This window comes from Adiantum capillus-veneris, chromosome 2, assembly GCF_014529385.1.
Source record: "Adiantum capillus-veneris isolate H3 chromosome 2, ASM1452938v2, whole genome shotgun sequence".
Taxonomy (NCBI): domain Eukaryota; kingdom Viridiplantae; phylum Streptophyta; class Polypodiopsida; order Polypodiales; family Pteridaceae; genus Adiantum; species Adiantum capillus-veneris.
The window spans coordinates 98,960,791-99,032,879 of NC_140932.1; the positions used below are offsets into that span (position 1 = coordinate 98,960,791).

General features: G+C 42.3%; 2 protein-coding genes across 2 annotated transcripts; both read left to right on the top strand.

Moving 5' to 3' along the window:
- The first annotated feature begins 10,356 nt into the window (after positions 1–10,356).
- Positions 10,357–51,432, top strand: LOC147463273 (uncharacterized). The gene is made up of 4 exons (XM_086487867.1): positions 10,357–10,637; positions 48,986–49,035; positions 50,217–50,269; positions 50,378–51,432. Exons 1-4 carry the CDS (start codon positions 10,444–10,446, stop codon positions 50,756–50,758), a joined length of 678 nt encoding a protein of 225 aa, XP_086343993.1. The 5' UTR covers positions 10,357–10,443; the 3' UTR covers positions 50,759–51,432.
- Positions 51,433–70,382: 18,950 nt separating this feature from the next.
- LOC147463274 (uncharacterized) lies at positions 70,383–71,554 on the top strand. Its single transcript, XM_086496032.1, has 3 exons — positions 70,383–70,646; positions 70,804–71,060; positions 71,270–71,554. The coding sequence occupies exons 1-3, from the start codon at positions 70,383–70,385 to the stop codon at positions 71,436–71,438; spliced, it is 690 nt and encodes a 229-aa protein (XP_086352158.1). The 3' UTR covers positions 71,439–71,554.
- The last annotated feature ends 535 nt before the right edge of the window (positions 71,555–72,089 follow it).

Here is a 72,089-nt window from a genome sequence, read left to right on the forward strand (position 1 = left end):
GCATAGGCCAATCAACTTGTTATGTGGAAACAATCTTCTCTCCTAGAGCTAGACGCTTTTGTTCAAAACTCCATCCTTCAAGCACATTTAGCCACTTCTATTGAGTCAGCTGCTCACAATGCAAGAAAAAGATCCCAAGAAACCCTCTTTGCCGAAGCAATGGCTTTACCAAAAGAAGACACCATGAGTGAGCTCGTTCAACACGAGGTCACCACGCAAATGAGCAAGCTCCTCTCCCAAAATACGTTTTTAAGCATTTGTAAAACCCCTTCCTCTAAAAAACCTTTTGCTTTCACTCCCTCACAACCTTCATCTTCCCTTGCTAAGCATAAAGCTCCCTTTGGGAAATACCCTCGCCAACCTTTCAAAAAACCTTATAATGCTTCCTCCTCTCCCTCCCTCTCCACCACCATGCTTGAAAAAAACCCTCCTCTTTGGGCCTTCTTCCCCCACCCATTCCACCTTTACTCAAATCTCCCAAATACCCCCTTAATACCCCTCCATTTTCTAACCACCCCTCTCCCACCTGTATGCCTCTTCCCTCTAAATCTCCCCATCCCTTATCCAACATTCCTTAAAAACCTAGATATTCAAAAAACCTGCAATGGAGGAGGAAGTAGCCATTGAGCACCCTACTTCATGGGTCCATTTTCTCTTCTCCAAACCTTCCCTTTTTCTGGACTCCTCCTCCCTCTTCTCCAACTTACGTCCCCACTACACCCATTTCCACTCCTTCCCTTTATGGCATTGCTAAAAGAAGATTCCCCATTACACCCCGCTCCACTCCTTCCCCTTAAGGTGTTGCTAAAAGAAGATGCAAGTATTGGCTTCCGCTTACTAACCCTTCTCTTTTCACGGTGATTACTCTAGGAAAGCAATCAGTTTTTTAGTTAGAAAACAAAGTCACTAACTTAGCTTGCCATAATCTCTCCAAACGTACGCTTTCCCATTGTGAAAAGAAGCTTCTTGGTTTAGGCCTTAAATATATTCCTCCCCCCTCCCCTCCTACTCTCTCCTCTCTAAAACAGTCTTTTTCTAACTTGGAAAGAAGCTACCAACTTAAGCTCTTTTTTAAAGAAGTCTCCCCACCCTCTACTCCTTTCTCTCTTCACAATGCCTCTTGGTACCCACCAGCTCCATCACTTAATCTCAAAAATATTTTCTCTTCTCTTTCTTCATAGCTTAGCAGCTTTTGGAAAACTTCCTTCTTGTCTTCTCACTTCTCACCCACTTCCTTTTTAAAGAAAGCTCTTCTTTCCTTTAAAAATGATCCTTCCATTATCATCAAGCCAACAGACAAAAATTTAGGATCGATCAGCTTATCCAAATCTTGGTATATAGAGGAAGCCTCTAAACATCTCCTAGATTCCTCTACCTACACCCCCGTGCCTTCAGCTCCTCTCTCCTTTGTCTCTTCTCTTCTTTCCTCCATTCTTACCAATTGCGCTCTTCTTTCTTCTAAAGAGCAGGCTTTCATCCTTAAGCCTCTTTCTTCTGAACTCAAACCTTGTTCCTTTTTTCTACTTCCTAAAATCCACAAACCCTCCTTAGTAGGACGCCCCATTTGCTCTTATAGAGGATATGTTCTGGAGCATGCCTCTATATGCCTCTATATGGCTCCACTTCTAGCTTCTCCCTATCCTTCTCACTAAGAAGCAACACCTCAAAGATTCCTTTTCACTCATCAAGGATATCTCCTCTCTTGTCCTTCCTTTTAATGTCCTTCTCTTCATGTTTGACATTGAGTCTTTATACCCTAGCATTCCCATTCAACAAGGTTTGCTTGCACTCTCTAACTCTATCCATCACCATTTTTCCTCACCCAAAGCGAGTCTCATCCTCTCGGTGGCCTTTCTTGTCCTTAACCACCACTACATCTCCTTCCAAGGAAAATGTTGGCGACAAATCAAAGGTACTGCCATGGGTTCCAATTTTGCTGTCGTCTATGCCTGCCTCTTTCTTTGTCACCTGGAAGATAGTATCAACCTTCCCTCCCATCCCTCTCTTCTCTTTTTCAAAATATGCATTGATGATGCCTTTGGCATTTGGCAAGGCTCCCTTCTTGATCTTGAGAAAATCCTCAAGCTGTACGGGTCACCACTCAAAAACATATCAAAATTTCCCCTATCATTTCTTCCATAGAAGCTTCCATCCTTGACATCCATTTCTTCAAAGGACCCTCTTTTTCTCATACAGGGATTCTCGACTCTCATTGCTATCAAAAAGGTCTTAAGTCTTACAACTACATTCCCCGGCAATCTTGGCACCCAACACACTAGAAAGTCGCTTTTATCATTTCAAAGCTGAAAAGATACATGCTTAGAGAGAGCTCCTTCGAGGGCTTTCTTACCATTCGTGCCCTATTTTTTCAAAGACTTAGAGCAAGGGAGTATCCCCAAACTCTTCTTCGTAATTGTTTCTCCCTTATCTCTTACAACGATAGGGACTCTCTCCTAAGGAAAAAACCGGTATCAAAAGACCCCCCCTTTGTGGTAAAAATTCCCTTTTCACCCTTTACGCGTAACCTTAATCTCTCTCATTCCTTGATTAAACCTCTCTCCCTTTTGCTTGGCTCCACGCCTGAATTATCCCACCTCCCCAAGACCCTTATTTGTTGGCTCAATGCGCCCAATGTCGAGAATATGCTTAACCTCCAACTCTCGCACCCTTCCAATTCTCGCACCCCTCCTTGCCCCCCCAGTACTTCTTCCCCCCCCCCCCCCCCCCAAATTGGATGTCAATATTTTGTTTTGTACCCTATCCCTTTCCCCTTTTTTGGTGCCTTTCAATAAGTTTGACTCTCCCCTCTATTTTGCACTTAATGCCTTGCCCCTTTTAGCCTCTCTTATCTTGATATTACCTCCTCAATGGTGCACATCGTACCAAATTTTGCCAGCATTTACTTCTCTGTACCAAAAGATGCTCGTATTTATTTCTTTGTACCTAAAAACCTCTATCCTCCTCTTAATCCTCACCTTTGTACCTACCTTGGGTTTGCAACCCCCAACCCTTACCCTTATTTAAGAAGCCCCCAATCCTTGTAAAAGAATTAACACTACTAAAGAGCTTTATATAGCGAAACACGTTTAGTGTTTATTTGTTGTCATCCCGCCCCCCTTTCTTATCTCTTATTACCATTTTTTCCTTTTTCTGGTAAGTTTCGCTCGCTTAAGTTCATAAAATACACAAGTTTCCAATATGCAAAAGGAGGATGTTTCTCCTAATGCAATCACCTATGCTTGTATCTTGAAAACGTGTAGCACTGCATAGGAGCAATGATCACATATGCAAGAAGTGGTGCTCTTAAGAAAGCACAAAAGGTGCTTGAGCAGCTTGTTGTCCGTAATATCATCACTTTAAACATGCTGATTTCTCGATATTCTCAACAAAAAAAACTATGCGGTGTTTCCAGCGAATGCAAAGCAAAGGAATTTCTCTAGATGTAATCACCTATGCTTGCATCTCGAAGGCATGTGATACTTTGCATAATCTGAAGCTCTCTAGCTGGACAAATCATTGGCTAGTTTTTTCATCTGATCCCGTAGTAAACAAGTCGTTTGTATAGTTGAAAACAATGGACCTCATAAATCTCAAATGTCCACTCAATATCCCACAGCTACTACAAATGACTAGTGTTGGATTCAAAGCCAGACAACAAGAGATCACGACGATAAGATTGCTAGCTGCGTACGTTGATTCCTGTCGTTACAAAAAGCGACAAACCTTTGTTATGAAATAGCATTGTACTTGGATTGGTGCTAATACTCACAAATTGTTCTAAGTTTTATTTTAATCGTAGAATGTTCAAAATTAGAAAAATGTTTTATGCAGCCTACTTAATTTTCAAACCTTTCTAACGTTATTATGTTTCATTGCAGTCAACGTATAAAGAAAGCTGGACACAACTCCTGTACATTTACAAACACGAGATATTTGAGTGAGCGGTGATTAAGAACTACCACATTCTACTCTTGATTTGCTGAGAACATAGTGAAATGAACACATTAAAATTTTCACAATGCCATGGGAATGGTACATTCTCACGTATTATAAAAATTGGGGAGGACTGTGCAAACTCTCCCATGCAAGGACACTTGCATGTTTTCTTTTTTCTATAACTAAAGAATGGAAGAACACATAAAAATAATGAGATTCCGTTCAGCTTCTTCAAAACTATATTACTACTTATCTCACCTTTTGTATATGTTTTTTTGCAAGGAACACCAGAACAAGAATCCATCTTCCATATCTACTCGGTTGCAACACCCATAGGAATGAGATCAACCACCAGGTACATAGTTATCTCACATGCTTTTGTTATTTGCTGCTTGTACATGACTAGTATGTGAAAGTCACAATGTTCTTATTGTAGCAAAGCTAGACGCATACATATTGAGTTTGAAACAAGTGTTCAACGGAACAACGTAATAAACGTCGAATACATCTCAATAGATCAAAGGCGAGAGATTGCACTTCAGTGAGGAATAAGCTAAGATATCTAGCGTTTGCACAATCATGGGTCGATATCTCCAACATAGCCTACCAATAGAGTTTAGATGTTGCAAAAATATTTAGGCCTTTAAGCATATGCCATGTTTTTCGTATAGTTTTTATCCACAAAATCATATCCATTGATTGCACTCAAGCTCTAGCTGAGACATCATCTGCAATGTTTGCTAGCAGTCTGTTGTTATCTAGCTTAGAGACTCCTTAGAGAGTGCACACATACAAGTGCAATGGGTGCAATGCTCTGCTTGTGAGAGCTTCAATACACGTCAGAGTTATTGTGTGCCCTTACTTCTAGACTACACGAGAAGAATACTGAATGGAAATCATAGCTTCACATACAACTACTGAGCATGATCAATATATCAACCCAGTCTCAACAGATAGCAATTGCATGGGGTATGCTAGACACGCATTCAATATTGGATAACTCATCGCTTTCATGGAGTGCAGAGCATGGAATAAGCTAAGTACTACCTTGTGGAAGTCTTTGGCCTTAAGAAAACATTTGAAATTTGTCCATATGGCCAAATCTTCAAGAAATTGGTGATTCTCAAATTGGCTCTAACGTCTCAAACTCCAAATATGGTGTTGGTGTTGAAAAAATGATATCAACTTTTGTATTATAGATTCAATAGAAAAAGGATCCCTTTTACTAGTGAAAAATTCATAGCTAAGGGGTTTTATAAATAGTCCTTGAACGCACGTAATATATAGGGTTTACATATAGTGACCCCCCCGAGCACCGCAAGAACCTAAAAGACCTGAATGGTGGATGAATGGGGAATGCTTGATTTCTTCTTGACTTTTATTATTGATGAGGTCACAGAAACTAGATGGCATGCAATCAACAACATTGAGCTAATTGCACAAAAATTAAATGCCTCCTTTACTTGGACAGACGCTCGATCAAATGCGCTCTCACATTCCATTGAAAGTTCTAAATACTTATGTGAAATTACATAGTCACAAAAGGTGTAGTCTGCCATGTGCAACACCACTTGGTTAGATATGAGTTCCATAATGCACTCGATCAAATGCACTCTCACATTCCACTCTAAGTTCTAAATGCTTCTATGAAAGTACATAGTCACAAAAGGTGTAGTGTGCCATGTGCAACACCACTTGGTTAGACATGAGGTTCATAATAGAGGATCGTTGCATACTCATGTGATACTATGGATGCATGAAGAAGACAAAAATAAAGTATCTAGTGAAATAGCAGCATACATCCCCATCGGAATAGAACCAACTCATCTCTATCCTACTACCTCTTGAAGTATGCACTAAAAAAGGAACCAATGGGCCACCTCAACATTCATCAAAAGATTTAGAGCGCTTAGGCCTGAATGGCCTTGATACTGTGAAGTTGAATATGATTTCAACCTCCCTACTATCAAAGCCAATCTCAGCAACAGAGGCGGCATTAAACTGTTTGCAAAATCATTTCAAAGAGCAGCATCGTCCATTATATTGACTCCGCACCTCTTACTCTAAGACAACAAATCATCGCTCACAATGACAACGTCGTACTACACCCTGTTGATGTGTATTGTGCATGACCGCATACTCTGTAGGAGCTTCCATTCTATGACTCCCACAAGAATTATATGGTGGCTAAGAAAAATGAAAAGAAAACAACACTTTCAGAGGAGAGCACATATGGCCAAACTCTAAAGCGGCAGCACCGACTAGTCTGATTCACAGACTATCACCATGGCCACAACATGGAGGCGTTCTTCTACAATGTGTTGCTAAAGAGCATCACATTCAAAAATGAATCCCAACTACTTTTATATGAGAACACATCAAGGTCATACTATGTTGAGTGCAAACTAAGGCATCTGATATTGACAAACGAGGACCTTGAGATGTGCATCACAGAGTATACGCAAGGAAATATGCTCACAATAGATCATACTCATCAGTTTAAGAACATGATAGTGCAGAAGTCATCTTCAACAAAGTCTACATCATTTCAATCTCCAAATGTGCAAACAATATATGAGCAATAAGACACGTCATCTTGTGTCCTTGAACTCTTGAACGAACTTTAGAACGTCCAAAACGTGACATTGACAATCGAGCAAGCAAAGATCTATAAGAAGCTCACAACATCAAATGGTGGCCTACATGTGATCACAAGCACTCTTGAGAGTGGCAAAATCTTCCTCATAAGGTACATCACAAGCCAACTCATAAAGCGAAGGAAGACTGTGATCCTCACAGCTTCAACTAGTGCAACAACTACAAGGTTGAGTAGCATTGCAACAACAATCAACTACCAATTCAAGATACTAGTATGCACACAACAAGATCCGCTATCAATCTTCGACATCGATGATAGATACGTCAGCATTAAAGAAGTAAACGAGATCATTATAGACGAGATTTCAATGTTGACAAAGCATAACTTTTACCTTATAGCCCGGCAAATTGTGAATGCTAGCAATGGCACATTGCTAGACCCATTCAAAGATAAAAAGATCATGTTATTCAACAATTTAGCACAACTGTCTCCAATATGTAGGCATCAAATCGGTCAATGCTACCCTTGTCACATTACAAGCTCCACTTATTGGTCATATGCTACCATGTACAATATGTATTGCTCAGTACGACATGCAAAGATATCTCTTTCACGGAGTTTCTCAATATGATAAGGGTCAGGCTCCCCACAAAGAAAGAGATTGAGAATACGCTTGGTGACCGCATTATAAATCCAAATGAAATAGAGCACCAACTAGACAGTATTACGACAATCATTTGCACACATAGGAGTGATGTTGGATATTATAATAGCCTTCTCTTGGAACGATTTTTGGGACATACTCACATCATTCAAATCAATCTCAACACAAATGCACACAACATGCCCGAGCTCCAAACATGGAACGAAGATCCCGATTTCCACGCAATTAACAAAATAGCCAAAGGACAAAAGGCTATGATAACAAAAATATAGACTTACCAAATGGAGGGACTAATGGATCACGTTATCGGGTAAAGGATATCCAACAAGATCAAGACTCTATTGTCAACACAATTAGAGTGACACTAGACATATCAAAACAAGAATTTACACTATGACGATCAAAACATAGCAGGCGGACATTCAAAGGATGCTAGTATCATAAGTCAACTTTTCCTATAACTCTCGCCTATGTTATGAATGGACACAAGTCCCAATGGGGCCACAATCAACAGAAATGTACTACTCATTGTAAAAGAAGTTTTTGCCCCAGGTTTTTTGTGCGTTATGTTGTCACGCGTCATTGAGCGAACAAGACTACATTTGCTACAAATCCTAGCCCAGAGATGTTCACACCATCTAGATTTTTAACCATCCAATCATAAAGCTTGTGTTCTTGCTCATCTATAACAACTCCTCTTTATAAAAAGGTAATAGATTCGGCCATTAACTTTTTTGTATATAAAAGAAAATGTTTATTTCGAGTACTGATCATTCTTTTGTCGAATCATGATGTTTCTTACATTCAATTATGGAGATATCTTGTCTATGACTTTCACTCACTCCAATCCACCTCTTTACACATTTATTCCTCTTCATTAGTTCAATTCAATTATTTGTATTTATATGATTGTAATTTGTAATGCTTCAAAACAAACTTAACAGATTACCAAAAAAACTATTTCTATGTGTAGGCTATTAAATTCAGAAATGGATCACAACATAGTAGATTTTGCAAACTTATTCAATCTTACATTTATGTACTGTATTTATAATGCACTCAATCACTCACCCTATTGAACATGTATTCAAACAATACATGAACAATGTATTCAAGCAATACATGAACAATGCGAAGGAAACTCAACCCATGTTACAACCTGAGAGATTTACCTCCCAACTAAACAAATGAGATTGGCTAATTTAGTCGGCGAGAAGCCATACGCGTACATTGAGGGATTCCAAGAGCGTATGAATAAGTACAAGAGGGATTTTCCAAGAGTGTCGCGAATTTCATGAATAAGTACAATGCAAGATACAAGGCACTAGGCCAAACAATGGTTGCACCAAATATGGACAGGATCACAACATGAAACTGTTAGAAGAGAACAGTTGAATACATTGTATCTGTAATGCTAACCAATTTTTCTATACATACTACAGGCCCCATGAAGCAAATACTTGAAGAGCTCAATATCTAGTATGACGAGGATGAGAATATGTTGTGCAATGTTGAAACACAACAACTCCTTGACGCAAAGACTGAAGCAATTACAATGTATACAATGGAGCAGCTACGGTTTGGGTGCAACATTGATTAGGACGAACTAACAAAATCTAGTCAAGAAAACTATGCCGCTATCTTGGAGAAATTCATGGCTTCGGCAAATTACATGTACAATGGAACTAATCTACCCATCATAATCCAAAAGGTAGCATGACACTACAGTGAACACAAGGTGTGTAGAAATGGAGAAGCACTCTCGCCATACGAGACAATTGCAATTGACCAAGGCAAGTACGGATGAGAAGTATCATTGACTTTTATTCATTCTTCCTTGCCATCATGACTTATATGCTAACCTAACTAATGTCCATGATTTGCAGATCAAGACACTCATCGAGAACTAGAGACAAACGTCATTTCCCCACCCTAGAAAAAGCAACGACACATGAAGAATAGGTAGTCTACATCATACAATGCAAGCAAAATGATAAGAGATATGTTGAAGTTACAAACAACATACACAAACGTATTCACCAACATAAATGCAATCTCCCTAAAAAAATACGAGTAGATGTCCACGCTTATCGTCCTTTTGAGGACAATTTTGAAATTACCACTTTAGCAATTTTATAACAATCAGCACAAATCTAAAAACTTAGAGCAATTCTATATTAAACAACATAGAACAATAAATACATTAGCTTATAACGTTTGTTTTAGACATGCTCCAAAGTTGAAAAAGTACTCTTTTTTAAAACACCAGAAAAAAATATAGTTGTGACCTTCTATCATCTTCATTATATTACGCCTTCTTATCTCCTTGTTCCATATGTTTGATCATTAACAACAACATTGTTTATTTAACTCCGTTTAAATGACTTGTGATATAACAACTTCATAAGTGCTTTGATTTAAATAGAATTTATTTTCTTCTTTTAGAATGGATATGCCGATTCTAATTGATCTAATTTCAGATTGCAATGTATAAGTTCCAATATTGGCTTCGTCCAGAATTGGAAGAGCGAGTGTTGAGCCACTACATGCATGAATGGAGCGAGTTCATTGATGCATGAATGGAGCGAGTTCATTGCATGACTAGTTCAATAGCCAACCCCGTGGCATCCCCATTATATTACTTGGAACCCATTATCACGACTCACCCACCATCAACATAGCCTCATTGGCCACTTGCTCCACAAAACACAATTGTATGCTATTCATACAGATTGCACATGCACTCTGATTGCTTGAGAATATAGAACTAAATTACTCTAATGTGATCCCGATCCACCTTAAACTGACACAACAATTTGTTTCACGGTGCTTCCCTAACACCTTGATGAGCACATGTGCAAGACTACTAACATCTGTCTGATATAATCCAACGTTTTTACGTTCGTCCTCGCACTATAATTGCCTCGTTAATCGCATTCATATTGCATCGATGTGAACAAGCTAAATAGATTAGAGAACATGTTTAGATTTGTCCTTAGTTATTAAATTATATTAATTATTTGACTCATTGTGCATTATAAACAACAAACAGTTTCATCCATACGTATAGTTCCATTCTGAATTCATCGATGTGCTTCTTTCATAATTCTTAATCCAAACAATAGTCAAATTGTGTCGACGTAGCACTCTAGTTTACTTCATTGCCTATAGCAACGCCCTTCATTTTACAGCCTTCCTGAACCTTCACCTTGTATTACAGCGTTGTGCATGTGTCGAAGCAGTCATGAAAGCCATGACGAGACCTTGTCGATTATCGCCTCGCTCACTGCTGCATACTACCTCCACCTGCCTCAGCAAACCAGACCCCTCCACCTCGCCCACCAAGCCATCTGCCTACCAACAACAGGAACTTGACTTCTTCAAGGCTGCTGAGATTCTCTTCTCCGAGGAAAACCCGAAACGAAGGAAGAAGTTCGGGTAGTCTCCTTGCTTTCTTGTAATCCAGATCACATAGATATTGCAACACATTTCTTTTTCTGAAGGTGCGTGAACAGAGCTGTGTAATTGCAGTTTATCATCTTGGTTCTGGTATGATTGATGGTATCAGGGCCGAAATGTTGCCTAAGCTTGATTGTGTGCTATATATAGAGTTTGGCACCTCCCTTGATTTGTCCACGTGTCCTAGGGATAGGTGATTGGTAGTGAGGGCTGGTTTATGGCTTTTCTGGGCTGAGTGAGGCGGATTTCTACATCCCCGTCATGTGTGGTCATGTCCAATCTTGGCAAGCGGCTTGTGTCTGTGTAGTCTCTTGGAGACTTGGGTACTTTCTCCCTATCCTTGGTGTTTGCTCCTAGGTTGTGGGACTCATAGGAAGTTCACACGACCTACATGAGGACTTATATATGGGTTCCTACACACGAGGAACTAGTATGCAAACTGAAAAGGGCTCTGTATGGTTTGAGACAATCATCATGGCAGTGGTATAAGAAGTTTGACACTTTTATGCTGTCTCAAGGCTTTAAACGCAACCATGCAGATCATTGTTTGTATACGAAAAGGGATGAAGATGGTGGCCCTATCATACTTGTTCTCTATGTTGATGACATGTTGCTTGCCGGGAAACATAAGATTAGTCTTGATGCTCTGAAGCATAAGTTAAATTCAACACTTGCTATGAAGGATTTGGGTGATGCAGAGCATATTTTGGGCATGCGTGTTAAAAGAGATAGAAAGCTGAAATTGCTATTTTTATCTTAAGAAAAGTACTTGACAGGTTTAATATGGCTGATGCTAAGCCTCTTGGAGTACCTTTACCTCTATACACCAAGCTTAGCAAAGCAGATTATACACCAAGCTTAGCAAAGCAGATTGCCCAAAGGATGAGGTGGCATTAAAAGCAATGAAGGGGATCCTTATGCATCAACTTGTGGTTCTCTTATGTATGCTATGGTTGCCAATCGTCCCGACATTGCTTATGCACTGGGAGTTGTTAGTCGATACATGTCGAATACTGGCAAAGCATATTGGGAAGCTGTCCAATGCATTCTGAATTATTTGAAAGGTACACAATCAAAGTGTATTTGTTATGGCAAAAGTGACTTAAAGTTGTAGGCATATTGTGACGCAGATATGGCAGGTGACATGGATACCAGGAAATCTACCAGTGGATATGTATTTGCTATTGTTGGTGGTACAGTCTCTTGGTGTTCTAGGTTGCAGAAAATCGTGGCATTGAGTATTACTGAGACTGAATTTAAAGGAGGCTATTTGGGCAGATGTCACAAACTACTGACGTGTCAAAGCCCTAACGAAGAGAGCCAACTTGCAGATGTCGGTCGAGGGGCCTAAACCCTAAGAAGAACAAGTAAACAGAAGAAGAAGTCCTACCAACTTACGGTGTCACAAAGTGATGACGTAGCTATCGACAGTAGAAACCCTAATTTTTGCCAAAAACCCTAATTTTTGGAAACACTAGCCCTAACTGCTGGCTGAAACCCTAAAGTGGCTGGAAACCCTAATCAGGCGGCAAATGCCACGTGGCAGCAGTGTACGGATTTTTCGGATTTTACGGAGGTGGAAAAGCCCAGCTAGCGACGCTATTTTCTTGCTTTTTCTCCTCCTAGCGACGCAATGTTGAGCTTTTGGCTACGCAAGGAATTGGAGAGAGAGAGAGAGCTGATTTGCTTTATTAATGGCTCTCTCTTGAGAGAGAGAGAGGATTTTGCTTTTGAATTGAAAGCTTTTGGGGCTCTGCTTTTGGGCATCCCTTGTAATCTTTATATACGCGGTGAGGGTCTCACTTTCAGAGCATCTGGATGCAGAGTTTGAGAGTGAAACCCTAACCGCTCTTTGTACTCGGACATTGATTTTAATACAAAAAGAAATACCGAAAGGGGAGCTAGTCTTTGGGGCCAATATCTCTAGGGACGGAACTCCGCCGGGCTAGTGCATATCTATTGTGATCTGTGAATTGTTTTGAAGTGGTTATTTGGTGCTGTTGCGATTGATTCTTGACTTGGAGTGTCGAAGTCTGTTACAGTGGTATCAGAGCACGACCGATTTCTCTTCTACGAGAAATCCGATCCCCAATTTTTTTTCCGCGGCACCTATGGCTTCACGCAAGGATCAGTCGACTTCCTCTGCATCTGGAGATGCGGACAGGGATTACAACGAAGATTCCGGTAGAGAGTATGGCCCGCCTCGGCCTACTCAGGCGGAGCAAAGAGAGATGAAGCGTCGTCAATTGATTGGCGATGCAACAAAGATGATGCTCAGTTTTGCGAAGGATCCGAAATTGGCAAAATATATGAGCGAGACTTCTTTTCAGGAAGTGCATGCGCAGTGTCAGAAAACCACTATGCCATCCCTGAAACCCGCTCTCAAGAAACCTTCTGATCACAAACAGTATTTAGAGAAGGAATTATAAGAGGTGGTTGATGCACGGATTGCTTAGCTTTTTGACGCGCAAAAGAAAGCCAAAAAGCACGGCAAAAAGCAGAAGAAAAGCACTGACTTCCCGGGATATTTGGGTCGTCAGTCGACATTTGACAAAGCAAAGAAACAGAAGAAGAGTGTTCACTTTGAAGGAGTACCCAGTTCTTCTTCTTCTTCTTCTTCTGACAGTTCTTCTAGCTCTTCAGATTCAAGCGAAGAAGACAAAAAAGGTAAAAAGCGAAGCAAGAAACAACGCTTCGGAAAGGACAAGAAAAAGGCAAAGAAGGCTAAATCTTGCTTAGAGACTGACAGTTCTACTGAGGACTCGTCTACAGACAGCTCAAATTCCGATGACGGAAACTTTTATGCGAACAAGAAGAATTTTTACAAAGCCAACCAGTATGACTTTCTCGAAGATAAAAGCAAGAAAGTCAGAGAGTTTAAGGAAGGTGGCCACTCGATCAAGTTTGATACATTTTAAGGATACTCCGATGCTTCGAAGGCTGTCTTTTATACAGCAGTTTGACATCGCTTTCGCAGGAGGACGCTACTCAGAGCACTCCAAGATTCGGAGAGCTGCCTCTTACTATAAGGGGAATGCTCGTACTTGGTGGTCCACGCTTCTTTTAAACAAGACTGCGCCAGTTAAAATGGTTGAAATTTAAGAAGCTTTTTATTTCTTCTTGGTTGACGCAAGAGTATGAACGAGATATATGAGTTGCTTGGAACCATCTTCGGATGACCAAGAAAGATACACGAGTTTTCCCCAAAACGTGCGATCTCTCTCTCTCTCTCTCTCTCTCTCTCTCTCTCTGTGATTTCAATCCCTAACGCTTCTGCCTTCTTACATCTGTGCTTGGCTCTACTCAGCCCAATCCTGCACTCCTTCACCGCGCGCATCTCCCGGTAGCTTCTGCTTCGCGCTTTCAATTTAGCCTCATTGTACTTATGCTATTTTTTCATTCGTCAAAGTCGCTTTTTGAGCCCGATAGTCCACGGCGTTGTTATTGTGGACCCAAGGGATTCCTAGGAGGACATGACACCCTTTTAAAGGCATGATATAAAATTCCTCGTGTCCTAAATACCCCTGACAATGCGAACGAAGTTTGCCAATGACAGGTGTAATGGCAACATCCCGTCCGGGTGCCGCTAGATTTGCCTCCGTGTGTGGCCTTAGCCTATCGACCGTAATTCCAAGTCCAGTTGCCAACGAAGTTGGCCTTGGCTCCTCCATCAAAGAAAATGAGGGCTTCCTGATCTTTCACTTTTCCCCATGCGCGGCAAAGTTTTGTGCTCGAAAGCCAAGATCGATTCTTTGTGATTGATTGAATCTGCAACGAGGTTTGCTTTGCTAGAGAAAGTATCTGTAACTAAGTCAGACTTTGTAAATAATTAATTTATTTACGAGAAAAGAATTATCTAATTAGTTGTGTGCACACCAGAATAGACCTAGCAGTTCTAAGGCCTCAGGTGAGCCTAAATGCGGGCTAGAACACCTCAGAGGGACCTTAACAGAAATTACCCTGAAGCCCTAGTGATTGGGAAATCGGGTCTTCAGAAAGGGGTAAGCAGTAGCCTCAGATTTTAGGCTCAAGAAAAATACGCGCGTCAGTACAAGCACATGAATGAGATGGGGTCCTTAGAACAGTGACCCTAAGGCTTTATTAGCCTTAGGGTAAGTTTCGTTAAATTAAATTTAACGGTCCGTGCCCGGGCAGGCGGCCGGACAAGTGTGAACAGGTAAAGGCGGTGCAGTGCAAGTGCGGCATTGCGCCGGCAGACCTTTGGTGTTCTCATAAAAGAATCATTGGTAGCATTTGTTAGTTAGTTGCACATTTTTAATTAATGAGCTAGAAGTTTTTAAAGTCAAAAGTTGAATGGTTTTTAAGTTTTTAAAGTAAGTGTGCCAAGTGGCACACTTACCAATGCAAACTAACTCTCTCTCACTCTCACTCACCCTCTCTCTCTTCCTAGCACCCCCTCTCCCTGATGGCTATTTAGGAGTCCCCCCTCCCCCATTTTTCAGGGCTGGCAGTGCACCTACCCCCCCTAATGTGAGCGTGCTCTACGCGGTGGAGCCCTCCATTGAAGCTTGAGAGCAGCCCCTTGCGACATATGTGGTAGCCTTGTGCTCCCATTGTCAAGAACAAGGGATCTCACAGTCATAGACACCTTCTGGTGAAGTTTCATCGCGAGAAGCTGCCGTAGACGCTCTCTTAGCAGAGTGCGGTTGCTGTAATTCTCTGTTTTCAGCCCCTAATCACCTCGATTAGGGCTGTTTTCAGCAGATCAGCCATAGAAATTCTCTTCTCTCTCCTTATCCTAAGTCTACATCAAGTTTGGCGCGATTCCATCGCGAAAAAGACCTCTGTTTCGGCATAGGGGTGTGCACAGGTAAGAATTTCAGGTTATGTGCAGAAAATTACAGCAAGCATGTGCGTGTGCATTTTGCTTGTTTCTCTTTTGTGTTCGATGCATGAATGAATGAGCATGAAGGCAACACATAACGGAAGATGGACTCTCCTCTGTGAGAGCTTCCGATGAGCTGTTTTGGAAGATAGACTCTCTTTTCGAGAGCTTCCAACCAGTCTCGCAAAAGATGGGAAATCCCCTAAGCAGAAAGAAAGTGGAAACACTTTCTCAGTCAGTAGTCAGAACAGAACAGAAGAAAGAATAGAGGACGGACGTATGCCCCGTTCCTGTGCTTGTAAAGATTCTCCCTTAGTAATAAAGATATTCTCTTTATGGGGGGGGGGGGGGGGGGGGGGGAGCCCATCTTCTGGTCCCCAATGAAGTGTCAAGTTTTCTCGCTCCCTCTAATTCTCTTGAGTATTTGAAGTGCAATTAAACGTCAGTTTACGCTTCCGTAGTTTGGTGACAGTGGTATCAGAGCAAGGTCCTCTCTCTCTTCCTGAAGGGATTGACGACTCTTGGCAGACTGCAGAAATGGGAGGACGCGAGATAGAGTTCTTTCTCCTTCAACAGCAGGTGGAAGAGTTGGAGAAAGCTCTCTCCCATCCAGAAGTCCAAAAGATTCTCCATACTCTTGAAAAAGGGAAGGAGAAAATGCCAATGGGGTCGGGAGAAATTCCGCAGAACCCAAAGGCGCCACAACCAAGAAAAGATCCTTTGATTGGAACTTCCCGCATGCACGAGAGGCAGAAAAAATCTCCAGAACTTCATGTGCGGTTTAATCCAAAAGTTCAAGAGCAGGATCCCCCTGATTCCCCTCAGTTCTCTTTCATGAAGGATCTGGAAGACATAGTTTCTCCGGAAGACATGTTTCTCGACGATCCATCGCAGCAAGAAGTACATTCAAGGGAAAGGACTCGTGTCCCCAAGGAGTCTAAGCATAGAAAGAAGGAGCACCATAAGAAGAAGCACCACAGGCAGAAAACACTCAAGTCGGGAGATAGAGATGTGAAATTCGACACCTACAATGGACGGCGTGATAATGACAAAGCTTTGGCTTTCATCCGCCAATTTGAAGTTGCATTTGTTGAAGGGAATTTTAAAGAAAGATCCAAGCTTCGCCATGTCAGTTTGTACCTGAAAGGCACCGCCAGCAATTGGTGGTTAACCCTTATCCTGGAAGATCGCAAACCCCAAGATTGGACCGCTTTCAAGAAGGAGTTCTACGCACAGTTCCTTCCTCCAGACTATGAGGAAGAGGTAAAGAAAGAATGGGATCGACTTTCACAGTCAGAGAACGAAACTGTTCCATGCTATGTGGATAGGTTTTGGGACGTTCTCTTGAAAGTCACTCCATTCAAGAAGATTGACGATTCGGAGAAGATGCGCAAGTTTGAAGCAGGTTTGCATGAAGCCTTGCAAAAGGCTATGAAGCTTTACCCTCGAGGTAACTTGCAGATACTTATGGAATCAGTCCGCATAGCTGATGGAATACATGACAAGGGTACTCCCAGGAAGATGGAGCAAAGCACTTACCATGCTAAGCAGAAGGCTCTCCATGAGCAGCCTACCTCTTCTACTTCTTCTCAAAAGAAGAAAAGAACCGCCTCCAAAGCAGAAGCAAAGCCAAATCAGCCCAAGAAAGGGAGATATCTCTCTCCTGCTGAGTTGCGGACCTATATTAGTGAAGGAAGATGCTTCAAGTGCGGACAAGTTGGTCATATGAAGGGTGACTGTCCAACCAAACCTCCACAACCACCCTCTTCCAATGCAGTCCCAGATGTACAGGGAAATACAACCAAGGATGGAAAAGAAAGAGCTCTTCTCAAAGCATGGGGTAGTATCAACAACCAGCGGGCTCTTATTTTGTTTGACCCTGGTAGTACAGACAACTTCATCTCTACCAAGCTAGCTGACGACCTGAACTTGCAGCCCAATCGTTTTGGAGTCTCTATTCAAGCGCAATCTGCTTTCAAAGGGCAGAACTCAAACTCTACTCCAATCATAGGGAAGTTGAATCTAAAGGTCGACGACTACAAGGATCAAGAGTCTTTCTTACTAGCTTCACTTGAAGGATGCGATGTTATCTTGGGAATGCCTTGGCACTACAAGATGCATCCCATTCCTGACTATGTTCAGAAAACCTTATCTCAACAATGAAGATCTTGTCAAGGACTCTGAAGCACTCTCTTTGGAAAAGATTCTTTATGATGGTACATGAATATACCATCATCCTGGGAGAGGGCTAATGATAGCCGTTTTTTCGGCTCTCTGTGATTGTCATAGTGAGTTATCCCCCCCTATCAAATCACTCAAACACTGTGGTTACCCTCACCCTTTCACTGTATATAGGCGCGTGTGAGTTAGGGGACTTTTCCCATATCTCCTTACTGAAATAAAAAACCCTCAATTAGCTACTCATTGGGCTAGTTGAGGAAGTTCTCCAAATCAGCCCCCTTATCGAGTTAGTCTAATGCAGCAAGAGGAAATTCTCAAGCAGGTTAACGAACTTTTGGAGAAGGGCTTAATAAGGCCTAGTACTTCTCCATATTGTTCACCTGTCTTGCTAGTACAGAAAAAGGATGGCACATTCCGCATGTGCATAGACTATAGATCTCTAAACAAGATCACAATCAAGAATCGATTTCCAATCCCTCGGATTGACGACATTCTTGATAAGTTACAAGGAGCCAGTGTCTTTAGTCGTATAGACTTGAAGAGCGGTTATCATCAAATCCGCATAGCTCCTCAGGATGTGCATAAGACTTCATTTAGAACAACCTTCGGGTTGTATGAATTTCTAGTGATGCCTTTTGGGCTCACTAATGCACCAGCTACATTCAATAGAATGATGGATAGAATCTTCCACTCATACAGAAGCTTTACAGGCGTTTTCTTTGATGACGTCTTAATCTTCTCAGAGACGGAAGACGAACACTATAAGCATCTCGCCTTAGTGTTTGAAGAATTACGCAAGAACAAATTATTTGTGAATGCTAAGAAGAGTGAGTTCTTTCTAAAAGAAATCCACTATTTGGGCCATATAGTATCTCACAACCAGGTGAGAATGGACCCTGATAAGATTCAAGCAGTTGTAGAATGGCCTACGTCAACTACAGTACATGATGTACGAAGTTTCCTTGGCCTCTGTTCTTATTATCGGCGTTTCATTCGAGCTTTTGCCGCGATAGCAGGTCCCCTCCATGACCTGACAAAGAAGCGGATTCCATTCCATTGGGGGTCTGGACAAAAACAAGCTTTCGAAAAGCTTAAGTATCTACTCAGTCACGGACCTGTTCTCACCGTCCCTGATCTTCGCAAACCTTTCGAGGTATACTGCGATGCATCTGGAGATTGTGTAGGAGCAGTTTTGAACCAAGAGGGTCACGCGATAGCCTATGAAAGTCGGCGCCTTAAAGATGCAGAGTTGCATGCCTCCATATACGAAAAAGAGCTAATGGCAGTAATTCATGCTCTTTCCATTTGGAAACACTATCTATTAGGAGCTGATTTTATTATCAAGACAGATCATCAAAGTCTTCGCTACTTTCTCACACAGAGAAAGTTATCAGAAAAGCAGATGAGATGGGCCAACTTTCTTTCAATGTTTCATTTTCAGATTTTACACACTTCTGGAACAAAGAATGCAGTTGCAGATGCTCTCTCCAGGCGTCCAAAGATCAATGCACTAACAACAATTTATCATGAGGAACTAGAATCTCTCAGCGAGATGTATCCTCAAGATCCAGACTTCGCCACAATTTGGGCAGATCTTCAAGCTGGTCACTCAAAGCCACCTTATTCTATCAGGGATAATACACTCTATCGTCAACAAGCAATATGCATAGCTCAGCCCTTACGACAAAAGGTGATGGATGAAGTACATAATTCTCCTTATGCCGGGCATCGGGGAATTGCTTCCACCACTAGTGCCCTCGAAAGGTATTTCTTTTGGCCAACACTCTGTGCGGACATTGAAAAATATGTACGTGAGTGTTTAGTCTGCCAAAAGGTAAAGTATGACAGACATAAAGTTTATGGCAAGCTTCAACCGCTCCCTGTGCCTAACACGCCATGGGAAAGTATTGCCATGGATTTTATTACGGATCTTCCTCGATCCAAGAATGGAAATGATGCAATCTGGACTATAGTAGACAGATTCAGTAAGCAAGCCCATTTCCTTCCAGTAAAGAAGACGATCAAAGCTGATCACATGGCTAGAATATTTCTAGCTCAGATTTTTAAACACCATGGATTGCCAAAGACTATTGTCAGTGATAGAGATCCCCGCATGACTAGTCTGTTTTGGCAGGCATTGTTTGAAAACTTGGGAACTAAGCTTGATTTTTCATCAGCTTATCATCCTCAAACAGATGGTCAAAGCGAAATCGCTAATGCCACTGTTTTAGATCTCCTCAAGTGCTATGTTTCGGAAGGACAATCCCAATGGGAACAGTACTTACCAATAGTTGAGTTTGCGTATAATAATACCATACATTCCTCAATTGGTAAAGCCCCCTTCGAAATTATTTACGGGAAGCCACTCTTACTTCCTATTATGGTGACCAAAGAAAACATCTTCGCCGATATTGCCCATCAACAAGTAAAGCAAGCGATTCTTCGTACTCAAGAGCAACAAAAGAGAAAAGCAGACAAGCACAAAAGGAATCTCAATCTTGAAAAAGGACAATATGTCCTGCTTCGGTTTGAGAAAGCTAGATTGAAAAAGCGGGTCGGCAAAGGGAAAGTTGTCAAACTTTCCCATAGATTTAACGGCCCTTTCAAAATTACAGATAAAGTCAATGATGCGACTTTCAGATTGGATTTGCCTTCTAACTGGCGCATCCACAATGCTTTTCATGTCAGTCTCCTCCGACCATATGTTGGACCTCCTCCAGTGGCGCCCGTACAAGAAGATCCTCCAGAAGTCGAAGAGACTGAGGAAATCCTTCAACCTGAACAGATAATACACCACTCGGAGAGACAACTCAAGTCGGGGAGTCTACATCGAAAGTATTTAGTTAAGTTCAAGAATTACACTCCTTTAGATGCAAAGTGGATGACTGAGTCCGATCTCAAGGACTACCCTGACATCTTGCACAGTTATGTTGACGCTCTACAGTTGAGGTCAACTGTTTAGAACCAAGAGGGATGTAACTAAGTCAGACTTTGTAAATAATTAATTTATTTACGAGAAAAGAATTATCTAATTAGTTGTGTGCACACCAGAATAGACCTAGCAGTTCTAAGGCCTCAGGTGAGTCTAAATGCGGGCTAGAACACCTCAGAGGGACCTTAGCAGAAATTACCCTGAAGCCCTAGTGATTGGGAAATCGGGTCTTCAGAAAGGGGTAAGCAGTAGCCTCAGATTTTAGGCTCAGGAAAAATACGCGCGTCAGTACAAGCACATGAATGAGATGGGGTCCTTAGAACAGTGACCCTAAGGCTTTATTAGCCTTGGGGTAAGTTTCGTTAAATTAAATTTAACGGTCCGTGCCCGGGCAGGCGGCCGGACAAGTGTGAACAGGTAAAGGCGGTGCAGTGCAAGTGCGGCATTGCGCCGGCAGACCTTTGGTGTTCTCATAAAAGAATCATTGGTAGCATTTGTTAGTTAGTTGCACATTTTTAATTAATGAGCTAGAAGTTTTTAAAGTCAAAAGTTGAATGGTTTTTAAGTTTTTAAAGTAAGTGTGCCAAGTGGCACACTTACCAATGCAAACTAACTCTCTCTCACTCTCACTCTCACCCTCTCTCTTCCTAGCGCCCCCTCTCCCTGATGGCTATTTAGGAGCCTCCCCTCCCCCATTTTTCAGGGCTGGCAGTGCACCTACCCCCCCTAATGTGAGCGTGCTCTACGCGGTGGAGCCCTCCATTGAAGCTTGAGAGCAGCCCCTTGCGACATATGTGGTAGCCTTGTGCTCCCATTGTCAAGAACAAGGGATCTCACAGTCATAGACACCTTCTGGTGAAGTTTCATCGCGAGAAGCTGCCGTAGACGCTCTCTTAGCAGAGTGCGGTTGCTGTAATTCTCTGTTTTCAGCCCCTAATCACCTCGATTAGGGCTGTTTTCAGCAGATCAGCCATAAAAATTCTCTTCTCTCTCCTTATCCTAAGTCTACATCAAGTTTGGCGCGATTCTATCACAAAGAAGACCTCTGTTTCAGCATAGGGGTGTGCACAGGTAAGAATTTCAGGTTATGTGCAGAAAATTACAGCAAGCATGTGCGTGTGCATTTTGCTTGTTTCTCTTTTGTGTTCGATGCATGAATGAATGAGCATGAAGGCAACACATAACGGAAGATGGACTCTCCTCTGTGAGAGCTTCCGATGAGCTGTTTTGGAAGATAGACTCTCTTTTCGAGAGCTTCCAACCAGTCTCGCAAAAGATGGGAAATCCCCTAAGCAGAAAGAAAGTGGAAACACTTTCTCAGTCAATAGTCAGAACAGAACAGAAGAAAGAATAGAGGACGGGCGTATCCCCCGTTCCTGTGCTTGTAAAGATTCTCCCTTAGTAATAAAGATATTCTCTTTATGGGGGGGGGGGGGGGGGGGAGCCCATCTTCTGGTCCCCAATGAAGTGTCAAGTTTTCTCGCTCCCTCTAATTCTCTTGAGTATTTGAAGTGCAATTAAACGTCAGTTTACGCTTCCGTATTTTTGTGACAGTATCAACTAACACATCATCCTTGTGAACAATCACATCATCTCATCATGCTTGTGAGAAATCACATCTTGATCATGCAAATCATCATGCTTGTGAGAAATCACAACGTGGTCATCATGCAAATCATCATGCTTATCATCATGCAAATCCTGTGTGTGATGCTTTGGAGAAGCAGAGACTGAGAGAGTCTCCTTTTCCCGAATCTCTTGCATCTGTGCAAAGTTGCAAACTGCGACTGCACAATAGAAAAGAGTTGCAAGAACTCTTTCATGTGTTGGTCGCTCTTTTCTTTTCTTGCTTTGTTCTCGCGATCAAATTTGACTTGTCTTTGCAAGCGTGCTTGCTCGTGCTCACGCTCTATGGCTTCCATGCTTGCTTCGTATTCACGATCTATGGCTGCCCTTCTTTTTGCGGATTCACGATCTATGGCTGCCATACTTTTTGCGTTTCTTGCCTTGCGTTCTAACTCCGTGTCCATCATCCTCTTGTCGAAAGCCTCCATAGGAGTTAGTGCAATCCTTGTCATAGATGGGGAAGGGGGAGGGTCGAAAAAACCTCTTGGTGGGGAAAATTCTTCTTCACCTCTCTCATGGTCATCACCTCCAAGCGAAGTATCCATTCCGCTTCGAGTGATGACCATCCACTGAAGTCTTGGGTTCTTGTGGTCTTGGGTTCTTAAGTACACGAGGAACTTGGGTTCTTGGGTTCTTGGTTCTTGAGGTTCTTGAGTTCTTGAGGTTCTTGGGTTCTTCTTTCGCTTGCAATCTGTGTTAGAGAAGGATGTTCTCTTCACCCGAGTTCTGCTCTTTTCTGCGGGCGCACCCCTTGGCGGCCTTGCGCTCACACCAAGGTTGCTTTTTCCCACCTCACGTCAATTGGCCGGCAGCTAAGTGCACGGTCCGCTCTCAATGAGTGAAAAGAGGCACAAGGGGAGGCTGGACAAGCCCTTCTTTCTTGGGTTTCCTGTCACTCTTCAAAACACGATCAGGAATCGACACGCCCAAGAAGTCTTGGGTTACGTGCGACCGCAACAAGCAAAAAAAAATTCTTGGTTCTTGTGGTTCTTTCCTTGAGTGATACAGAACACTGCCAAAGCTCTCATACCAATGTAGGTGCAGCGGAATGAATGTTGAACTTTGCTCAAGGTGAGTGCTCCGAACTATGCTCAAGGTTCCTTTTACTTACGAAAGGGAGAGCCTTCCGTTCCTTTAGTGAGAGAGTGCAATGGACACACACAAAGTGAATGGACAGTGTGAATGAAGGTGCTGAGACTGAGAGATAAGAGAGAGAAGAATACGTTACCAGAATGTTGTCAAACCCTCCTCCGAAGGCCCCACTCTCTATGGCGAGAGTGGTCTACTTATGATTGCACAAATCTCTACAATGCTTGGACTTGCCGACGATGTCGACGACGATGAGGTCGACGATGATGAGGACGATGACGGGCTGAAATCTGTAAATCTTTATCTGCTGAATTCTGATTCTATGTCGATGACGACGATGCAACGACGACGCGCTGAAAACGTAGATGCGGAAATCTACTTTTTCCGGGCTGAAATTGCAAACCTTGATGAATCTCACCGTGCGGCGAGGATCTGCTGTAGGAAGGTGAGATCTACGAGGTTCGGGACTTGTTCTGCTGTCTCTAAAGGCTGAAAACTGAAAACGCTGGTCCTAGGGCTGATTCCGTCGCGAAGATTTGCAAAAACGCTAGGGCTGAAAAACTTTGTGCTGTGGTGGAAATCTGCTAACTGCTGCAGAAACTGCTAACGCTAGGGGATCTGTTGTCTTGTGGTCGTTGGGGCTGCTCTGCAATGCAAAAACGTTGGCTGATCTGGTAAAAAAACGCCAACCTTCTGTTGTGATGCAAAAACGCTAGGCCTCTTGGGGGTTCTGCTGAGAAGTTGCTTGTTGAGCGTGTGCTTCTGCTGCCTCTTCTGCGAGAAAGTGCTAGCTCTGGTTTGCTTCTATATTATCTTAGCAAAATTGCCCTACCGAGTTCCCAACAAAGTCACTTAATAAGTAAAAAATGTCAAAAATAGAGAAAATAGGTTTAATGCACTCGAAAATTCCCTTGATGGATTCTGATGGTAATGCTGATGATCGTGCTGTGTGTAACCGGAAGATATGCATCTACTCTAAGTGTGGTCATGCACAGTCTGCGAATAGACTCACAAAAGTACTAGATCACTTCCTATTCTAGACCGACTTGACTGAATTGAAACTTGGTCATGCTGTAGCTTGTCCACGAACACATAGGGTTGGATGTGTCACGTGACAGGTAGGGTCTCACTTCTTAGAGCTTCTGGACGTAGAGTCTGAGAGTGAGCACCTACCGACTCTCTTGTACTTTGAACACAGATTAATACAAAAAGAAATACCAAAAGGGGCACCAGTCTTTGTGGCCAATATCTCTAGGCACGGAACTATGCCGGGCCGTGTAGACTCAAGTGTGAATTGTGAACTGTTTTGAAGTGAATCTCTACTGTGTCGTGGTAGAATCTTGACTTGGGGTGTCCAAGTTTGTTATAGTGGTATCAGAGCACGGCCGATTTCTCTTCTACCGGGAAATCCGATCCTTTTGTCGCGACACTTATGGATTCCAACAGAGGTCAGTCGACTTCTTCTGCATCTGGGAATGCGGGAGGAGATCACGAAGAAGATTCTCATGAAGAGTACGGTCCACCTCGGCCTACTCAGGCTGAGATTGAAGAGATGGAACGTCGACTATTGGTTGACGACGCAACAAAGATGATGATCAACATTGTGAAGGATCCAAAATTTGCAAAATTTTTGACTCAGCAATCCTTCGAAGAAGTGCACACCCAATGGCAGAAGCACAGAACCACCCATCAAACCGGCACTCAAGAAACCTCCTCCGAGGATGTTTACAGAGCAAGAATTAGAAGAGGTTGTTCAAACACAGATCAACCGGCTTGGACGCGAACAATAAAGCCAAAAAGCAGGACAAAAAGCAGAAGCAAGGAACTGACTTCCTGGGTTATTTGGGTTGTCAATCTATTTTTGCATCGGCAAGAAAGCAGAAGAAGCGTGTACGATTTAAAGGACTACCTAGTTCTTCTTCTTCTTCTTCTTCTTCTAACAGTTCTTCTAGCTCTTCCGACTCGAGTGAAGAAGATAGAAAAGGGAAAAAGCGAAGCAAAAAGCAAAGCTTCGGAAAGGGCAAGAAAAAGGCAAAGAAGCCTAAGTTTCACCCAGTTTTTGACAGTTCTATAGAGGACACATCCTCAGATAGTTCGGACTCCGACGATTACATGTTTTATGCAAAGAATAAGCATTTCTATAAAGCCAACCAGTATGACTTCCTCGAAGATAAAAGCAAGAAAGTTAGAGAATTCAAAGAAGGTGGACAATCAATTAAATTTGACTCTTTTTCTGGATTTCGAGATGCTGCGAGGGCTTTGGCCTTCATACAGCAGTTTGACATAGCTTTCTCTGGAGGGCATTGAGAGCACTCCAAGATTCGGAGGGCTACCTCTTTCTTCAGTGGTCCACCCTCCTACTGAGAAAGGAAGCTCCGGTTAAATGGTTGAAATTCAAAAGGCTTTTTATTTCTTCTTGGCTGACTCGGGAGTACGAACAAGATATACGAATTGCTTGGAATCATCTTCGGATGACCAAGGGAGATTCTCTGGACGCGTATTGCGAGAGATTTTGGAGATTTTTTCTACCTGCTTCTTCATTTAAGAGGTCTCGTTCAGATTGAGCGGTTTTGTTGCAGACTTCCTACAGAGATCCGAGATTACTGCTTAGAACAAAACTCAAATTCTATTCAAGAATTGATGGGTCATGTGAAACGGGGTTTTGCCATACATTCAGACAATTTGACTTATCCCATTAATCAGATCTTGACTCAGAGAACCCAACAGACTTATAATAATGAAAGTAGAAAGAAAAAGAGCCCCCAAGAAAGACAAGGATTCACGACCCCGGCTCACCCTTCGAGAGAGGGCCAACTACATCAAAGAGGGGAAGTGTTTTGGATGCGGGGACATGGGCACATTTCCACGAAGTGCCCTAACAAGGCACAGCAAGAACAGAATGAAGACAGGTGTCACAAACTGCTGATGTGTCAAAGCCCTGAAGAATGGAGCCAACTTACAGATGCCGGCCGAGGGGCCTAAACCCTAAAAAGGACAAGTAACAGAAGAAGAAGTCCTACCAACTTATGGGGACCCCGTTCGATGAGGCCGCAGCATAAAGGGATTAAAATAAAACAGGACTCACACACACACACACACACACACACGCAAAGCTGATGACGTGGCAGCTATACGGCAGATTTTCGAAAATTGCACTGGCATGATGACGTGGCAAGGTGTACGGAATTCCGCATTTTGCGTTGGCATGTTGATGTGGCAGGCTGTATAGATTTTCGTAAATTACGCTGGCAATTTTTTGGCATTGCTTTTGAACCAGGAGCTTTTGAGTTAAAAGGCTTTTCATAAAAAACTGATTTTGGGCCTAGGGCCTTTAAATATGAGGCTAGGACTCATTCTCTGGCATGCTTCCTGGAGAAGGTGCAGAGTCTGGAGTACCTGCTTGTATTGTGTTGATGCAATATAAAGAAATACCGAAAGGGGCACCAGGGTTTGGGGCCAATACTCTCTGTGGTGGAATTCCGCCACTCCGTGTCGCGTGTCGTCTCTCTGTCTTTCAGTTCAGTTCTTATTGAAGTGCTAAAAGTTTGTTTAGTCTGTTCTTTTCTATTGGCACGTGGTGCCCGTCTTGTGACAGTGGTATTAGAGCATCAGGCGTGTGCTTTATACTGGTCCCACAAAAGATTAGACAGAGCTTTATTCGAGGTATCTTCGGCCTCCAACCCGGACTTATTAGCCACTCCCACCCTTACTTCATCGCGCATCAGGCGCGCTCCCGTCCTCATCGCTGTGTCTTACAGGGCATAAGCCATAAAGAACCCAAGACTTGGAATTCATGGATTCAACAAAATATTTGCAGTTTTTGCTCAACAAACTCCACGACATTCTTTCGCGGCATCCTCAGCAGAATCTTCCGATGCTGCAAAGTTTTCAACAATTTTTGAATTGCATGTTACCCCCTCTGATGCCCCAGGTGGTACCTCCTCCCCTGGCAACAGAAAGTACAAGAGCTTCCAACTGGAAAACTTCTTAGCCGTCTTGGGGGAGTCTTCAGGAATATGGTGCAGCCATCTGACCCTGATCCAGTGCAACCGCCTTTGCCACCGCCATTGCCCCCACCTCCACCACCACCACCACCACCAGGCTACAATGGTTGGAGCCCATATGGATACCCTTATTATCCATACCCGGGATATGCGCCTAACTAACCCACAGATTTCAAAGATGGCGGCACGACATTCAAATTTTTCACTTTTTCTGGGGTGAAAGATCGTAAGAAAGCATTGCAGTTCCTACAGCGATTCAACAATATCTATGCTTTAGGGAACTATATAGAAGAATCCAAGATTTCTCGAGCAGCGGGATTTCTTAAAGATAATGCTATGCAATGGTGGAGTTCAATCACGAGACAACCGCATGCTCCAAGGACCTGGCAAGCTTTCAAGACAGTTTTTGTAGGTAGTTACATGACTTCTATGTTTGAAGTCCGGATTTTGGCAAAGTAGGGCACTTGAAAATGCTTGCCACCGAAACCATGGACGAATATAACCAAAGGTTTCTCGACGTGTACCTTCCTGTGTCCTTCTTTAGATCTGTTCCCTTGGAGGCCCAATGTGAGCGATCTACCATCACCATTGCTGAAATATTGTCTATCCAAGCAAGTCTCTACCATGCAAGAACTTATGGACCATGGCGCGATCGGCTACAAATTGATGAAGGGAAAGCTAGAGTTTACCACAGAAGAATCTCCGGCCACGAACCACAACTCTTGCCAACAAAGGACAAATTCTCGAGAGTCTAGTGAAAGTCAACCACAAAGGCCTCGTTTGACGCCTCAACAACGAGATACCTTACTACAAGAAGGCCGATGCTTTGGATGCTTTCAAACAGGCATAATCGTTCTAATTGTCCCAAACACATTGATAGACCAGAGGAGCCGACGCCCGCACCAACGGTCGACAGAACCCCAGCGCCACCTCCTGCTAAGAGAGCTAGACCCGCTATTGGACTAGTTCCTGATATTTATGGCATACGTCTTGAGAGTACAAATGAATTGTGTCGAGCATATGGCAAAGTCAATGGCTTCAAAGCCCTTATTTTCTTTGACCCCGGAGCTACAGAGAACTTCATTCATCCAGAATTCTTAAAGTAGATGCACTTTGATTATGATGCAGAGGGTGGAGAAATTGAAGCTGAGCTAGTCACTGTGCAAACTCAGAAAGTGGTACCGCTCATTGGTGTATTTCTAGTGACTATACAAGAAAAGCCGATTTCCACATTATGAAGTTGAGCAATTGCGACGTTCTCTTGGGCATGCCCTGGCACGACAAGAATGATGCAACTCTCCAGGTTTGGAGCCGAACCATCACTGTGATGCAGAAGGGCAAGCCCGTTGTCCTCAAAGTTCGGTTGTCCGAACAAAACCTTGAATGACCTCTCTAGTTGTTTTCTAGTTAGATACTTTTGAACATTGTTTGAGAAAGAAATTTGTTTGAAATGGATGCTGTCTGTTTTAAACCTATCTTGGTGCCGATTTGAATTGTTTGACTTTGGTTTTAATACTCGTTTCAATGATTGGTGATTTTACTCCCGGGTGGAGAAGTGAGAAATATTGTTTTGGTATTGTTTGAACCTCGGAACGACGCAGGCCGATGCTTGGGGAGCGTTCTGTTGTATGCTAGAAAACCTCCGAACGATGCAGGTTGATGCCTGGGGAGCATTTGATTGTATGCTTGTAAAATAGTTGTTGTTGTGACTCCCGGCCCGGACCTGGATGGTTATGCGGGAGGAGTATTAAGAAGTGTGAGCAGTGGTTACTCCCAGCACCTCCAAACGACGCAGGCTGCGGTCTTGGGGGCGTTTGGTTGTAAAAGGCCTCTATATCTCCCGGCCCGGACCTTTTTAGGTTATGCGGGAGGAGTGATGAGGGAGTCGTTGAAGATCCCCCCGCCCGGACCTTATAGGTTATGCGGGAGGAGTGTTCATCGGCGACTTTATGTTTCTATGTCTTGTAACATGCATATGTGAGCATTTGTGTTGCATTGTGATGTGCGAACTACTGAATATTCCTAATTGGATGAGATTGCCTGGGTTTGTAATTTTAGTGCATCAAGACACCCGTGGAAGATCAGTGCAGTCTGGGTGTGATGGCTAATTTTACTACAACGGAATATCAAGAGTTCCGATCTAGATGAAAGGAGAAGCTAACTCCTTGATCGAAAGAGCCGAAAGGAGAAGCTAACTCCTTAACAAAAAGAGCAAACTGATTGTTCCTCGGAATGACCCTCGGAATTTTTTTTAAGCTAACTTGAGTTGTTTTGCAGATATGTTGTAATCGCGGACGATTACTCTCTTTCAAGAAGGGGAGATGTCACAAACTGCTTACGTATCAAAGCCCTGAAGAATGGAGCCAACTTACAGATGCTGGCCGAGGGGCCTAAACCCTAAAAAGGACAAGTAACAGAAGAAGAAGTCCTACCAACTTATGGGGACCCCGTCCGATGGGGCCCCAACATAAAGGGATTAAAATAAAGCAGGACTCACACACACACACACACTCACGCAAAGCTGATGACGTGGCAACTGTACGGCAAATTTCCGAAAATTGCGCTGGCATGATTGATGAGCGCGCGGTGGTGTGTGCAAGTGATAGAGCACACGAAGATGCGTAGGCCTTGAGGCTTGAAGCGGAGGCATTGTGCTGTAGAAGGGAAGCGCTAGCAGAACGAAGAGGGAGAGAGAGGGCACGCTACTTAATAGATGGGGGAATAAGTGAGTGAGTTAAAAACTCACATTCCCTTTATTAATATGTATAGGACCAATTTAAAGTTAGTGGCCAAGCTCAATGTGAACTTGGCCAAAGGTTAGTAACCTTTAAAATATACATTAAAGGGGGCCATTTGGGCCTTTAACCCAACAACCTCCCACCTAAAGGCATAAATGGCACCTTTAAGCTACGTGACTCCCACTATCTCTATGCATAGATGATGTTGTGCTTTGGATAAGCACTTAGTGAGAGCATCTGCTGGATTTTGTGATGTATGGACCTTAACCAATGTAATAAGGCCATCCTCAAGCACTTCTCATATGAAGTGATACCGCACATCCATATGCTTTGTGCGTGCATGAAACATGGCATTCTTTGCCAGGCATATGGCACTCTGGCTATCACAACCAAGCATAGGTGCCTTGGCAGGCAAACCAAACTCACTGCATAGGCGTCCTAACCAAATAGCTTCTTTAGAAGCCTCAGTGGCTGAAATATATTCAGCCTCTGTTGTAGACAATGCAACAATCTTTTGCAATCTAGAACACCATGAAACAACACCTCCTGAAAGAGTACACACATAGCCACTTGTGGATTTCCTATATCCACATCACCAGCCATGTCAGAGTCACAAAATCCCTTCAACTTCAATGGTCCTTTACCATAGCAGAGGCATTTGTTTTTAGTCCCTTTCAAGTACCTCATAATGGACTTCATTGCATCCCAATGCAACCTGCCTGGATTAGCCATAAACCGGTTCACAACTCCCACTGCATGGGCTATGTCAGGCCTAGTAGCAACCATAGCATACATAAGTGAACCACAAGCTGAAGCGTAAGGCACACTTTGCATGTCATTGGCTTCCTCCTTTGACTTGGGACAATCATCCTTGGAGATTTTGACATATGGCTGTAATGGCACACCAAGAGGCTTTGCTTCAGCCATGTTAAATCTGTCCAGCACCTTTTCAATGTACTTTTCTTGCGACAAATACAATAGGCGCTTGTCTCTTTGCCTTGTAACACGCACTCCAAGTATATGTTCAGCTTCCCCAAGGTCTTTCATTGAAAATGCAGATTTCAGCTGCCCTTTAAGAGCATCAACAATGCTTCTTTTCTTTGCAGCTATCAACATATCATCAATATAGAGCACAAGAATGATAGGGCAGCTATCCTCATCATGTTTGGTATACAAACAATGGTCTGCATGGCTTCTTTTGTAACCCTGTTTAAGCATGAAGCGATCAAACTTCTTGTACCACTGTCTACACTATCTACATGATTGTTTCAGCCCATACAAGCTTCTATTGAGCATACATACCATATGTTCCTTGCCAGGAATAACAAAACGCTCGGGTTGCTTCATGTAAAGCTCTTCTTCCACATCACCATGCAAGAAAGCGGTATGTACATCCATTTGGTCCATTTCCAAATCAAGAGAAGCCACTATGGCAAACAATACACGCAAAGTGGTCATCTTCACAACAGGAGAGAACACTTTTTGAAAGTCTATGCCCTTGGTTTGAACATATCCCTTTGGAACTAGCCTTGCCTTATACTTGGGTTTTGCATCAACTGTCTTGATTTTATACACCCATTTGTTAGGAATAGCCTTCCTTCCTTTGGGCAATTCCACCAAATCCCAAGTATGATTAGCATGCAAAGCTTTAATCTCTTCCTGCATAGCAAGCTCCCACTTGTCGCTATGCTCACATGTCTTTGCCTCTTTATATGTAAGAGGCTCTCCCTCATCTGTCAACATAATGTAATGCAAAGAGGGATCATATCTACTCAGGCCGTCTTTGACGAGTAGACCGCCTCACCCAATGATCCACATTATTCGGCAATGAGTTTACATCAGGTGGCATGATAAAATCATCAACAATGGGTTGCTGTACATAATTTTCAGCACCATTTTCAACATTTTTTCGTGGTTGCAAATGCCCTTCAGGAGCCTCAATTTGTTGTCCAACATCATCTGGCTCAAACACCACTGTATCATCTACATTTTCAGCCATATGTGGTGCATCCTGAGGGTCAAGAATAGGCCTAACAGGTGGCTGGTCATGCTGAAATTTGACCCTTTTATGGTCATGCTTTGAGGCACAATTGTTTTGAAGCAGCCTTGCCTCATTAAAAACAACATTCCGGCTGCGTATAACCCTTTTGAGCTGAGGTAACCAAATCCTGTAACCCATTTCGCCTTCTTCACCGTATCCCATGAAAAGACCTTTAATGGACTTGACATCTAGTTTACTCCTCAACTCAGGTCTAACATGCACAAAAGCCTCGCAACCAAAAATGCGTAAGTGATCATATGAAGCAGGCTTGCCAGACCAAACCTCTTCAGGGATGTCACCTTTCAAAGACATGTGAGGGGATCGATTGCATATATGCATTGCAGTTTTCAAAGCTTCTCCCCAAAATCCATGAGAGAGATTAGTTGTGGACAGCATGCATCTCACGCTCTCACAAAGTGTCCTATTAAATCTTTCAGCCACACCATTAGAAGAGGGGCTGTATGGCACAGTAAGCTCCCTCTTAATGCCCAAATTTTCACAAAACTTGTTAAATTCAGCACTTGTAAACTCCCCCCCATTGTCCGTACGCAAGCATTTTAGCTTTCTACCTGTTTGGGTGGTCACAAATGCATGAAATTTCTTAAACGCAGCAAAGGCTTCATCCTTAGATTTAAGCAAATAAACCCAAATTTTCCTAGAATGATCATTAACAAAGGAGACAAAATAGCATGCACCTCCCATAGACTTAGTAGGCATGCTACATACATCAGAATGTACAAGATCAAGTACACAAGATTTACGAGAGACACCAAAGAGTAATAAGAACGCTTTACTTGCTTGCCATATTGACATTCATTACAAAAGTCAAGCTTTGTGCCTTTAGCATCAAGCTTGTTCAAAGTACAAAGCTTAGAAAGACCCTTTTGGCTCATATGGCCAAGCCTCTTGTGCCACAACTCCATATGAGAGTTAATTTCAGCCAATGCAATAAACTTGCCCAACACGGCCTTTCCATGCATGCAGTAAAGTGTCCCTTTCTTTGTGACCTTTACAATCAGCCTTGAGCCTTTAGTCATTTTCCATGATCCTCTCTCAAACAAGATGCTGTAACCATGCATATCCATCTGACCAACAGAAAGCAAACTCTTCTTGATTCGCGGCACATATCTAACATCATGCAAGACAAGCTCATTTGTGCTATCTATGGAGAGATACACAGTGCCAATGGAACATGCATGATTGTTTCCAAGGTATACATGGCCACGCTTGCCTGCATCAAAAGTAGAGAAACACTCCTTGATAGGAGTCACATGAAATGAAGCACTGGAATCAACAATCCAAGTCTGGGATAATGCATCATTGACAGTCAACAATGCATCAATAAGATCACTCTTGGTGATCTGTCTGTCCTGTGAATGAACATTAAGAGAGGCATCAAAGTCATAAGCATCATCATCTGACAAAGTGGCACACAAGATGTCCTCTACATCTGACAGCTCCTCAATCACAACACTAGAAGCCACATTGGCCTTCTCTTTGTCCTTTGAGCTATCCTGTGCATCTGTCTTGACTTCCTTCTTCTCTTTCTTTTTGTCTCCGCCATTCTTTTTTCGTTCTAACTCGGCTTTGTAGTACCTGCAATCGGGTTTCAAGACAAGCTCATTTGTGCTATCTATGGAGAGATACATAGTGCCAATGGAACATGCATGATTGTTTCCAAGGTATACATGGCCACGCTTGCCTGCATCAAAAGTAGAGAAACACTCCTTGATAGGAGTCACATGAAATGAAGCACTGGAATCAACAATCCAAGTCTGGGATAATGCATCATTGACAGTCAACAATGCATCAATAAGATCACTCTTTGTGATCTGCATGTCCTGTGAATGAACATTAAGAGAGGCATCAAAGTCATAAGCATCATCATCTGACAAAGTGGCACACAAGGTGTCCTCTACATTTGACAACTCCTCAATCACAACACTAGAAGCCACATTGGCCTTCTCTTTGTCCTTTGAGCTATCCTGTGCATCTGTCTTGACTTCCTTCTTCTCTTTCTTTTTGTCTCAACCATTCTTTTTTCGTTCTAACTCGGCTTTGTAGTACCTGCAATCGGGTTTCTTGTGACCTTTTCTGCCACACTGATAGCAAGTCACATCACCCTTACCTTTGCTGGCATTTCCCCTTTCCTTACTCTTACTCTTACTCCTTTGTGCATAGGCATTCTTCTTTTCTATCCTGCCTCTAACCATGTTGGCAGAGCTGCCTCGCTCTCCACTTGCTTTTCTCCTGATTTACTTATTCAAGGTAGAACCCCTAACACCATCAAATGTCAAATTGGGGTTATTGGACAATGAAACCACCAATGTTTCCCATGACTCAAGTAAGGTCATAAGCAGGAAGATAGCTTTCAGCTTATCATCAAAAGGGGGCAAGCTTGAATCCTGTAACTGCGACAAAGTACCTGCGAACAACGACAAGTGCTCTGCAGCGCTCTTGGACTCATCTAGTTGCATGCCAACAAGTTTCCGCATCAAATGCACTTGGTTGACAAGCGTTGTATTCTCATACATTCCCTTTAACTTCTCCCACACATCAAAAGCACTTGTGAGACCTTTCACATCAATGACTGTCTCATCGGTCATGGCCATTTTAATGTATGTAACAGCCTTCCTGTTCAGGCTAACCCATGCTTCATCCGTCATATTCTGTGGCTTTATCTATTTAAGTGCCCCTTCACAATCCTTAAGAAATAGGATTTCCTGGATCTTGTCTTTCTAAAGATCGAAACCTGTTCCATCGAACCTCCTAATCTCGAAGAGATTCTTCATATCCGAAGAAGATGAGGCCATAGTTGCACGAATAAGAGGGCTAATACCCTGAATTTTTGGGCAAAATGCACAAAAACCGGAGTATAGCCTCACAGAGATGTGCACTACAACTCCAAATGGTCATAGGAGCATTTTGGGGCAAAATAGGTCGATTTGGGCACAAAAAACAATTTCTAAAATTTATGTGCAAGAGCGAGCGAATTTGTGCTCAAAAACAACAAATTTAGTTTTTTTTAGCCTCACAGAACATACATAAGGCTAATGCACAGCTTTTAGAAGCATGTAAGAGCAAAAGCCCCAATTTGTAGCATCAAATTGCACGAAATTGAGCCACAAATGGTCATACATAGCCAAAATTTGTCAAACGTGCATAGATTGCATCAATTTGCACTTTCCCCAATGTAGTTGCATCATAAAAACACTTGCAAAAAATTGCGTAAATCTGAAATTTGCTGAAAACACCTGTTTTGGGACCTGTTTTTCGGCAATTTCAGTGTTTTTAGGTACTTAGCAAAGATGTTCCCACACCTTAATACATCATTTGCAAAACCTGTATTTTGCTGTCATAACCTGTAATTTGCTGATTTTGACCTAATTTCAGTCTGTTTTAGGTCAATTTGACTTGTCGGGAGCTCTCTAGTGTCCGGGTACGAGCCCTTTGGCGATGAAATTGCAAAATCTCGCGTGAAAGTCGACCTCCTTGGTTGAACATCAGCGTTTGCAGGTTTGGGAGTAAACCCTAATTTGGCTCTGATACCAGTTGATGAGCGCGCGGCGGTGTGTGCAAGTGAAAGAGCACGCGAAGATGCGTAGGCCTTGAGGCTTGAAGCGGAGGCACTGTGCTGTAGAAGGGAAGCGCTAGCAGATCGAAGAGGGAGAGAGAGGGCACGCTACTCAATATATGGGGGAATAAGTGAGCGAGTTAAAAACTCACATTCCCTTTATTAATATGTATAGGACCAATTTAAAGTTAGTGGCCAAGTTCAATGTGAACTTGGCCAAAGGTTAGTAACCTTTAAAATATACATTAAAGGGGGCCATTTGGGCCTTTAACCCAACGATGATGACGTGGCAAGTTGTACGGTATTCCGCGTTTTGCGCTGGCATGATGACGTGGTAGGGTGTATAGATTTCCGTAAATTACACTGGCAGCTTTTTGGCATTGCTTTTGAACCAGGAGCTTTTGAGTTAAAAGGCTTTTCATGAAAAACTGCTTTTAGGGCCTAGGGCGTTTAAATATGAGGCTAGGGCTCATTCTTTGGCATGCTTCCTGGAGAAGGTGCAGAGTTTGGAGTACCGGCTTGTACTGTGTTGATGCAATATAAAGAAATATCGAAAGGGGTGCCAGGGTTTGGGGCCAATACTCTCTGGGGTGGAATTCCGTCACTCCATGTCGCGTGTCGTCTCTCTCTTTCAGCTCAGTTGTTGTTGAAGTGCTAAAAGTTTGTTAAGTCTGTTCTTTTCTATTGACACGTGGTGCCTGTCTTGTGACAACAGGCCAGAGAGTTCGAGAGCAGCTGAGAAAAGTGGACGAAAAGGCAAGATAAAAGCAGGACTGGTTCCAGTTTGCATGGGTAATGACCCAAGCACGATTGATGAAAGTACAGAACTTTGCTGAGCTTTGGGCAAAGTGAAAGATCAAGAAGCCCTGATTTTCTTTGATAAAGGAGCCAAGGCCAACTTCATTTCACCTGAATTGGCGGCGGGGCTCGAGATTACACCCGATCGGATGGGATCACAAGCAGAGGTAGTTCTAGCGGCACCCGGACAGGACGTGGCCACACTTGTCATTGGCAAACTTCGGTTGCATTGTCAGGGGTATTTGGGACGCGAGGACTTCTACATAATGCCCTTGGAAGGTTGTGATGTCCTCCTATGAGTTCCTTGGTACCATAAGAACAACGCCGTGGTCGATTATCGGGCGAAGAAAGCGACATGGACTAATGAAAAGGGCCGAAAAATTGTACTTGATGTGAAATTGAAGGGCGAGTCTGTCCTTATTGTATCGGGTTAGGCCGTTTTGAAATTAATGAAATCCAGTCTGTTTGTTTACTCTATCTTTTTGAAAGAGTTGAATGATGAACATAGGACAATATGTCTGAACTTGATAAAGAACGCCAAGACTTTCTCCACACGGTTTATATGAATTTTTGGTGATGCCTTTTGGCCTTACCAATGCTCCAACGACCTTTAACCGGATAATGGACATGATTTTCAGAGAGTACATATCTTTTGCTGGCACTTTCTTTGATGACATTATAGTCTTCTCCAAGTTTGAGGCCAAGGTTGGATCAAAACGTACGTACGGATCGGTTCCGTACCGTACGGACGTTCTGTACGGATCCGTACACTTTTTTTAAATTAAATTTATTGGTGGTGGGAAGCCCGTACGGTGCTGATTTAAAATAAAAATCCAAAGTCTCTTGCAATAGTTACACAGTATGTGGTTGTCTTGTAAAACGTGTCTTTGAATGTCTCTATAAGTTGGCTTCTTTCTTGTTTTTTATTGGAAATTTCCTAGAAAATTTAGTACTTTGCGGTTTTTTTACTAGAGTACGTATTTTTACGTACATAAAATTTTTTCCTGTACGGAACAATGTACAGTACGTACATATACGCCACGTACAGTACGTTTGGTACCACCTTGTTTGAGGCAGAACAAAGAGAACATCTGCTACAGGTCTTTCAGGCATTGCGAGATCACAAGTTGGTGATCAGTGCAAAGAAGAGTGAATTTTTCTTATCAGAGACACTTTTTGGGACACATCGTCTCAGCAGCAGGAGTGCAGATGAATCCGGCCAAGATTGAGACTAGTGATTGGTCCAATTTGAAGAATGTCCATGAAGTTAGAAGCTTCTTGGGCTTATGTTCTTACTACCGGTGGTTCATTAGAAAGTTTGCAGAGGCTGCTTCCCCTTTGCATATCTTGATACAGAAAGGAGTCCCTTTCTCGTAGGGACCCACAGAGGTGACTGCCTTTCAGACTTTGAAAGAGAAATTGATTACAGGACGAGTCTTGACTCTACCGGATTTGCGAAAGCCGTTGAAAGTATATATTGTGATGCTTGTGGTCGTAGTTTGGGTGCGGTCTTAATGCAAGAAGGCCATGTCATTGCCTATGAGAGCCGATTGTTTTCAAGGCCGGAATTGACATCACAGATATATGAGAAAGAGCTTTTGGTGGTTATCCATGCTCTTACTCAGTGGCGACATTACCTACTCGGAGCCGATTTTACGGTCTTTACTGATCATCAAAGTTTACGCTACTTCTTGTCACAGAAGTAGCTATCGGAAGAGCAGATGCGGTGGGCTAACATCTTGTCACAGTTTCACTTCCAGATTGTTCATGTACAAGGACAAAAGAACTTGGTGGCAGATGCTTTGTCTCGGAAGCCGTTGGTCTTGGTTATTTTGGCGATTCATCATAGAAGCTTCGAGGACATGGTTGATCAGTACGCCACAGATTTAGATTTTTCAGATGTATTCGGTCGAATACAGAATGGGGAGGTAGTAGCGGAATATTCCATTCGGGAAGGCTACTTGATGAAGAAAATGATGTTGTGCGTTACACAGCCGTTGAGGGAAAAGGTTCTAACCAAATGCCACTGTCCACCACTTAGGGGTCATCGTGACATTGACACCACCTTGAAAGGTGTGGAGCGATACTTCTTTTGGCCGAGACTCAAGAAGGACGTGTACGATTTTGTACGCAGTTGCTTGGTATGCCAAATGGTCAAGTTTGACAAGCATAAAATTTCATTTTTGATCTCCCGAAGACACACAGTGGGTATGATGGTATCTGGACTGTTATAGACAGATTTAGCAAGCAAGCTCATTTTATTCCAGTGAAGAAAACAGTCAAACCGGATCATTTAGCGAGACTGTTCATTGCCGGATATTCAGATTACATGGCATGCCCGAGACAATTGTCTCTGACAGAGATCCCCAATTCACGAGTTTGTTTTGGAAGCCTATTTGGGAGAACATTGGCACACGGTTGCAATTCTCGTCATCTTTCCACCCGTAGACAGATGTGCAATCTGAGATTGCAAATTCAATCGTACTGGATTTATTGAAGTCTTAGAAGACTCAATGGGAAAAGTTTTTGCCTTTGGTGGAATTTGCCTACAATAACACGATTCACGCTTCAACGGGGAAGGTACCATTTGAGATTATTGAAGGTGCTCCGAAGGTTCCACCCTTCCTAAGCATGAAAGATAAGATTTCTGAAGCCGACCAATACACGAGGGACTTGGACATTGCTTTTGCCAAGGTTTGGGAGGCTTTAGAGAAATCTCAGGAAAGACACAAGAAGGCAGCAGATCGACACTGTCGTGATTTGAAATTAAAGGAAGACGATTCGGTGCTCTTACGTTTTGAGAAGGCACGCCTGAGAAAGAAAAAGGGAAAGGAGTGGCTTTTTCCAAAGCTTAGCATGAGATACTATGGACCTTTCTAGAAAGAAAAGATAAATGATGTCTCCTTTCGACTGAAGCTGCCCGATACTTGGAGAATTCACAATGCTTTTCATGCGAGTCTCTTGAAGCCTTTTAAAGGCGACGTGCTCGATAATGGGGAGCGAGATGAGCAACCCGAAGTGGAGGAAAGCGAGGAGATACTCGTTCCAGAACAGATACTGGCACATAAAGATAGAAAGATTAAAGTTAGAGTGATTAGGCAGTTCTTGGTTAAATTCAAGAACTATCCTGCATAAGATGCGAAGTGGACGGAGGAGGAGAACCTAGTAGATACTCCTCAGATTGTGAACCTTTACCTTGAAGCATTCGGTTTAGCATAGTCTATCCCGATAGAACCCCGATTTCAGCATGGGCGAATCTAGTGCAGCGGCTTTGCACAAGAGGGGAGTCACTCCGCTCTTTTGTCAACAGATTGCCCCGATTTTTGATATAGAGTCACTGATGTCCCTTTGGGTTTCGGGGATACTACTGAGTTGACAATATTCTGCTGTATGACTTTATGAACTGGAATTCCTGATAATGAATATGATACTGATTGATTTGTACTTGACTTGTTTAAGTGCAGGAACTGATAGACGAAATGACCGCAGCATTTCGGTCTCATAAATCTCTATAGACATGATTGCAATATGGATTAGTTAATTGGGCATCTGTGAGGTCTTGACCGGATCTAGATGCGATTGCTAAATATGTTGCCGATTAATCATGGTCTGAGATTTTGAATGAATTTTGAATTTGATTTGTTATGTGATGTCCTGTGATGTCAAGTGATGTCCTGTGATGTGACTGTCGATTGGTACATGTGCTAGATGTGTTGTTCCTAGTGCGTCGGTACCAACAGTTAGTGTTTGCTAAGACGCTAAGACAATTTATGGCCTCTGTCTGTTTTGCAGGCGTAATCGAGGGCGATTACAATGCTTTCAAGAGGGGGGTATGTCACAAATGGGTGACTTGGCAGCAGACCCCGGACATGACACGTGGCAAACAATACCGATCCCTGTAATATGCGCGGATAGGCTGACGTGGCATCCGTACGGAAATCCCAGAATTTGCGGCGCAAAATCTGCTGACATGCTGACGTGGCAGGCGTACTAACAGCTGTACGGAATTCCTTGCTATTGCGTTGGCTGAATTCTATGCTGGCTGAATTAGCAGCTTTTGGGATAAATTGCTTTATTTTAAAGAAAGCTTTTAAGCTTTTGATTTTGGGGCTCTGCTTTTGGGCATCCCTTGTATCAATAAATAAGTGGGCAAGGCCTCACTTCTCAGAGCATCTGGACGCAGAGTCTGAGAGTGAGCACCTACCCACTCTCTTGTACTTTGAACACAGATTATACAAAAAGAAATACCGAAAGGAGTGCTAGTCTTTGGGACCAATATCTCTAGGCACGGAACTATGCCGGGCCGTGTCGACTCAAGTGTGAATTGTGAACTGTTTTGAAGTGAATCTTTGCTGTGTCGTGGTAGAATCTTTGACTTGGGGTGTCCAAGTTTGTTACAATTGGATCCTCTGTAGTAGCAGAAGAATCTTTCTGCTGCTCTGATACCACTGTAACTGGCTTGGACACTCCAAACCGGAAAATCAATAGCAACAGACAAACAAATACTTCACAATTAAGAGAAAGAGAGAGAGAGTCGACACGGCCCGACGTAGTTCCGTGCCCAGAGGTATTGGCCCCAAAGTCTGGCGCCCCTTTCCGTATTTATTTTTCATTAATCATTGCAAAGTACAAATCCCGAGGGACCTCTCAGACTCTGCGTCCAGATGCCCTCAGAGTGAGGCCCTAGGGGCTCTTATAAAGTTTACAAGGGATGCCAAAAGCAGAGCCCCAAAAGCTTCAAACTCAAAAGCAAATAGTCCTCAAAAGCATATGGCCTAAAATCTGCCCCAAAAAGCAGGTAGCGCAAATTCCGAAAATCCGTACATGCTGCCATGTCAGCATGTCGCGCGTTATGCGGAAATCTGTACTACTGCCACGTGGCACTCTGACGTACAGTCTGCCACGTCATCTACCGTACAATTTTTGCCACATCATCACTTCTGTCTGCGGGGCCATGCCACGTCATCAGCTTGTGACACCCTCTATTGTGTACTAGCCGGTTTCATGGTTCCATCGACTTTATAGTCACTTTTTCTTTAAAGAGTGCAACGTGGATTGTTGTGGGTGAAAGCAACACAGAGGATATCATTATGGTAGAGAAGAGAGACTAGGTACTTGAAGAGGGATCTTCCTCACATGGCACAAAGAAAGCTCCTACAACTCATCAAGAAGAGGACAAGTTGTTTAAAGCTCAACTACTTAGTTGCATGGAAACTTTTCAGGAGTCGGCTAGAGAATCCAAGGATGCAAGAGTTCTTACAGGCTCCCTCACAGGATATGTATCATTCATTGCAGGAAAAGATTCCTCATGTAGGGGGGTCTATTGATGCTCGAGGGAAAGCCCATGTGATTGAGCAACCAGTGGTGTCCATTGATCCAAAGCAACCTACTTTACCCGGACAAGAACGGTTTGTGAATGGTCAAGGGAGTAATGAACAAGCAATTTGTTAGACTATTCTGCCGCCTACTTCATATCCTGGTTATTTTGGAGACGATCAGTGTTTCAGGCTATGGCTGGACCTCCCACAGGTTTGCAAGGTTATATGCTAGCGAATGTGGTTGGGACAATGTAACTAGGCATGGTTAACCCTATGTATGGGAACATAGGTGTCCAACGAGGTTTTGAGGGTGCCTATGGCCATTTTTGAATGCCTGGAACACACTTTGGTAAGGCTGGTTTGTCATAGCCATGCGGGTATGACAGGTAAAACAGGTGATACAAGTGCGAGAATGGTCAATTTTGGAGCATTACTTTTAAAGGCACCTGTTTATGACAATTTGACTCCTTTCAGTCAACCTAAGGATTACAAGGAAGGTGGAGAGATATCGAAGTTTAAAACTTTCAATGGAACACAGGACCAATTGAAGACTTTGATCTTCATAGAGCAGTTTGATGCAGCTTATGCGGGTGGAAACTTCATAGAATTTTATGATCTTGGGTGTGTGATCGACATCCAAGTAAAAGATCCAATGACCTTTTATAGGCATTGGCTAAGAAATTGGCCATAAGACAGATTTTCAAACGCAACTCGAGGTGTCTACAACTAGCTTTTCTCTTTTCTGTGCACGGCCATCATGACACAAGAATGTATGACTTGAATGATCAATTGTGAAATTTTTAAGTTGCATGAATGCTAGCAGTGTTTGCATTTTATTGTATCCTGTAATCGAGGAGGCTTGCTTTGATTTTAGAAGGTGGTATATGACGGGTTTTAGGGTCAGAGTTTTTGCATCGAGATCATAGATGCATCGAATCAATGCGTTCGTTTGGCCCGCCCTAGATTCCACTTTCCCTAGAAAGGTGGTCCATGCCAATCTCTTGGTCAAAGCCGGAATCCTCTGTGCCATGATCAATTCTCTCTGTGGTATTTTCATGTGAAATCATCTACTTGGTGCCAAGACATGTGAGTGACCTTCGGGTCTTCGGGTCGTGAACAAACTTGATTGAGAGATTTACAGGAACCGGCCGAGAGGTCTAAAGAGAGGAAGAGCAGAAGAAGTAGACGAAAATCCGTACTTATAAAGTTATGCCAAGTGGCCCAAGGGGTTAGGAATTAATAATCCTAATCCTACCAACTTATGAAGTTTTGCCGAGTGGCCTAAATCAACAAAAAAGACACACACATAGTCAAGTTGCGTAGAGGCATGACACGTGACACTGCTGATACGGAATTCTGTGATTTGCGTTGAGTATGTTGACGTGGCAGTTGAACGGACTTTTGCAAATTATGCTGGTAGTTTTGATAGATTTCAGCGCGAGCTTTTAGAAGCAGATGCTTTTGATTTCAAGTGAGCTTTTAGGACTAAAGCTTGTGGGGCCTTGCTTTTGGGCATCCCTTGTATTGTTTATAAGTGCCCCAGGGGCCACTCCTCGAGGGGATTTGTACGCAGTCTCGGAGAGAGTTGGACCCTCCAGAGTTTAATAATAAGAAATACCGAAAGGGGCACCAAGCTTTGGGGCAGTGCGTCTTGGCTCGGAACTCTGTCGTGTTGTGTCGACTACTCTCTCTCTCTCTCTCTCTCTCTCTCTCTCTCTTTTTCACAATTACTCAAGTGTTTTGAAGTTCTAAAAGTGTTTCCAAGTGTGTAGATTGCAGTTCTCTCTGTGTTTCCATCCGATCCCTCGCTGAAAGTAATTACAACAACAATGGCCAATAATTCGTCGAAAGGAAATTCTGGTGGATTTAATGGCCAAGGCAAATAGTTTTCAGCCAAGGGCAACGTTGCAGCAAAGCCTTCTGTAACTTCCACAAAGAAACCCTCAATTGATGTAGTTGACAAGTCCAACAAGAAGTTTAAACCTTCTTTTGGGCAATGACAAGGACATAAAATGCAAATTTTTGAAGAAAGAAAAGCTCTAAGAGAAGCCACGAAATGTTATATTTGTGAACATGGAGGACACAAAGAAAGTCACATGATAAGGATGACAAGTCGGGGCATAAAGGAAAGAAGCCAAAGCCCGGTGCTTAGCCGAAGCTTCACACTCTCAAAAATCTCATCCGAAGCTTCTGCTAAGCACTCATCCTGAGCCTTGCTTAGTCGAAGCTTCACACTCTCAGAAATCTCATCCAATGACTGACTTTCATCATCAGGCATTTGACTGTCCGAGCGAGTCAAAAGTGACTGGAACGGACGGCCAAAAGCTGCCTCATATGGAGTTCGACCAATGGCAGACAAAAAAGAGTCATTTAGATTAGCCTGAACCAATGGGAGATAGAGCTCCCATTGAGACTGCTGATCATGCACATATGACTAACACATAAAAAGCCAATTGGTTGTAAATCTCTATCTGACCATCTGACTGTGGATGAAAAACAGATGAAAAATTTAACTTAGTGCCAAAATTTTCAAAGAGTGCGCGCGAAAAATTGGACGTGAACTTAACATCCCTATTTGAAACAATTGATTTTGGCAAACCACAGAGGGGGTACCAATGCTTAATGAACAACCGTGCTACATCTTGTGCAGTGACTGTGGCTTACAAGCAATCAACATGCAAAACTTGCTGAAACGATCGACAATTTTCAAACATTGAGTGTTCCTTGAATGCAAACTTGGTGGAAGGTTAGTCACAAAATCCATAGAAATATCTTGAAAAGGTCTATCGGGAATAGGCAGCGGAAGCAAGAGGCCTTGCTGCTTACCTCGAAGAGCTTTTACCTTTTGACATATAATGCACTGTGTGACATAACGAAACACATCCTTTTGCATTTTAGGCCAATAAAAGAATCTTTCTATTTTTTCCAAAGTCGTGTTCATTCCCCTGTGCCCACCCATGAGAGAATCATGTGCATCATGCAATATGGTTGGCTTGAGAGAGGACAACACACATAAACGTTGACGAAAATACAACAAACCATCACGAATGAGGTAGTTGCTTGGCCCTTGGGAAGCAAGAGCCTGCAACCAATGCTTACCAAACTTGGAATCCGCATACTGATTCTTCATGCTGTCGAAAGACACACCCTGAATAAAAAAAGTGGATCTTGACTTAAGAGCCAAAGTCTGTCCTTTGCGACTCAACGCATCTGCAACAGGGTTAGCTTTTCCAGGCACATACTCAATCAAACCTCCAAATTGCTCAAAAAATTGTGACCACCGTGCCTGGCGATCACTCCAATGTGCACTAGTCATAGATTGAAGCCACTTGAGGGCTTGATGATTTGTGCGAACTGTAAACTCTCTACCATAAAGAAAATGCTTCCAATGCTTAAGAGAGTGAATGATAAGACAAAAGTTCTTTATCATAAACTGAATAATTCTTTTCCGCAGTATTGAGCTTCCGGCTAAGGAAAGCTACAGGACGACTATGTTGCTGAAGCACAGCGCCTATGGCGACATTGCTCGCATCCGTCCATACCTCAAAGGGATCATCCCAAGAGGCAAGGATAAGACACGGTGCTTCTGTCACCACAACCTTGAGAGCTGCGAAAGCCTCAATGGCTGCTTCGGGCAAGTCTACGTGCTGACGGCGAGTCTTTATCCATTTCAAAACATCAGTCATAGGTGCAGCAATGTGTGCAAAATTCTCTATGTGCGAACTATATGCTTGACATAAATCAAGAAAAGAACGCACATCATATGCAGTTTTGGGCAAATCCCAATTACGAACCTGTTCCACCTTTGCGGGATCTAACTTGATGCCTTCTGCAGAAATGATATAACCCAGATAAGTGACTTCAGTAAGAAAAAATTCAGACTTCTTAGTTGCAATGTATAACTGACACTCATCCAAACGGGTTAGTACCCTTTCTACATCCCTTTCATGTTGTTCCCACGATGCAGAAAAAATGAGAATATCATCCAAAAAGATGAACACACATACACCGACTATATCGCCGAAACGACCTACCATGAGACGATTAAATGTACCCACGGCATCTGTCAATCCAAAAGGCATAACAATATACTCCCATTGCCCTCGCTCGGTGCGAAAAGCGGTCTTGAAGATGTCGCCTTTGAATACCCGTACCTTATAGTATCCACTCTTGAGATCGACCTTGCTGAAAACCTTTGCCCCATTGAGCCTATCTAGGATATACTCAATGCGAGGCATCGGAAACTTGTTCTTGACGGTCATCTTGTTTAATGTCCTATAATCAACACACAAACGAGACGAACCATCCTTCTTGCGAACAAACAAAATAGGAGCAGTAAAAGGACTTACAATAGGACGTATGAATCCTCTAGCCACCAACTCCGTGAGTTGTCGCTCTTAACTCTTCCTCCTGTGTCTTGTTCAAACGTTAGGGAGCCTTACTCACAGGCTGTGCCCCCTCCATAAGCTCAATGCGATGGTCCTCCGGTCGCTCGGGTGCAAGACGAGGTGGAAGATCATCCTGCAAAAAGAGATGTTTAAACTTGGTAAACAAATCTGAATACTTAGCTGGAGCCTGAATGCTCTGGAAACTGGAGCAGCATAGATGAATGCCGCTTGTGCTCCTCGTCGTAATTCACGCTTTATCTGCACATGAGAGATGAGAGGCAAAAAATGCAAGTCCTCCTCAATACGAATGATGAGGGGGGAGTCAATTTTGGCATTTAATGTGAGTGTTAGCCTCCCAATCAATGAGAGGTTTATGCTCACGAAACCATCTTATGCCCACAAGCATATCACATCCTGAAAGAGGAGACACAATAAATTACTGACGGAAAGCAGTTTGTTGAACGGTAAACATCACATCAAGGCACTCTTTCGTGATGAGAGAGTCCATACCAGGAGCGAAGCCACAAACCTCGAGAGGAGATTTTTGACTAACCTCTAGACGGGCTCTCTCAACAAGAGAGGCACTAATCACATCATGCATACTGCCTGGATCAAACAATATGATAAAACGCCGACCCTTTACATGACCATAACACTTCATGAAGACTCATCAATGTGTGTGTCAGAGACATGAGAAGATTCAGCTTGGTTCATTAAAGTGCTTGTGGTTGCTGTGGGTGCCTACTTGTTCTTCAGCCGTGATGTATCCTCCTATAATTCCTTGTGCAGCTTTTTCATCTGGGGTTAGCTTAGGTTTTGCAGGTGCTTTAGCTTTACCCTTAGATTCATTGTTAGAGTTCTTTTCCGAGGAATTAGAGGAAGAAGGGTTAGAAGAGTTATCATTCTTACCATTCTTACCGTTCTCCGTGGTCTGAAATTTCTGAGTTTTCCTTGGGCTTTCCTTTGTTGTGCTTCATCTCCTGTGCGAGAGCAATCGCTACTGCCTTGTTGAGATTGATTGGATCAAGGACTTCCACATCATACTTGATATACTCGTCCAATCCATAAAGAAATGCCTCCTTTCGCTCCGCATTCGACTTGCGTAATTGAGTGCCGAGCTGCAAAACACGATTAGAAAAAGACATAACCGGCGTACCATTTTGCTTGAGAGCGCGCCAATTGTCCTTTAATCGTGCGAGGTACTGAGGTCGCATAAACCCCGCCTTGGGCTTGTCTTGGAAATCAGCCCAATTGAAGGAAAGGGGCGTGAATTTCGTCGGCTTCCTCTAGGTGCTCGGCTAACTGTGCCTCTTGCCATGCGTGGTACCAATTGATGGCATCACCGGCAAGGTACATGGTTGCCGTCAAAACCTTGCTATTTCCTGTCTTCTTAGTTGTCGCAAAATAAGCATTAAATTGATGCAACCAAGAATGAATAATCGTAGCATCCATCTTACCATCATACTTACTGAAAGTCAACTTCTCTGTGACTGGGTTGTTGGAGTCTGCATCCCGGCTTGCGCCACTTGAGGAACTACCAACATCTTTGGCTGGTTCAGACTTCGAGGCAAGAACTTGTTGAACCAAATCTTGAGTGCGTAGGTCTCTTTGAACCTCACGATCGGTCTCCAAGGCCGCTCGTCTTACTTCGGCTTTCTCCTTTCTTTGTGCTTTTCTGTCTTTTCATTCATCGCGCTCGCGTTCCAAGCAATGCAAGTCGCTTCTTGTTGTATTGCTTTTCTTTCTTTTCGTTCATCGTGCTCGCGTTCCAAGGCAATGCGAGTCGCTTCTTGTTATTCTGCTTTTCTTTCTAGTTGTGCCATCGCAACGCGATTCGTTTCTTGTTGTTGTGCCAGCATCTCCAACATCGACTTGACCATCGCCTCCATAGGATTTGGTACAACTCGTGGCGTAGATGGGGAAGGGGGAGGGTCGAGAAAACCTCCTGGTGGGGAAAACTCTTCTTCGCCACTCCCATGCTCACCACCTGTATGCGAAGTATTCCGCTTCGGGTGATGACCATGCACTATGATCTTTGGTTCTTAAGTTCACGAGGAACTTGGGTTCTTGCGGGTCTTGGGTTCTTGAGGGTCTTGAGATCTTGAGGTTCGTGAGGTTCTTGAGGGTCTTCTTTTGCTTGCAATCTGTGTTAGAGAAGGATCTTCTCTTCACCCGAGTTCTTCTCTTTGGTATAGAGTGAGCTTTTGGTGGAAGTGCCCATCTTCCAGAGGCTGTTATCCCCTCTCCATTTAGTCTTCCAGGGCACTTTTTACTCTCTTTAGGAGAGACGTTGTCCCTTGGCTTTTTCAGTTTTTACAGTTCTTCCTTTAGTGGCTAGTTGTATCTAGGTTTTTTTTGAGATATTGCCTTCAAGCTCGCTCTATAAACAGTTTTGTACTTGCCCTCAGAATTGGCACCGTCTGGGTGTTCTGAGGGCTCAAGTTATAGAAGTCAGCTCCTTTTCTATGCACAAAACAAAACACACACCCTGCCTCACATGCACTCCCGGTAGATTAACAGCCTGCTTGCAAGATATTGAGGAGGTCTACTCTATTAGTTGTTTTATTGGGCACTGACGACGTTAGTGGGGATGTCGTGGTATTTAGTCAATACTATGCATGGTGGAGCTGATGGTTATATTGTCTTGTGGGTGACTACCATGGGTCTATACCGTGCATTTTCCTTAAGGGTGAGTTTGGGCTTATCCTGGATTCATCTAGGTATAATTTTTTGGAAGTTTGTGTGAGCTCATTTATTATTGCCATCAATTCTGTTTTGTTTGCCTTTGCCAGGTGGGATTTTCATTTATGGCAAGCTGTTGTAGCTTGTTTGCCTTCACTCGGTGAGTCTTTTATAATTAATTTGTATTTACAATCTAGGAATCAACTCTAAACAGACTTGCTTCTAGTCATGGGTACTTATGATGTGAATAGGGTTTTTGTTTCTTTTGTCCATGTTATGCATGATAAAGGTGCTGATTTCTCATTTTCTGTTTGGACAAGCAGTGAATTTAAGGTTGCATATGTTAAGTTTTGAAGATCCTGTTTCCATTGGCTGTGTATTGCTTCATTCCAATCTCTACGTTTTGGGATCTCATTTTTCAGTTTATAGAATGAGAATCTGCTGTTGTGTCTATTTGTTATACAATTTCTTCAAAGTCTTTGGACTCTCTTGTCCTTGATGCGATTGACTTTTAAGTTGAGTCTTTGGTAAAAGTTTCTTGCAAGTAAGCGTCTCTCATTTATTGTGGACATCTCTTGTGTTCAAGGCATTTTTGTTTCTAATTGTTAGGAGTTAAGTAAATAATACAAGGGAAAATCACCAAATTACCCCTCTAATTTGTGGAAATTCCTAAAATACCCGTCAAATTTCAAAAATTCCCAACATATCCTTGTGTCTGTTTTGGGTGGATTGCTCTGGATTTTTTAGAGTTTATTCCTTTTGACAATTGAGATCCATTCTTGATTGCTTAACACATAATTTCTCATGAATTAGCTACCAAAAAAAGGCATTTTTCTCTAAAAACAATGAAGCAATTCATCGTCAAAGCCTAGATAACCAGCTCGAATTCTAGTTTTAACATCTTACAATGATAGACAATCAATCTTCTTATGAAAAGCTACAAAACAATTTGTCTTTGGAGATGGTTAGTCTCCTGTCCAGGGGAATTCTGGAAACTTGGAAGGGCATTTTGGGAATCTTTGACAAAATATGGGGGTATTTTGGGAATTTTTCAAATTTGAGGGGTATTTTGGTAATTTTCCCATAATAAAATATAATGTATCTTTTCACTTTCTAAAGTTAAGCTTCTCTCATATATTTCCGTCATCTCTTGCGTCCAAGGCATGTTTTGTACATTATTTTAACGCCTCATAGTTTGTGAGTGCGAAATTTTTCAACCCTATGAAGGTAATACATGTACAAACAGAATTTTTAAGTGGCATCTACAGGAAAGACTCAAGCTTTGAGTTGGAGTGGTAACAGTGATCGTATTACGAGTTTTAACGAGTTTTGTGTTTACAGCTGTTTATTTGACAGCACAATATGCTAGGTGGGACATAAGAAGAATGGAAGCGGTATGTTTATACCAATAAATTGCCATTTGTTTCTTGAACCGTGGTTTTCATGTTGAATCTTTCTGTACCTATCCATGCTACATGTTTCCCTTGGCTAGAATTTATTAGGAAAGGGAACGGGAGGTTTCCGAAAAGAGAGAAATTGAAGAAAAGCAGCTGGAAGAGGAGGCACACAAGCTGCCTGGTTTTCGAACAGTTCATGAAAGGCTGGATAAACTAGAAGGAAAGATCAGTGAATTGGAGTCAAAGACTGGTCAGTCTGCAGCAGCCAAGTTGGAAAAGGTAGAAAAGGAAGAAAATAACTTAAGAGAGGGCAATGCAGATACATCGAAGGAAAGAAAGAGCGAGGCCAAGGCACCAGAGAGTGTGACACAAAATGCAGTGATTAAGAAGGAAGTCCCGAAAGAGAGTAATGAGGAGTCTGTGAAGGCCTTTGAGGGCAAGGTCAAAGACAAAAACTTGCAGAAAAAAGCGTCGAAAGCAGTCTGATGAGAAGGGTGAAGTTGTCAAGGCACACAAACCCACATCGAATGGGAAATGATTGCTTTTAAAAAGTCCTGCAGGCAGCGGCTTTTTGAAGGAGGGTACGTCAAAAAATGGTCATCCAATGTGTCAACTATCACTTGATTAGAGACATGTCCTGCCGATGGATGTCCTAAAAAATGTGGGTTGCATGCAAATTGTTACTTGGCCTCATCCTCAATTGATGGAAGGTGTTGATCATGAATTACCTGATAGTTAGGTGAAAGGGCTTGTTTTGTGGGCAGAAGCTATGTCCTTGTATGGCAGTCTTCTTTTCGCAGCTCACTTAACTCAAGCTTCTGAAGGAGAAGCTCGTCTTTTTTCCCTTTCAAAAACCCAGGATATTTTGTATTTAAATTCCATTTTTTTTTTCTTCCTTTACTATCACTTGTTGGAACTGCAACCTTGCCCTGGTTTCAACAAGGGGTGTGGTGTAGGGGAACATTCTCTGCTTATGGAGGGAATGAATGCAGTGGGCCTCAAGTGCAGGCTCATTTTTGCTTTGAAGATAAGAGGGTGATATCTATTTTGTTGAAAATAATTTGCGCTTTTGTATGGAATGCTTTGATATTTCATGGTTATGTTAATGATGCAAAATTGTATGGTTATGGTGAGGATTACCATACTGTAATTTACGGTAATGATATTTTAGGGTCATATTGTACTTCATTGCCCATGAAACATTAATTATCTGGCTTTGTCTAATTTGTGAGAAGCGGGGAAAAATGGAAGTTTCGGGAAGGGGGGGGGGGGGGGGGTTCCCAGTTTTTCTCATATAGATGTGAGCCTTAAATGTTTGCTACTCTCTTTTGAAATTAATTAGGGTGATAACTTCATAGCTACATTAGTCATTATGATAGATAACTAGTGACGGTGCATTTGTTCTTGAGGTTTGTAAACATATCAAAGGTTTGAGATATGGCTGATATGGCACTAATGAGATTCCAATGGTGTGTGTCTCGCCTGTTGTTTGGGTTCTCTTTGTCTGTTGATTGCCTCCTATTTGGTTTCTCTTGCCTCTGTCCAAGTTTGATTTGCTATCTTCCACCCATTGTACAAGCATCATGCTTTGCTGACTTTTGAAGATTGACTTTTACATGGACTTGGCCTCGACACATCCCTATTAATTCCCTAATGCAAGTCTTCATTTGAACATGAAAAAAGAGGAGTCTCATGATGTATAGACCAACGTTGTCAATTTCAATGGTGCTAGGAGCATTTGTCTAGTTGATATTGCAGTGTGTGCCAATGGGCCTTCTCATATGATCTCATAGAGAGAGAGAGAGAGAGAGAGAGAGAGAGAGAGAGAGAGAGAGAGTATAAAGGTTAAAGTATGACCCATGGGACCAAATCAAAGATGTCAAATGCTCTATATCGAGTTGATTAATGACTCGATGCTCGAGGATTGTGGATACGTAGGTGGTAATTGAGTATCCATGAAGTAGCTAGGTAGAAATATGAGGAAAGCAAGCTCAAATGTGATAAAAGTCGAGCACTCAATTAGGTTATGAAGCTAAGACTACTGAACTTGCAAGGGGCATAGTGTGCAACGATGTAAAATCTTCCCAAGTGTCCCAATGCTATGTCTCACATTAAAGGGAGTGGGATACAAAATGTTTTGTCAGTGAAGATCGCACTATTAAGCAACAAAACGTGCATTGCAAGGCATATGAGAATAGAAATAACAAAAACAAGGATATTTTTCATGAAGAAAACATGCCCAAGGAGGAAGCAAGTCCCTCAAGCAAATAGAAATGCGTGACCTATAAAGCCGAGTTACAATTGAAAGTATGCTTTTGAATTACAATGAATACCCATGGAATGCGGGGGTTGGCATAGATGAGCTAACAAGCAAAGCCAATGTTGTACTTCTTATTGAAACTTGGGAGCATGATGCATAAAGGATTGACGAATTAGAGGATTACAATGTATATTCATTGATGTGGTCAACGAATCTTATACAACAAAAAAGGAAACGAGGGTTAGCATATGATTAAGAAAGGACTAGAATATTTTTTAGCAATTGTGAAAGACGACAAGCACAAACGTTATGTATGTCTAAAAATTATGACACTGAGAAGAGCACCCATTTTTTATAGCAGGTTGCTACATTCTTCATCATGATTCTCCCTTTTATGCTTGCATGGATAGAAATCAACCATTTATTGAGTTGAAGGACATTGCTTATTTTAAAGACAAAGCTGATGTTATTATCTTTGGGGATATGAATGCTCGCACAAAAACATTGCAACATGATACTCAACAATTTGATATGCAATACATTTCAAGGGAGTTGGATGAAGTTCACCTGTATGATCGTATTTCAATGGATGAGAAAGAGACCGATCACTATGGAAAGTATGCAATAGTATACTTTTACACATGCAAATAGTATGGATATGCTCATTGCCAATGGTGTATCTTTATGGAGTGGAATTGATGGATTTACATGTAGAAAACACAATGCGGATAGTGTAATTTCCTATATGTTACTCTCCGAAGCCATCATGTATAGACCATTGCACCTTATGTATTGACCTTACACGTGGAGAAACAACTAAGCATGAATCTCAACCAAAGGGAAGGAAAGTTATCTCTTTGTATGGATTTCAAATGAGTACCAATGTATATTGAAATGGTTGAGCAAAAGTTATGGTTTACAAAGATTCAATATGACGCACCATTGAAAACTAAATGGGAAGCTTTTGAGAAAGTTATTTGTTCTTGTTTAGAGAAATGACTTTCCATAAAGCATATCCATGGTATCAGCAATGGTAGATGATGCAAAATGTGGTTTGATAGACAATACCAAGTTTCTCAAAAGTCCTTGCAAAGCTAGATGCAACTATGGACACAAGGAACTATCAAACTCATTTGCATGCATACAAGGCATTGATTCAAAAGAGACAAGAACGTGGAAAGTCAAACATCAAATTTTTCAAGTTCAGGCACGCGCATGTGGAAGATTTTGGATAAACTTAAAGGACAAGTGGGTTGAAAGTTTTGGTAACTTGAGTCTTATGGATATGTACACACATTGTAAGCAACTATATGAGAAACCAAATGCTGGAAAGATACCATTTAATGGTCCACTCCTATGTATGCCTTCTTTTTCTAGTATTGAGGATGTATACGGTGGGCTCAAATAGTTGGCCACTTGCAATGCGAGAGGTCTTCAAGGTATCAAGTAAAAAATGATTAAAATGATGGAAAATTTTACACACGATTGGATGTATGATATGTTCTGTAATGGAAATGGCCTATGAACTTTGAGAATAACGGAATTAGAAAATTAGGTTAAGCACTTTTGAGAGATTACTTTGTGAACATAGCGGGTGAACTTAATTGATGGTAGCAACATAAACATGGTACCTAGTTAACTTGGCATGAACATTACTTTTGTAAGAGAGAGAGTTTAGAGAACATGACAATAGTTGAGGACCGGATTCATATGGAGCCGGTCCCCCCTCCAATAGGCATTTGTATTATAGTTTCTCCCATCAAGAGAGACTTGGTACAATACAATCTTTGTGTTCCTTGTAACCTAGGTGATGCAATGAAGATGGAAAGCTTCATACATCACAAGCATAACATAAACTTGAAGAAAGCTTAACTATCCCAAGCCTCAGTCCCAAGGCCTCAAACACCTTCGAAGGTGGAGAGGGCTAGCGGGGAATGAGGATAGGGAAGAGGAAGAAGAAACATTCCATAGGAGAAAGAAATAGTTCCTCACTTATCATTACTCTTCTTGTTAGCATATATAATAGCATAATAATGAAGATGGAGAAGATGGCAAGCTTAAGCATTGAAGAATAGCTCTTGGTTGGATTTGCATTCCATAGCCAAGAGTGTTGGTGTAGGCTTTCACTCTCACAAGCTTGGAGAAGGAGGTGGTGTTCTTCAAATTTCACCAAGTGAGAATAGCCTTCCAAATGAGTGTGTGTGGAGTATATCCCCCTAGCACCCCCATTTCTTGCTTTGGGCGAAAATTCTACTTGCTACAAGCTCATTGGACCCCTCTTCCCTTAGCCAATCAAAAATCAAGCATGCAGTCAAGTATATGGGTAGTGTTTTGACAAGTGTCCTCCTTACCCCTTAGAGAGAGAGAGAGCTTGAAAATATCTAGATACTTGTTAGATGGAAGGAGAATCTCATTGGACCCCTCTTTAGCCCAACCAATAGCATTCAAGCACACCATGTGGTTAAACTTAGTGAGAGTCTGACATGTGTCCCATGTGCTCTTTTAGAATTTCCCTAACTTTGAGATTTTTATGCATAAGAAGTTTCTCAAGCAGCTTCCTCATTAAGTGAGTAGGTTCTCTTTTTGACTCAAGCATCTTACCCCCTATGCATAGGAAGCTTCTAAAGAAACTTCCTCATTAAATGTGACAAGTACCTCAAGTACCTTAGTCATCAAGCATGACAAGCACCTTAGGTGGGGTTCCCACCTCAAGCAGAGCCTTAGCTTGCTTAAGTTTAGGTCGGGTTCCCACATCAAGCACATCCCTAGCTTGCTTAAGTTTAGGTCGAGTTCCCACCGCAAGCACAACCCTAGCTTGCTTAAGGTTCCCACCTCAAGCCTAGCCCTAGCTTGCTTAAGTTTAGGTCGGGTTCCCACCTCAAGCTCAACCCTAGCTTGCTTAAGTTTAGGTCGGGTTCCCACCTCAAGCTCAACCCTAGCTTGCTTAAGGTCAAAGGACTTTTAACATTAACCATTGGAGGTCTTTAATGAAGCTAACCTTAAGGTCTTTTAAGCTTTATTAGTTGCACATTGCTTTTTGATAGACTACCTCTTTTTGGACCCCTATTGAGATGTAACCATCTCTCCTCTTGGTCCCCTACTGAGGTAAGTTTAGAAGCACTTATTGCACATTGCTCTTTGATAGACCATCTCCTTTTTGACCGCTATTGAGATGCAACCATCTCTCCTTTTGGTCCCGTGTTAAGACAGGTTTAGAAGCACATGTCTCTATTCTAACTCTTGTTCTCGTTTATTCTCCCACATTAAATGATCAGTTTAATATGAGAAAATAATTTGGTAAAGTTAGATATTATATTTTATGACATGTTCAACCTTGCACTTCAACGTAGTATGCCTTGTGATTGGAGCGCTAATTGGGTTAAGCCTTTGCATAAAGCAGGAGATGTAAAGAATGTAAATAACTACCGGACTCTAATGATTGGGTCTCTTATGGCAAAGTCAATTGGGTGCATAATGGTGATACAATTGAGTGATTGAGCCGAAAAGAATGGCAAGCTGTAAAAGGACAAGTGGGTTTTTGTTTACACCATCTTGTCAACTCTTCGTGTTCTCATGGAGGAAAGTTCGCTGAAAGGCAAGCGATTGTATTGTTGCTTTGCGGACTTCAAGAAAGCCTTTGATATGATTCCACATAACAATTTGTGGAGAAGGATGAAATAACAACAAGTTTATGCTAGCGGTTTCTCGAATCTATCATAAGATGATACGCCAATTACGTATGGAACAAGAAATTTCAAAAACTTTTACAAAAGTACTATTGCGGTTAAACAAGGATATCCATTGTCTCCAACTCTCTTTGGTCTATGCATCGATCGGTTGGAAAAAATGATACTTAGACTTTATGCAAGACAAAGGCATTGAAGAGGTTAATATTTGCAATGCGATATCATGCTTTTGTTGTATGCAAATGATTTAGTTCGTGCTTTCAACATACACTTTTGAGGATGCACAAAAGCTTATAGTTGGCTTAAGTTTTGCTTGTATAGTAGATTGATTGTGAATGAATCCAAAACAAAGATTATGCTTGATAAAACCAACTATAAGGAGAAGCCATGCATTGTGTACAACAATGAGATACTTGAAGATATTGAGAGCTTTTAAGTACCTTGGCCTCGAGGTTCCGGCCAATCACAAGTGGCATGAATGTGCTATCTGTTGGAAGCTAGGAAGAGAGCGCAATATGCATTTGAGAACATGTGTAATGCTGAAAATGTTGGGTTCTCAAGAAGTACCTTTTTAACACTTTGGTGACACGGTTTCTTATTCATGGAGTTGACGTGTGGGGTTGGAGCATCTTAAAATCTACTTGGAAAGAGTTTGAGAATGTCAAAAAGAATTTTCTTATAGACTTTCTCCAAGTTAAGACACAAACACCATACATGCTCCCACTTCTTGAGTCGGTATCTCTTCCAAACGAAGTTATGGGCATGGAAGGGGTTGTGTATATGATAAAGATGCATCAAAGCCCCTCAAATCAACTTTCTAAAATTGCATGGAAAGCAAGCAAAAAAGTACAAACACAATAAGCTCAAGCAAGGAGGGCACTAAACACCAGAAATTACAAAGCAGGTTTTCCTTCTCTTAAGCTCCATAACATCAAAGCGCAACATTTCTACACCAACAATTATTGCCGGGCCAAAAACATCAAATATGGCGATCTCAATCTCTTGACAATGATTCTAGAACTATCTTAAACCTACTCTCATACAAAAATGGAGAGCCAAATATTTGCCAAGTGAGCCAATGATGGATCTTCCTCTTCTCTCGTAGCTTTTCAAGCAAGCATATGGCTTACATAAATAAGTGTTCCCTTATTAAATAATACATGCATAATGACATAGAAATGCTCAAAAGAAATCAGTAAGTATTATTAGCTTTCTCTTACATCAACTAATTGTTTTTCTTAGACAATTGTGGTAAGAAATGCCTTGACTTTAAGCTTCTACCCTTTCCCCTCTCTTCTTTTGACCCATAGCCTTGATTCTAGGCCACTCTCTATCATAGCATTGTCAAGACATATTAGCATTACAATATATCTAATTGTCAATACTCGTAAATCTAAAAGTGATCAATTTTTTGAATCAAACTCTATTTGTCTCAATCATGGGCTCTGTTTAACTAACCACGTGCTTACATACCTATTTAATTTCTTTAGTCCATTAGAAAAGTATCTAAAAGATGTCTAAATATCATATAGCTTTTAAGCTTGGTTTGCTAAATTTTGTGTAAAATTAAGACAATAATACATTTTGTTTGCTTGTTTACAAAAATTCTTGTAAGCATATTCAATGACCATAACATTTCCTTTTTAAATAATTAGTTTTCCTACGTATATAAGGTTTTCTGATAAGCTCACACACTCCCTAAAAAAGCTCAAGACCTTCTGATCCAAATAGATTCTTTAAAATACATCTACAAAATTTTGTTTGAAGGTTTACAAAGGTTCTTGTAAGTATCTTCAATGACCATATAATTTGTCTTTTGAAATAATTGGTTTGCCTATGTTTATAAGGTTTCATAGAGATATATATTGATAAGCTCTGACACTCCCTAAAAAACTCAAGACCTTCTGATCCAATAGACTCTTTAAAATACATCATATTAAGACAAGCTTTCTATGATTTATCGACTTCTCCTTTGCTAAAACAAGCTTTGTATGCTTTACTGACTTCTCCTTTGCTAAAACAAGAGTTGTCTCTTCATTAAGGGTGTGGAAAGTTATTCATTTTTCTCTTCTAATTATCTTTTGTTTTTCCCAAAACTCACAATTTGTGAGTGAATTGTATTAAGCACATCATAAAATTACAAAACAACCTCAAGCTTAGGCCGAGCCACTTGAGGTGCTGAAGATTACAAGTTGGATGTCTACCGCCTCTCATCGAGGCTTATCATCATCGGCATAACAAAGTAGGTGAATTATAGTTATCGTAGGTCGACAACATAGCATGGGTAGCCCTAGACCAATCTTTCAAGTCTTGCTTGCATCTGAGCGTATAGATCACCACTTTGCTTTCTTGTATAATCTTTGAGAAGCTTGCCATGTCAAAATCTCCTTCAAACACACGGCGGTTCCTCGCCTGCCATATATGATGAAAGAAGAAGTACCTCATAGTTTGAGTGCAGATGAGAAGAGCAGGGCTTCTCAACTTCTTGCCACCAAGGAACATATCAGTCTTAAAGAATCTGATCTGCCATGTTCTTTGGACCCACTTGTAGATTTTCCCTGTCAGGCATCTGACGCTTGGCATTCCATGAATATGTGGGCCAGATCCTCACTAGCTATCATGCATCCCAAGCATCTAATCCAATTCCTCTCTCCTGGATCTTTGTGCCCGTCGGCAAAGCACCCCACATCACCTTCCATAAAAAAAACTTCATAAACTGCGGCCACTTTGGCTTCCAAATGTTCTCCATGACTTCCTCCCACCGTTCTTTCGGCCATTGTCCCTTCTATATTTTGTTGAGGGGGGCTAGACCAATTATTCTTGTGTATAATTGCATAATATATGCCTTTAGAATGGGGTTTCCATAAAAGACTACTTTCAGGCCATCTCCAGGCATTCCACTCAAACTCGGATTCACAGATTGGCATTACAACATTGTCAAGCCCTTTTATCACGCTGTTGACTAGCAAAATCTCATAGCCATTTAGTTGATACAGGGTTGCTAGAAGGTCAATGGTTTTCCAACTTTTCCTGTTAACGTCCCACAAGTGAGCTAGCCAATTCAGAACCTTATTATTCACTTTCCTGGCCGTTTCTATCCAATAGGGGCTTTGAGGTGGTCGTACAACTTTAGAGAGCCAGGGAGACCAATGCAAGATGGAGTTCTTGAAGTACCTGGTTTCTTTCCCCCACTCCAAAACCCCAGCTTCTCTTTTAGAGTTCCTTTCGAGTTCCCCAAAGATACCCCCTAGACTTAGGCTACACCACGCCAAGGCTAAGAGTTTGTTGTGAAACTCTACTCCTTTCCACTTACCACCTTTTGAACCCAAGTTTAGCTGCATCTAGCATATCTTTGGTCATGATAGCCCAAGCTTGGTCCTGTTTAGCCAATAAGACCACAAATTTGGTGCAGCAGGCCTCAACATGAGCAACTGGTTTAAGAAGACCTCCTTGGTCCACTAGTTGAGCGACTAACTCCAATTTGGCCCATTGCCATGGACTAGAGGATTTCGTTTTGTTTTTCCATAAAAATATTTTTACTAATTTTAAGAACTCTTTCAAGTGACACTTAGCCATCTTGAGAATTGGGATGGTGAAGGCAATATAGGGGAGCATAAATGAATTTATCACCTTAATTCGCTCGGGAATGGGAGAAGAGCATACTCCCACCTTCTCATTTTTGTTCTGATTTTTTGAGGACCCAATGAAATCTTTGTTTGTGAGTCACATCCACCCCCAAGGCCCCCCCCTAGATGTACAAAGATATTCCCTTTTGAGACAATCTCACCTGACCAATTAGAAGGGTCGAAGGAGTCATTTTTTAACCGGGAGATCAACCTTGACTTCTCAATATTACACTTGGAACCCAAGGCCATGGAAAATGTTTGCATAATCTCTAGAGATTTCCTGACAACCTGAGGGGCATGCCGTCAAGAAGAGGAGCGAATCGTCTGCGAATAGTTTTTCCAGGAGTTGGTCATTGCCTGGTAGATTTAGGCCTTGTAGCTCCCCTCACACGGCATTGGCTTCGAGCATCGTGATGACAGGATGCAATCCAATGGCGAAAACTAGGGGGGCAAGGGGATATCCTTGCTTAATAGAACTTTTGACCTTGAAGGAGCCCACAATTCTATCATTAAATTGGAGCTCTAACTCGTTGCCAACCCCCAATGTGTAAATGAGGCAACACATGCGAGGTTCAAAGCCCAGAGCTTCCATGATAGCTTCTATATATGACCATGTTATTCTGTCATAAGCCTTAATATCAAGGTCAAGCTATAGCACAATTCTCTCTTGCTTGGTGGAGGCTGCGTATTTGATGCCCACCATTGTTTCCAAGATGTTGTCGTGAATGGATCTTCCTTTAATGAATCCGTGCTGATGGGGAGAGATGATCATGTCTAGTAGGGGAAATAGTTTGAGAGATACTTCCTATCATTTGCATTGCAAGGGCCATACACATTCACAATGGTGAGGGGCTGATCATCCCACATGATTCTAACCTTAAGGAATCTGTCGGAGGGGTGGTTAAGAACCATCTTTGGTTCCAATTCTCTGTCTACAATAAGTAGAACACCACCGAATCCTTCACTTCCTTCCCCATAGAATACAAGATTTTTTTCCTAAAGCCTGCTTTCTTGTGCTGTGAATATCAAGCTGGTGTTTCTGGATGTCCCAACAATTGATTGCTTTCTCCTTCTTAACTTCATCCAAGAAGATGACACTCTTCTTTCGGGTCTTTAATCCCTTCAGTTCCAAGAATGGATGGTGAGAGTATCCATCATTGTGGGATAGGGAAAAATTCTTCAACATCCGACCCCTATCTAGTCACCACATCCTTGGTCCCAGGAGAATTTGAGGGTTCTGAGTCAGGGGATTTCTTTTCTTGAAGCACAAAGGATTGTGAAGAGGAACGACCCACGTCCCCCCTTTTTGTTGCACCAGGGGAGAGGTAGAGCCTTTCCCTTCCATAAGTGACATGGAATCCCTTGCACTACAAAGTCTTCTCCTGCATCTTGATGTCCACCTTGTTACAAATCATAGCCTCCTTTATCTCCCTTAATCTTGCCCCTTTGTTACTCTTTAACTGATTCACGTTCCCTTCCATCACGGTTTCCTCACCATGGAAATGGTTGCCGTTCCCTTCATCGGAGACTTGTGCTGTAGGATGGGTATTCACTTTAGCCTTCAAGGGGCAATCCTTGGCAAAGTGTTCAAATTTGTTACAGCCAAAATAAGCCCCAAAGTAAGTCCCAAAATTGAGCAGAATAGTTATCAGCCCAACTTCAACACATATTACCATGCTCTTAGGGGGTGTCTTAGAGATATTCCATCCTATTACAGACCTTGTTAGAGGACCTTCCTAGACCTCTCTTGTTAGGAAGAAATAAGGGGGTGCCTAGTTGACTGGCAAGCATCCTGTTATATCCCAAAGCCAGCTAGGCAATCCCACAAACTCGACCCAGACCGGATGAAACCCTTGGAGGGATTGTGCTGAGTCAAACACTAGCTCCCAGGGCACCACACAATAGAGAGTAGTCCTGTTAAATAAGAGGGACCTTATCTAGGATTTTCAAGACATCAAAGACTTCTTTGAATCTAACTTAAGAGAAACTCTTGGCTAGGTACAAGGTATTTTCAATTGCTCCTCCATGCCCAAAAATTTGCGGTCCCTGAAGCCACCAAGTCAGCTCGTACTTGTTCATGACTCTCCCAATGAATCCAAATACAAGTGTAAGCTTAGCTTGCATGGCCAACTGCTTTTTAATCAGAGATGGAAGAATAGCCACTATTATAGCCTCTGTGACCTCTACCTGCTGTAACAGAGACTCCTTTCAAGCATCAAGGCCCCATCCATCAGCTCGTCTTGGAAAACCACACTACTTTCAATCTGAGAGCAAGTTCTTTTGTTGCCATTTGGGCCGGTCTTAATCTGTCTTTTAAATTCTTTGAGTTCTTGTTCCAGCCTAGCCTTTACATTCTTTAGTTTTTCAAGGTCTCCCTCACTTGATGACTCAAATGATGTGGCTTTATCGTCGTCCTTGGGAGAATTAGCAGGCAAAACAACACCCATCATCATGGCGTTGATCGATGGTTGCAAGTCCGACACATCCCCTTCATCCATCGTAACATCTGCTTCATTCAAAGACGGTTTCCTATTCGTAAGCATCTGCAAGAACTTGACGATATCCTCCTCCATGGGTAAAACCTCAATCTCCATAGCTAATGTTGCACAAGATCCTACCTTTGTCAAACGGGCAGGAAATTGGGGCTTGGTCGGGGGGGGGGGGGGGGGGGGGGAGGGGAGTAGCTTTTGAGCGAAGGGTTGCATGAAAGAGAAAGTTAATAAAACAATGATATTAATCGTTGTTATAGCAACACCTTAAGAGGGTGTAATGAAAACCAACACCAAAAAGCAAAAACAATTATTATCGGATAATAATTGCAATTGGGGCAAAGATATTAATCGCATATATAGCAAGCATAAGGAAGGTTTTGCTAATGGCGCTCGCAGAGAGCTTTGAGCCGTCCAATGTGCTGACGATTGTGGGTAGGGAGGGAGACAATTGGGCTGAAGAGTGGCTGAGTTTAGCGACGCTTATTTACTGAAGCGAGGCTGTTGAGATGAGTGCACGTAGATGCCAGGAGATTCAACACTGCTACCTCTCACAAGCACCACCTTGCAGTCTCTAGTGGTCGCGCGAGAACGTACAAGTTCAACAGATTGTACTGTTTCTAGATGATCTCCAATGTTTGGAAAAAAATCATTTCTCCAAACATACAAAATTCCTTTCCTTGATTTTGTCAAGAGGAAATTTTAGAAAATCAGGTTGCTTTTTTAGGTTTTTGCACTATTTTTCTCTATTTTGGGGCGGAATATCTCCTTTTCCCCTTGCCTTCAGCCAACAGTTTTGAAATTGAAAACGACACGATATTAAGCTGAGACACATATTTCCCAAAATACTGATGATCTCCATTGCCCTCCACACTTCTCACCTGCTGTCGATAGCAAGTCTCAAAGCAATGCAATGCCACTAGAAGCTCAATGCCCTTAGAGCCTCATCGTTCGCTATCAAACCCTCGCTGCCCTCAGACCCTCGTTGTTTGCTATCATACCCTCACTGCCCTTAGACCCTAAACCGTAGCCAAACTTTATAGTTCTCTTCTCAATATTATTTAGTTTTTCTCTTCTAGTTATCTTGCATGGATACAAGATAGGAATTATTGTCTTCTATTTATACAACAGACGTGAATGTAGTGATAATCCGAACATGGATAACAATTGTTGGGTTCATCCTATAATTGCATTCCCTGTTTAAACAAAAATAATAACTATTTTTTTGTTTGCATGATGGTTATTACAGGTAAGGATTTTGGCAGTTTTTATCTATGGATTCAATGGCTGTTCACTTTATTGATGCAGAAACCACTTGTTGCTTTTATAGTACCTCTTTCATTTTTTACATGTAGCCAAACATCCAAATTCATTTTCATATATATATATATATATATATATATATGTTCCAAGAAAATAGTTGTACCCATTTGTACTAACCTCTATCAATTCTCTTTTTGAATCATATGATTCAAGTTGTGGATATTGTATATCAATTAATAAGGCGCAAATCCTTCTTGAAAAACCCAATCTCCCACGTTCTTTGTATCCATTTTCACATCTTCCCTGCCAGGCCGCAAATAGCCGGGCATTCCATGAAAAGGTGGGCGAGGTCTTCGCTTGCCATTTTGCACCCTGAACATCTATCCGACCCGATACCATTTGCCTGAATCTTGACGTTTATCAACAAAGCCCCCCATAGCACCTTCCACAGAAACACGTTCATAAAATAGGCCACTGTGGATTCCAAATGTTCTTCGTAACCTCAACCCATCAAGATTTTGACCATTGTTTCTTCCACTGTTTGTTCAAAGGGGCGAACCAATCATCCTCATACATTAGCGCTTGGTAGATGCCCTTGGTATGAGGTTTAAAAAATTGGCTACTCATGGGCCATTTCCAAGCTTTCCACTCAAAAGTAGTTTCCCAGATCGGCATAAAAAAATTGTCCAAGCCTTCTATAACTCTGTTGATAAGTAGCTTCTCAACGCCATTGAGTTGAAACTGGGCATCAATTGGTTAGAGGTGTTCCAACACTTGCATTACCATCCCAAAAGTGAATCAAGTGCTGGGGTCCTTTATAATTTTACCCTTCTTGCAATTTCTCCCCAATAAGGGTTCATAATCACACCAATAGCTTTAGACAACCAAGGGGATCGATGCGAGATGGAGTTCTGGAAGTATCTGATTAACTCCCCCCATTCCAGTACCCATGTTGCTCTATTGCACTTTTGCACCAGTTCTCCTGTGATGCCACCTAATCTCAAGCTAGACCACCTCGGGGTTAATAGTTTGTCATGTACCTCAATCCCTTTCCACTGACCAGTCTCAGAGAAAAGTTTTGCCTTGTCTATCATATCCTTGGTTGGCACACAGGGCACAAATCACAAATTTCTAACAAAAATACTAATGTTGTTCTAGGAAAAAAGCACCTTCAAGTTGAAAAGACAAATCCAGATATATCTTCATAATTCAAATTTGCATTAAATAGAAAATCCCCCCCCCCCCCTCCAAAAAAAAAGAAAAAAAAACTTTTTTGATGAGGTGCACGTAGACCGTTACATTTCTATATAGAGAAGAAATTCTTTTGACTTTCAATTTTCACAAGACTTTTCATTTCCTACAATCCTTTTTATTCCATACTCACAATTTTTAGCACGGATGATATATTCAACAAATAATGTACAATGAACCTCAACCACTACATGTGCTGCGAGGAGACAACATTTCCACAAGCGAGGCGTGTAATTCATCCACCCAAGCCATTGATACACCTTAAAGCATGTTTCCATTCTTTGGATTGTTATTATAAATATAAGATCCGCGCTTTCAGGCACAATATTCTTGTATTGGCCTCCTGCAAAGTTTCTCTCAAAGACCTGAATGTTGTTTACTTTCCAAATTTGTTTCAAGTAGCAATATTTGATAAGCTATGTGCATACTATAATTGCTTGGTTTTAATCTTCTCCCTCCTAAGACCAAGTCATTTCTACAGATGAACACCTTTCAAGTCCTCTGTATCCATATGCAAATTTTGGCACTGAAACCCCATGAAGAAGGGAATTCTTTAAACAGATGCAAGGGATCCTTTGAAGCTACTTTATATCTAGAGCAAGTGTCAGGGCCAAGCCGACTAGCAAGAGTCTTGTTTCCAATTGGGCTTCCCTCCCACAATACCTTCCAGGTTAATATTTTCATTGAGCTCGGCCATTTTGCCTCCCAAAAGTGGTTTATACTCTTTAGCCTTTGTTGTTCAATCTAATTTACCTTCCACAATTTGCAAAGATGAGTGAACCAATCTGCTTTAAAATACCAGCTTGCCATACGCATCCAATGTTTTGGGAAGTGCAAAAATTATTTGGATCAATGCCAAGATTTCCTATCTATTTTTGACCCAATGATAGGAATTGGGTACTTGGTCAGAGATTTCGAGGCTCTACTGATCAAAGTACTTTCTTAGATTTAACCAATGTAGCACCACCAATTGGTCTACTTCCTTTCAACAATATATGTTGTCATCCTAGATGTGAGTCAGCTTGGAGATCCCTTTTCTTATACGTTTGGTAACTTCCCTCCAAAAGCTATTATTGGGTCCTCATCCTAACTTATAGAGCCAAGATGACCAACATAAGATGGAGCACCTAAAGTATATGAAGGTCTCCCACCATTCTAGTGATGATGCTGATTTACTGCAATTTCTTAGTAACTTTCTTGTTCCCCAAGCTTTAGAAAATCCCAGCTTGGTGCAAGAAATTAGTTTGGCATTTTAGTCTCCTTCCAAGGGCTTCCTTGAGATTAGAGCTCTACTCTGTCACTCATATCCCACACCACGACAACCCAATCTTGCATTTGATTTGTTAAGGAGACTACATGGATTTTGTGTGTATTTGGGTCAAGGATCCCGATGCCACCTAGGTCCTTGGGTTTTGCCATCCATTCCCATTTTCTCCACTATCATGGAGTCATGTATTTAGTGATAAACTTCCATAGGAACCATTAAATGGGTTTTAGAAATTCTTTCCAATTTCATTTCATTTGCCTCTCCATTTCCTACAAATTTTACCCTTTTCTTTTGCATTTTAGATGTGTTGGAAGCGTGTTTTTTTAAAAAGCAACCCAATGTGTGACACGTGGAAGCGTTGACCTCTCGATGTTTTCTCAAGCTCTTTAATAAAGAGCATGAAAGCTACACAAAAAATGAAGACTACTCTAAAAATAATACAATTAAACATCATGCAAGTATGTTTGAACCCATTTCTTGAATCCATTTGCAAATCTTCCCTGCCAGGCCATAGCTCACTGGATTCAAAAGACCTAGAAGATAGGGTTCTTCAAGTATGATCTTCTCTTAAGACACATGAAGGATCTTCTCTTAAGAGGGAAGGTAATGAAAAGCCAAGTGTTGCTTATTTGTATGTGAATTGTTAGATTCTGTTACTTTAAGGAGGCTTGGAAGGACAAGAACTATTGGGTATTGGGCTAGATTCACGGAGATTATACAAGAAAGCACGGAAGTGATTGTTGCCACTAGTAAATGGAAGAACTCTAAAGAGTGATAAAGATAAATTGGTGCCGTAATGACTGGCTTGCGCTAATGGTCGTATGGGTTGTAGTCCACCTCTGTATGGGGCCTTGTAGCGCTTTGATATATCACAAGATCCCTCAAGGCTCGTCACAAGCTTGAGATTGTTTTGTACATATCTTTTGGAGTAATTTAATACAAACATAATCACAATTGTGAGTTTGGAAAAAAAATTAAAATTGAACCCATTTCTTTTAAAAGGGAATCTAACGAGGTGCCTTTGGAAGTTTTATTAGTGAAAAGGGAATGAAAACAAAAGGGGAAGGGAAGGGAGCCTGGGGACTTTCTAACACGGGCATTGAGGGGGTGGGATCTACGATGGGATGAAGGAGAGCCGTAGATCGTGGCAAAGTAATCTCGAGCGCGGCAAAGTAATCTCGGGTACCCGAGATTACTTCGCACCCGAGATTACTTCGTGACTGACCTTCGAACCCTTGACCTCACCTTTGCGACTCCCATGCCCTAACCACGAGCATCCGTGTGTTTATTGTGATGGTATGGGCCGGAGATTACTCTTATACCAAATGTGACCAAAAGTGACCAAAAGTAATCTCGAGTATAAAAAGTAATCTCGGGTACTCGAGATTATTTTTTATACCCGAAATTACTTTTTACGGTGCCGACAAGATCTATGGTGCTCGATGCTCTCACCATAGATCCCATGCCCCCATGCCCGTGTCATATAGTCTTGAGGGGAAGGGAGGGGAGATGTCACGTGTTGGGTGAGGAGTGAGAGGACATAACGATGACGAGATGCTGACCATGAGGTGGGAGAATCGCAATGCAGCATGGGGATGGCCACGTGGGGATTGCAGGTGAAACCAAGGAGACGATGCAAGGTAGCACTAGCAAGGAACTGAAGGAATTGGGATTTTTTAATAAAAGTAAACTTATAGTTCCTACACAACGGGCCTCGCACAAGAGTGGTTACTAGGAAAGACTCATTCGTCAGGTGGTACACTTGATAATGTTGTGATGCATAAATATTTTCCAGTGGAAGGGAAGAGGTGCCAATGTGGAAGATGGAATCTGCGTAGATTTTTCCTTATGTAAATATGCAAGGCCATAGCATTGTTCCACCTTTATGGTGTAGGGAAAGGACTCTTAGTGTCCTTTCCCATGAATAATGGCGACCAATTGGCGATCGGCGGGAGTCGGGAGTCAGTGCTGGGAGCCATTATTCATGGGAAAGGACACTAAGAGTCTTTTCCCGGCTGTCGAAAGTCGGGAGGAGGGGGGCTTGCAGTGAAGCCTGAGCGGACTGAGAGCAGGTAACGGCGCACGCGATTGGCCAGACAGTTTAGCGACAGTTTCAAATTCCTGGCGCTGATGTGGCAGCAGCTCAACACATTCCGTCTGCTGAGTTGGAGGTCCCTCGTCGTCCGATGACTGGGTAAATTCCGTCTGCTGACATGGCGTGCATCCAAGCCCTGCAGCACCACATTCCGCAGAAGAATGTGCAGTAGATGGAGGGCGTAGATTGACTGCCCCCCCGACTCCCGACCTTGACGGTGTAGGGAAAGGACACTAAGAGTCCTTTCCCGGCCGTCGAGAATCGGGAGGAGGGGGGCCTGCAGTGAAGCCTGAGCGGACTGAGAGCAGGTAACGACGCACGCGATTGGCAAGACAATTTAGCGACAGTTTCAAATTCCTGGCGCTGATGTGGCAGCAGCTCAATACATTCCGCCTGCTGAGTTGGAGGTCCCTCATCGTCCGACAACTGGGTAAATTCCGTCTGCTGACATGGCGTGCATCCAAGCCCTGCAGCACCACATTCCGCAGAAGAATGTGCAGTAGATGGAGGGCGTAGATTGACTGCCCCCCGACTCTCGACCTTGACGGGCTAACTACATATCCAAATTCATTTTATTGATTAGTTTCACTGGGTAAAAACTATTGGTTGGCCAAACAAATCCTTACATACTCATTGACCAGCCTTGCAATGTTGATGTCTTTTCTTTCCTTGCTGTCTCTTTTTGGCCTGCCCAAAGGGGCAAAAGCTTTAGAGACGCTTTCCCTTTTTGCTTACTAAAATATGAAAAAATTTGAGTTGTATTTTCAAGCATGACAGGTCGAAAATGCCGATTGGTTGAAATAAGATAATGGGCACTGTTAGATGGCTGTTGCGTAAATCTAATGATGGACTTTAAAAGTGTCTCAGGTTTTTAAAGACAGGAAGTGAATGTTCATTGATCAAAGAAAAGATTTTGGGTTGAAAGCATGAAACGTTGAAGTTTGAACTAAACTTTTACTTCAAGTAAAACTTTTGCTAAATAGCTGCAATGGAGTGCAAAGCAATGGACCTATAGGTTCAAGTGCATATGGGCCTACCCTATAGCTAGCAAGCATAGTGTACTGCTCTGGCTGCTGATGCATCAAGGCATATGGACTGGTGCCAGAGCTGTCAGGATTGGAGTAAGCAATGGGATCTGCTGCAGGTGCAAAGCAGCCATAGAGGACTGTCCTCACTTGTTCCTTAACTGCAGAAGTAACAAAAGGATATCTTGTATACTTCTCAAGCTGGCTAAGCTTGTCACTAACAGGATTCTGGGATATAGAGACTTTCTCTTGGGGGATTGCAAAGGTCTAGATGTTCCCCTATGGAACAAATGGAGAGGTGCTATAATCTGGTACATATGGCTTGAGAGAAATTCTGCTGTTTTTGGAGAACCCTCTTCCTTCCCATTTCAGCTGCTCCTTCATGATATGTTCAAAATAGCTACAAATCTGTGTCTTGAGGTTAACCAAGTTTTCTCTAAGGAGAACAGTATTACCTCTCTTCAAAAATCATTGAGATGGCAGCTATGGGATAAAGTGATTCCCAGATTCTACTCCCCAATCAGATTCAGAATGAAAGATTGTATATGACTTCTGTCTGGGGATGATCCTCCCCCCTCCTGAGGATCCTTTGTATCTCTTTTCTGTTTGTCTCTAATATTCAATTTACACTCTCTTCAAAAAAAAAAAAAAAAAAACTTTTGCTAAATTGGTAATATTGATATTGTGTAGAGAGAGTTCACATGAAAAAAATAGATCGTTTATTTTTAAGCTCACAAACTCTTAAGTTTTTGGCATGCCCATAGAGTTGCCTTCTCTTTTTTGCTAGCTAAAAGTAGTTTTGAAACTTTGGAGAAGCAAAAATTTCCTATTGGTGGATTAAAAGGAATGTAGGTTATATTCAACATATGGTAATGATAACGTTAAAAGCGGAAACCTGCAAGAATTTTCCTCCAGTAAGAGCGCATAATAATAACATTAAAAGGGAGGCATGGACACTCAATTGGAGGTAAAAGTGGCAACCTGCACTTGAGCAAGAGCGCCTCTGCAGGGCCATGCTCCCTCCCTTACTAGCCACAACCTTTGTTGTCGCCCTGCTATGTGCGCTCCTTCACATGTACTCTTTGCTTTCGGCGTGCCATTGCACCTCCCATTCCAATGTATCTTCTCAATCTCCCTTCTATGGCAACATGTGCTGCCTCTTCTACTTGTGGAACTATCTCAGCTTCCCCTCTTCTACGTTTAACTATATTCCTCTTCCCCCTCCTCCTCATGCACATCACCCTCTTCATCAAGTGGCTTTCATCTGCTCTGGGCCAAGAGCGCCATGCCATCACACTTTATTGCGTCATGCTGTCACACTTTATTGTCACCTAGCCCATTGTGGCCACAATTACATTAATGTCTTTACCGTGGATGGCATCACTGCTCACGTTTGCGACATGCAAGATGCGGTACTCCATCTCCACATTTGCTCTTTGAGCAAGCTTGGCCTGTTCGACATTGTGCTTGGGTGGGTGGGATACCAGCTTCGTGATATTGAATGTCAACAGGCCCTTGAATATTGTACACAATGAGAGCATAACTTTTTGGCCTACAAAGTTGAAGTAGATGGGCGCACGGGTTGCGGACGTGGTGTCATGGCACGGCATTTCCCACAAGATCTTCACTTCGACATTGTGCACACTAGCTGAATTGACTGCAAAAAGGGCAAAGGATCTGTACAAAGCACTCTTAGAGCGCATGTCCAAAATGGTAGAGGAGGAGAGGCTCTTTCGGAGCGATGATCACCATGTGGCCACCAGTGACTACGTCGGCGATGTGCTTAGGACCATCCATCAGATCCTGCTCCATCTCGTAGAGTCATAGTTTCCTGGTGAATCACAAGGATAGATACCCCCTCCTCTTCCATGGCTTCTCGCTCCTCTTATCAGAGAACCCCTCCCTCTTTCTCCTCATTGTAGGCCATGGCCCTTGGGCCACTCACTTTGAAGCCCTCTTTCCCACCAATGTGGTGGTGCTGGGGTTTTCCAGCTGGTGCATTTCTACAAAGTCATCGACATCTACATTAACTCCACTTTGCGAACGCAGTGCTCAAACCAGGTGATGCTCTGCAGATTTTGGTCATGCTCTTCTCAAGCATCACTACCTCCCTCATCGTCAACCCCACCATTGGTTACACCTTTGAACCCAATGTGCCCTCTTTGCAAACATCCATGCAAAGTGTGATGAAGGACAACATGTAGGCTTTACAAAAAAGGTAAAATTGTGATGTTCTCAGCCACCAAAATGTCTTTGGCTTCAGAGAGATTCGTCGCTATTCACAACCATTAGAATGTTGTCGGCTTACGCGAAGCTCTTCTTTTGCATCAATGATTCCTCCTATTGCATGTATTTTCAATTAATACAAGTAGAGTCTATGACCATTGGACAACATCCAATCTCACATAAAATAGAAAGATTCTCTTTAGAAACAATGGTCTATACCGACTTTAGCATGACCAAAAGGCTTGTGTGTGAGTAAAACCAACGTAGCAGAGAGATAGAATCATGCACAGACCCACAAGCGTGCAAGAGGCACGGAAGCGGGCATCAATGGAGAGCATTGTATCTACTTTATGAATTAGCTTGCTATAAGTTCCCAATGTACTAGGAAGTGCAAAACTTTTGTCCTTGGACCACTGCCAAGCTTTCAAGTCAAGCTCTACCCTGGTGGCAACCATTAGACAATTGCACAAAACTTCTAATATTCTACTAATCAAAATACTTTCATTTATATTTAGATTATGTTGTACCACCAATTGATCCACATCCTTCCAACATAAGTTGTCATTGTCCTAGAAATGTGTCATCTTGGAGTTCCCTTTTTTACTCTCCTTTATAGAAACTTCCCTCCA

What these genes read in the sequence shown, in the direction of transcription:
- LOC147463273 (XM_086487867.1), top strand. Translation starts at nt 10,444, where the DNA reads ATGAAAGCCATGACGAGACCTTGTCGATTATCGCCTCGCTCACTGCTG. An exon ending in AGCTTGTTTGCCTTCACTCG is followed by an intron (nt 49,036 to 50,216) that starts GTGAGTCTTTTA and finishes TTGTGTTTACAG; the next exon opens with CTGTTTATTTGACAGCACAA. An exon ending in ACATAAGAAGAATGGAAGCG is followed by an intron (nt 50,270 to 50,377) that starts GTATGTTTATAC and finishes AGAATTTATTAG; the next exon opens with GAAAGGGAACGGGAGGTTTC.
- LOC147463274 (XM_086496032.1), top strand. Translation starts at nt 70,383, where the DNA reads ATGTGCTGCCTCTTCTACTTGTGGAACTATCTCAGCTTCCCCTCTTCT. An exon ending in TTTGCGACATGCAAGATGCG is followed by an intron (nt 70,647 to 70,803) that starts GTACTCCATCTC and finishes AAGTTGAAGTAG; the next exon opens with ATGGGCGCACGGGTTGCGGA. An exon ending in CTCCATCTCGTAGAGTCATA is followed by an intron (nt 71,061 to 71,269) that starts GTTTCCTGGTGA and finishes ACATTAACTCCA; the next exon opens with CTTTGCGAACGCAGTGCTCA.